The sequence below is a fragment of the Corylus avellana genome, chromosome 11, assembly GCF_965113065.1.
Source record: "Corylus avellana chromosome 11, dhCorAvel1.hap1.2, whole genome shotgun sequence".
Classification (NCBI taxonomy): domain Eukaryota; kingdom Viridiplantae; phylum Streptophyta; class Magnoliopsida; order Fagales; family Betulaceae; genus Corylus; species Corylus avellana.
The window spans coordinates 1,303,070-1,356,687 of record NC_142500.1 but is presented as its reverse complement, the minus strand read 5'-3'; the positions used below and the strand labels follow the sequence as shown (position 1 = coordinate 1,356,687).

Below are 53,618 nucleotides of genomic sequence, written 5' to 3'. Positions count from 1 at the left end.
AATAATTTAATAAAAGACGAAACATCGAGAACTACTAAGGGTTTGTTTGACTTTGCGATTTAAAAATAGTGATTTGAAAACACAATTTTTAAAAATGCAGTTCAGTTATTTGTTTAAAGCGTAGTTTAACCTTTAAAATTTTAGTTTAACCATTTAAATAAGAGAAAATTACAGTTTACCCCCCTAAAGTTGACATCGTTTTTCAATTCAAACATCAAAGTTTCAATTTTTGCAATCTACCCCCCAAAGTTTCAAATTTTTGCAATTTGACAAATTGTATAAAAAACTTTCCATATTGTCCCTAATTTTTATTTATTTTTTATTTTTTATAAAAAAATTAAGAAAAAAAATTCAGGGCCACCCCTTTGCCCATCTAGCCATTTTTGCACCCTCAATTTTTTTTTTTCATAAAAAAAAAAGAAAAAAAGAAAATCAGGAGCAATATGAGAATTTTGGGATAATATTGGTCAAATTGAAAAAAATTGAAACTTTGTGGGGGTGGATGCAAAAATTGAAACTTTAATGTTCGAATTGAAAAACGCTGTCAACTTTAAGGGGGTAAACTGTAATTTTCCTTTTAAATAATGTATTTTTTAAAAAACGCATCATCTTGTATGGGATTTAAAAGCACATATTTCTATGTGTTATTCAAATCGCAATTTTTTTTAAATGCACTCCAAAATAATATTTTTTTTAATATATATATATATATATATATATATATATATATATATGAGTCGTAATTAAGTGAGCACTGGCATGCATGAACTGTGTGCACTCCAGTGTTCATATATATATATATATATAGTGATTAAGTGAACACTGGCGTGCATGAACAATGTGCACGCCAGTGTTCATATATTATTTATTTTTTTTTTTACCGTTTGAATAATATTTTATAATATATGAACACTAGCGTGCACACTGTTTATGCACGCTAGTGTTCACTTTTACTATATATATATATATATATATATATATATATATAGTGTTATAAATATGTGAGATATAATATATCTTTTTTAAGAGATATGCTATAGTGTAATAAAAAGATTATTTTTGGCCTATAAAGTTTTTAGGTGGCAAGAGGCTACAGGCCCTATCAATGGGTGATGTCACAACAATTACAGATGAGACCATTGACTTTTTACTATCTAGGACTTTTATGGGGGCAAAAATGACATTTTAATTGCACTACATTTCTCATTCTTTAATTAATTAAATGGTTAGGTGACCGGCAGAGTCTTCAATATTCTGTGTAGATTGAAAGTCTATCTCGATCATATCCAGTGTCCAATGGAAGCATGCCACGTGATGTACGGAGGGTTTTATGTCAAAGTGAAAGGTTGAATGGGGTTAACGCGTCGAAGAAACTACGTCACATTCGTACACGTTATATATGCGGCAACTTGACTCTCTTAAACAGAGAGGTGCGATATACCGTATACGAAATGGTTTTAACTTCTTTTTTCTCAAGTAAATTGAACAAGAATAATATATAAAAAATTATTTTCAAACTAAAATATTAAAATAGTTTTTTTATTAATCTAGAGAAATATAAATTTATTTATATTTGTTATAATATTAATTAATTATTATTATTATTATTTTTTTGTATTTTTAAGAGTTTGTATTTGACTTGTTGGTTAATATATTTTCTCCTATCAATTTTTTTTTGTTTGGTTAAGAACATCTTAAGTGGTAACTATATGAGTTTTGTTCCCGAAATAAAATACTACTGTTTGAGTTATTTTAACATATTAAATGTAAGAGTAATCATTGGACGGGTAATGATCATCTCATTTCGAGTTATTTACAATTAAGATTTTATTTTATTTTATTTTATATTATATTACGCGTGATGTTACATCTTTTAAAATTAGGAAGACATCTATACATGATAGATAAAATAAAGTATAAGTAATGAAATGACTCCTCTACCTTGCTAGACAGTGTAAAACATTGGAAATATTTATGAGTTTGATAAGAAGAAAGTACACACCAAATAACTCCTCTGTTTTTTGTTTTTAAATGTATATTATATTGAACAAAACTTGACTTTGAACTTGATTTGGGCAAAACTGCAGGGATTGAGGAAATCTTTCTGTAAGTAGGAACAGTTAAAGGCACCTCAGGGAGTCAGGAGCTTCTAATTCATGGACACTTGCCTTAATCTCTGATCACATAAATTTATCATTTACCAAAGCAAAAGCCAAAAGAATACTTAATCGAATTGGCAGAGCAGAAGTGCCGTGTCAGAGGGAGTGAGGCCCCCCAAAAGGCAAGAAGTGGCCCCCACAAACGCCATTCTTAAATGTTTATAAAGCAGTTGGGGGAGCCTCCCATTCTCTGCAGTCTACAAACAAGCCAAAACTCTCACACATCCATGCACTTACCGGCCACTCGCTTTCTCTCTTTTCAATCTCAAAAGAATCGAAAAGAAAAGTGTGCCAAAAACCAAAAACAAAAATCTCTCTCTCTCTCTCTCTCTCTCTGTGTCTAAAGAAAAGGTCATTGCTTTGAGTATCAGGGAGGGATATGGGTTCAGGAATTTTGGTGGGGAACATGTTGAGACCTGACATTTTGATGTTGTTGCTACTGTTTTCTTTGGTTTGTTCTGCTGCAGCTTCTGTGACTTATGACCACAGAGCTATTATGATTAATGGGCAGAGAAGGATTCTAATTTCTGGGTCCATTCACTATCCAAGAAGCACTCCCGAGGTACTAATGCCATTGTCGTTCACGGATTCCTTCTGTTTTTGTCTCTTGTTCCTCATAATTTTTTTACTGATGGGTGTCTGTGGTTTTGCATATTTTAGTAGATTCTGGGCTCAAATCTTTTAACCTTTTCTGGGTTTCTTTGGGTGTTTGCAGATGTGGCCTGATCTTGTACAGAAGGCCAAAGAAGGAGGCTTGGATGTCATACAGACATATGTGTTTTGGAATGGACATGAGCCTTCTCAAGGAAAAGTAATGAAAATGCAATTTATTTATTTTTCCTTCTGTCTATATTGTTTTTTTTTTTTTTTTTTTTTTTTTTTTAATTTTCTTCTTGGTTGATGAAATACTCATTGGCATTTTCATTGATTTTTTGTTTTATTTTCAGTACTATTTTGAGGATAGATATGATTTGGTTAAGTTCATCAAGCTGGTACAACAAGCAGGCCTATATGTTCATCTCCGGATTGGCCCATATGTTTGTGCTGAATGGAACTTTGGGTAACAAGATTGATAATAAATATGCATTTTTATTAAAGAGTAAATTTAAAACCGAAAATGGTTATATTTTTGTTCCATTATAAGACCTTTTATTCACATGCTCTGCTTCTGTTCTGTTTCTGACTCAGGGGATTTCCTGTTTGGCTGAAATACGTTCCGGGCATTTCTTTTAGAACAGATAACGGGCCTTTCAAGGTTGGAACTTTGACTTTTCCATTACATAATTGTTTCCTATTAACTTATTTAATATAATCTTTTTAATTTATTAATTGATTTCTTATTGTCCTTAATGAAGGCGGCAATGCAAAAATTTACAGAGAAGATTGTCAGTATGATGAAGGCAGAAAAGTTGTTTGAAACTCAGGGAGGCCCCATAATTCTGTCTCAGGTAAGAAAATGAGCTCAATTAGTCTTTTCAATCTTCCTAGAAGTGGGTTTGAATTATTTTTTATATCCAGTCTTAGTTTTCTCAGAAGCTTGCCGGTCAATCTTGTTAGTATATCATTTCTTTGTTGAATTTCGACAGATAGAGAATGAATTTGGACCGGTGGAATGGGAAATTGGTGCCCCTGGTAAAGCTTATACTAAATGGGCAGCACAAATGGCTGTAGGTCTTGACACTGGTGTCCCATGGATTATGTGCAAGCAAGAGGATGCCCCTGACCCGGTTGTAAGTTAATCTGCCCATATTTTCAACGCTTTCTTCTTTTTTGGATTCTAGGTGTCTTCCATTTATTGTCACCCAACTTTTTTTAGTGGGGCTTAACACTTAACAGTACATTTTCAACTTAGGTGGCTTTTAACTGAGATAACTACAATTACCCTTTTCCTGTACAAATATTATGGGTCCTGCCTATCTCTATAGATTTGTCGTTTCTTCCATTTTTATAGGATTTGGGTTTTGAAATAAGTGCAATGATGAGCACGTTTCCTTTGAAGTTGTCATGTTTTACAGTGAGGATCCAGTTAAAAAGGTTTACTGGTTCTTCTTAGGTTAGGAATTTCTGTTATCAACTACTTAAGCTATTATTTTCAATTAAGAAAGCTTCCGGACATCTCCCTCACTTGAACCTGTAATTTGTTGTTCATGGGACAGATTGATACGTGCAACGGTTTCTACTGTGAAAACTTTAAGCCAAACAAGGACTATAAACCAAAAATGTGGACTGAAAACTGGACTGGTTGGTAAGTCACATGAATATTGAATAGCTTCTGTACAACACTTTATACCTTAAATATCTTATTTTGTAAACATCTGTGAAACTACAGATAAGTTGTGCTTTGTTGAAAATCTTTTCAAAGACTGATTTTTCTCTTGTATCTGCTTTATCCCCAGGTATACCGAGTTTGGTGGTCCAGTTCCTCATAGACCAGCTGAAGACTTGGCACTTTCAGTTGTGAGGTTCATTCAAAACGGGGGTTCTTTTGTTAATTATTATATGGTACTTAATCTTTCATTATGTTTTCATGTTATTCTAATTTACCTTGTTTATAATCACCTAGAGTAAATATAGTTTTGTTTATTCTTTTTGAACTTTTTGGTCACAGTACCATGGAGGAACTAACTTTGGCCGCACAGCTGGCGGTCCCTTCATAGCAACCAGCTATGACTATGATGCCCCTATTGATGAATATGGTATGCATGTAGATTAGTCTTCTGGAGCAGTTTGTGCTAAAGTTGTTTACCTGCCTTATTTATTTCTTTCAAGGGTGGCAGCTAATATCATATTGTAGGCAGGGCCAGACCTAGGTGTCCCCCCTCCCCCCTAAAATTTTAAAAAATCCCTTAAAATCTATATCTTTATAAGGTAAAACGCCCCCAAAAAAAAAGTTTTTTTATTATTTATTTTTAGAGTCACCCCCCCCCCCCCCCCCCCCCCCCCCCCCACACACACACAATAATCTTAACAAGGTTCTACTATGTACCAGGACTACCACGGGAACCAAAATGGGGACATTTGAGAGATCTGCATAAGGCTATCAAATTATGTGAATCAGCTTTAGTTTCTGTAGATCCCACAGTGACCTCACTTGGAAATAATCAAGAGGTGATTTTTCAGCTAGCCAAAAGCTACTACGTATTGACTGTTTTCTCTTTTCAACATTTTCTCATCTTCTCTGTCATATTCTAGGCTCATGTATTCAAGTCAAAATCTGGTGCTTGTTCTGCATTTCTTGCAAATTATGACACAAAATCCTCCGCAAAGGTGTCCTTTGGGAATGCACAATATGACCTGCCAGCTTGGTCCATTAGCATTCTTCCTGACTGCAAAACTGTTGTTTTTAACACTGCAAGGGTAAGAGAAAACTCTTGGCTATGTTGAAAAATCTCATTCATGTCTCAGTTAAAGTTTGATGCCCATCCAAATCATTTTCAAATGTCATTTTCTCTTTACAAAAAATATCAATTTCTCGTTTATCTTCTGGAAATTACATTTTCCAGCGTAAGATTTTAAAAACTAGATGGAAATATTTGATCTTAAAGCCTTTTAGGGTGTCTTAACAATAATTTGAAGTTTGCATTTTAATTTGAAAGGTAAAGCTCAGTTCTGCTCTATATTATATCCAATGCAAATGGTGAATTTTAATATCTGATTTTAAATTAATAATTTATATACAGCTTGGTGCCCAAAGCTCACAGATAAAGATGACATCTGTGAATAGCGCATTTTCGTGGCAGTCTTACAATGAGGAAACTGCCTCTGCTGATGATGATGATGCAACTACAATGGTTGGGCTCTGGGAACAAGTAAATGTCACTAGAGATGTTACAGACTATTTGTGGTACCTGACAGAGTAAGTACTTTATAACCAATCACTGCCCGGCCTTCTTTGAGACAACTTTGAGCAAAAGAAGTCCTTGCATCATGTTGGTATTGATATATTTTATCCCTAATAATTTTTAAATATTCTCTTGCTCAGTATCAATATAGATCCTAGTGAAGGGTTTCTAAAGAATGGACAGTCTCCTCTTCTCACAATATATTCAGCAGGTCATGCGTTGCATGTTTTCATCAATGGTCAACTATCAGGTAAATATGGTTCTTGCAAAATTATGTCAAGTACAACTTTGATTTGGTTAATTCATCAGCTTCTTATTCTTAATGCAGGAACTGTTTATGGGGGACTGGAGAATCCTAAATTAACTTTTAGTGACTATATCAAGCTGGGGGCTGGCATCAACAAGATTTCTTTATTAAGTGTTGCTGTGGGTCTTCCAGTAAGTGTTTTTTTCCCACATGGATTCATGTTTCTTTACACTATCAATTGCAGAACAATATGATGCTTATGATCTCTAAATTGTCATATTGATATGCATCAGAATGTTGGCACGCATTTTGAGACATGGAATGCTGGGGTTTTAGGCCCAGTCACTTTGAAGGGTCTCAATGAGGGGACAAGAGATCTGTCAAAGCAGAAATGGTCATACAAGGTATGTTGTCTAAATGATTTCTGTTCCACTTGCTTCATCATACTAAAAGAAAAAATTGTATTGTTACTATTCTAAATTTAAAGAGCCCTAACCAAATCTCGACAAGCGCTTTTGATATTTTTTGCAAATAAACATTAAAAGAAACTAATGCTGAACATAACTTTTAAACTATGCACTATGTGAACATCAATAATAATTCTAAATTAAATATAAAACCGGGATACGTAGAAATAGTTTACGGTTTTCACATGGATTTTTTCTCGCTATTTTATTCACAACTCACACGAGGGTTAGAGACTTATTTTGCATGTTCCTGAGCAGATAGGTCTGAAAGGTGAAGCTTTAAGCCTTCATACTGTTAGTGGAAGTTCCTCTGTTGAATGGGTGAAGGGATCATTAGTGGCTAGAAAACAACCTTTGACATGGTACAAGGTAAGAACAATTTCAATACTCATTTAACACTTTCCTATTGCTGTTATGGATTCCAATAAACGGATAGAAAGAGCGAGTTTACAAGAACTAAATGGATGCTGTGATATCTCCAGGCTACTTTTAGTGCACCAGGAGGCAATGAACCATTAGCTTTAGATATGAATAGCATGGGAAAAGGTCAAATATGGATAAATGGTCAGAGCATCGGACGCCACTGGCCTGCATATATAGCACGTGGTGGTTGTGGCGATTGTAGTTATGCTGGGACTTATACTGATAAGAAATGCCGAACTAATTGTGGAGAGGCCTCTCAAAGATGGTGAGAAAAGTTCTTCTACTTAATTTGTTTTAACATGTTTGGTACATTTCAATATTTTATGACAAGACTGTTGTTTTCAGGTACCATGTTCCACGCTCATGGCTGAATTCGGGTGGGAACCTACTGGTTGTGTTTGATGAATGGGGCGGTGACCCAACTGGGATTTCTTTGGTAAAAAGAACGACAGGAAGTGTCTGTGCTGATATCTTTGAAGGGCAGCCGACACTGAAGAGCTGGGATATGCTAACTTCTGGCAAAATCAACAGACCAAAAGCCCATTTATGGTGCCCACCTGGGCAGAAAATCTCTCAAATTAAGTTTGCTAGCTATGGAATGCCTCAGGGAACATGTGGAAGCTTTAGAGAAGGGAGCTGTCATGCGCACAAGTCCTATGATGCTGCTGAAAAGGTATTTGAACAACTTTAATTATTATGAGGGAAAATACACTAGAAGCTTCTAGCTTTGCTTCATCCTTTTAGTCCCACAGCAGATTCTGTACTCTTAGTATATATTTTTATTATGCTTATCTTACAATCATCCTGGATCCTCCCTTGCAGAACTGCATTGGACAGGAATCATGTTCAGTAACTGTTGCTCCTGAAGTTTTTGGAGGGGATCCATGTCCAGGTAACATGAAGAAGTTCTCTGTTGAGGCTGTCTGCAGTTAAATATAGCAGCTTCCGTAACCTACAAAATAAATGATGAGCCAGTGGCTCATCTCAGTACATAAAAATACATACATCCCAAATTGACAAGGTGACTGATTCGACTCTGCACAAGGATATAAGCATAGAGCCGTGCCACACGCCACACGGCCAAAGCCAATTGTAGATAGTGAAGATTATTCCAAACATGCATCAAAGATGCTTCATTTGTATAGGCAAGCCAGTCATTTGTCAAATATAGTTTTATACGTCATACATAGGGCTTATTACCGGATGAGAGTCTAGCCATTTAGACAGACAAGCCTTTAACTTGCTGTTGATTGTTATGTAATTTTCTGTGAAAGCAGTTTCCTAAGAATAAATTGGAAAGTAATAAAATCTACCCGGTGAATTGCAGCTTGATTTATTAATTTTTACTACTGGAATGTTGGCGAGGAATAAGTGAAATGGAGAGAATCTATTTAATGGTCAAGATTTAATTTTGTTGGATCTAACCTTGTACATGGTATCATGTAATTTAAATTTTTTAATGACATGGTAACATATAAATCATTCAATCTGTAAAATCTGATATTGGCTTGAAATGGAGAGGATCCTGATTGATGAACTCTTTTTTGCTATCTTGTATCATCACATTTTTACAATAATTTAATGAGCAGTACTGGAATGCAAAATGTTGGCAATATCAAAACTATTGATCTCCTTTGCGTGTAAGCTTGGGGTTGCTTCCTGACAAGAGAATACTTTTCTAAACTATGTACAAGTTTCAAGAAGAGAGTAATGCTCATTTTCATACTCATTTTATACCGGCTCACACGATATGTTTTAAGTGGCTTTTCTTTCGTTTTTTGTTTTTAAGGTAGATAATATAAAAAAACACTTAAAACACGTTAGGTCAACCAGTGTAAGATTAGTGCAAAGAGTAGCAATTGTAACATGCAGAGTGAAATTTAATGCACTACAGGAGCTTGAAGTTGAAGTTGCTGAAAGTATGAGGCTGTATTAGCCATCTTTATAGTTATTCATTGTATATTCAACCATTTTCTTACACCAATTAGGTACTCAGCACAACAAAATGAGCGTTTGTTTACACGTTACTCATATCTGTAACTTGATAAAAATGGTTAGGAACTCAAAGAGCAACTTCTGCATAAACAGGGGAGCCTATTCCTTCACAAAATCTCCCCTCAAAGTGAAGATAATTTATGAGTCAAGCTATTACTGCTGAGATCCATTAGCATCTTGACTCCATCTTCATCAATTCCGAGCTGGATTAGCCTCTTGATACAATTAATCAAATTCTTGCAAGCCCTTAACTTCACCCGGAAAATAAATTGCAATCCACACCTGCTACAGCCTCCCTCTTATTACATTTATCAGTCCACCTAACCGATTCTTCCCATCCTACAGAGCTCCATTTTACATGCTTCAATTTTAGTGCTCTTATTTTCCTTTGACTGAAGTATTCTACCTGTTGCAGCATAATGTAGCAGAATCTGACATCCATCTTCATCTATATTATTCAAGCAACCTATCAAGATGCCCAATGGGATTCTTCTGAACGACTGATTTTGCTGAATGTTAAGACCACAGGGTGATTTGGCCTCACAAGATGCAGTAGTGTTGACAGTGTAATTCCAATACCACATGCATATGCCCTGGAATTCTTTGAGCCCGAGTCCAATGGTTCGAAGATCATGCTCCTTTTTGAGAGTATAATCCTTGTTGTGATGAAAGTTAGGTTTCTTCAGTTTCTTATTGTAACCTGCTGCTTCTTTGTGATGTGAAACTGAACACTTGAGCATCCAGGACTCTGATATTTTAATAAAAGAATCTACGAGCAAATCCTGATGAGATGGTTCAGAATCCATGTTATGTACCTCGCTGCAGCAGCACGACAAGAAGAGTAAAGTTGATTGCCAGAGCCCCGCTATGCAACAATTTTTTTTTTTTTGGATAAACAGTAAACCAAAAAAAAAAAAAAAAATTGTGATTGGATTAAGATGCTGTAAAAGCCCTAATAATAATTCAACAAACCCACCATGTACCTCCAATTTCCCGACAATATCTGCGCACGCTTCGACCAATTCCGTGCAATCTTGGCGTGAAAACGAGCTACCGACCTGCAAAACCTTGTCTTTCTGAAACCTCAACACCTGGCAAGAAATGGACGACGATAAAACAGTGACAATCGTCTCGACCAAACATTCAAGCACCGAATTGAAAACCTAAACAACAACGAAGCACATAATTAGACAAAGGAGAGGTCAGAATAGAACGCTGTCTCCAAAAACCCTAACATAGGAGCTTCGAAAGTGCAAAACCTGGGGTGCTCAGAAGCACATTGGGGATAGCGCCGTGTCCAAAACCCTAACCCTAGAGTCTTCTTTGTTGAGGTTCAGAGATTGGTTGAACATTGAAATTGAGAGGTTAGGAGCTTCTTCTTCTTGTCCTTGATTTAGGGTTTTGAGGTGCGAAGCGAGCCTCGCGAAGAGATCCGTCACTCCTGCTACTGTGGTCATGGTAGCCGAGAATCGGAGGCGGTGATCCCGGGTTCGCGCCAAAGTTTACAGTATTTAAAGCGTTACGTGGTGTTTGGGCCTGCTGTAAAGCCCATTAACTTCACAAGACATCGAGCAGCCTATAAAGCTTACTGCAGATGGGCTGAAGAAGCCCGCTTCTTGGGGGGCTTATTCTAATACACCAAGTAATCTGGACCAATTTTATAGAAATTGGATATATATATATATATATATATATATATATATATATATATATATATAAAGCAATTAAAAATGCCACGTGTATGATGAATAATGCTTCTAGCAGCTAAGTTTTGGAGGCAGTTTGTGTGGGAGTGGAGGATATTAAAGCCAGTGGAGCAAAGCTTTCCCTTTTGACTGTGTCGAGTGTAGTTGGCCTTCCACCCCAATTTAGCTTAAAGGGGATAAAAAAAAAATAAACGAAAAAACACAACCAATGGATAAGGAGTACGACAGAAACATTAAGAAGCATTAATGTAGTGTTTTGCATGCTAATCATTCTCTCTCTCATGCGTTTTGAAACAGGATCCTCTCTAGTCCATTATAGACTGGAGAATATCCAGTTCATGGTGAGGATTTCTCCTCATAAATCCTATGGCTAAAAATGAAACACATATCTCACTAAAAAAAATAATAATAAAATATTATTTTAAATTAAAAAAAATTAATAAAAAAAGAAGAAAAAAGAAGCCACCCCCTATGGTGGCCGGCCACCCCCATTTTGGGGTAGGGGTGGCTCAAGCCACCCCCAATGGCCGGCCAAGGGGTGGCCGAACCACCCCCATGGCCCATGGGGGGTGGTTCGGCCACCCCCATCTTGCAAAAAGGGGGTGGCCACACCACCCCAAGAGCATTGGGGGTGGCTCGGCCACCCCCTTTGGGGCAAGGGCCAAGTTAAAAAAAAAAAAAAATGGGTTGGCCCTTGGGGGTGGCCGAAGCCACCCCAAGGCTCTTGGGGGTGGTTCGGCCACCCCCTGGCCGGCCATTGGGGGTGGCTTGAGCCACCCCCTACCCCAAAATGGGGGTGGCCGGCCACCCAGCCACCCCCTTCTTTTTTCTTCTTTTTTTATTAATTTATTTTTTAATTTAAAATAATATTTTATTATTTTTTTTTTTAGTGAAATATGTGTCCCATTTTTAACCATAAAATTTATGAGGAGAAATCCTCACCATGAACTGGATATCCTCTAGTCCATTATGGACTGGAGAGGATCCTATTCCATGGATTTTGGCCGAGACAGCCATCCTCATTAATGGATGTTCATTCAGAGAAGAATTACTCTGTTTTCTTATCATCTATCCTGGATTTCCCTTCAGTCATCAATTATTGTACAGTTTTTTGTCACTCCATTTTCAGATTGTTAAGTTTCACATAGATAGTATATATGGGAAAAATATAATACAGCACGTACAGAATGGAACCAAAACTCCAGGCATCTCAGTCGGCAGATATATATATATATATGAGTTTGGATCATCCCATTTTTTTCCGAACAATTTCAAAATGGAATGACAAAAAAACAGTAGAATAATTGATCACGTGAAGAAAATCAAGGATAGATTATAAGAAAACAGAATAAGAAGCTTGGTTTGTTAAGCTCTACTGTTGGGAACCTCACATTTTTGTACTCTTTTGATCGTCATATATATATATTTGATTGTGTTAGTTCTTGTGTTGGCTTAATTCAGTTCCAAAATGCAGAGGCTACTGTTCACGAGCTCAAACACTGATATATAATGCTCAGAATCCAATCTCCACCGTTCATAATGTAGATTCATGTGTTATGAACGTCCCTGCAAAATTTCAGCTCAATCGGACCACAAACGCCCATCGATCGGGGCTGTTGATCAAGACTGGACAGCATTTCCAGAATGCTGTTTCACCCATGTCCGGACATGCCTTCCTCGGGTCCGGACCTCATTTCCAGAAACTCAAATTTTGCTCCGCAAAGCCGTGTCCGGACAGCCCATTAACATGTCCGGACACCCCGTAAGTTTGAGGCCCAAAAACGTGATTTTAAGTGGTTTAAGTCCAGGGTTTTGTCGGGGGTATATATACATCATTATAGAAGATAGAAGTACGAATTTTCACCCCCAGAGAGTTCGTCGGAGGCTGTGCTAAGAGAGATCATATGTGGTGAGCGTTAAAGTGAATCTCTTAGAGTTTTAATTATTCCTTTGATAAATCTACGGTTGAGAAGTCTATCGGAAGGGTCCGGTAAAGGAGAATCACGTTGAAGAAGATTGTGAGCGCGGAGACGAGTTGTAGGCTTGTCGATCTTACAGAGTCAAGGTCTTGCAAAGGGTTGTAAGTGTTCCTAGTGTCTGTAATCTCTAGATAATCTTTTGATAGTGATTTCCTGGGTTTGGCTGCCCTGGAGAGGTTTTACTTTTAGAACGTTTTCTAAAAGGTTTCCTCTTCGTAACCAAAATATCTGTGTCTGCCTTTTTATTGCTTTATATATTTTGGGTGATTGAATTGTTTATTGCTTCATAATATTAATTCCGCATAAATTGTGATAAACAAGTTTTTGGAGTCGGCATAGAGTTTTTCAGATTGATTTCAGAATATTGGCCTGCTTCTTGGCCAAATTACATTGGAGGGAGTCAATGATGGAAAATAGTCCCACAAGGTTTGTTTCCTCAACACCCAGCTGTACTGATATCTAGGATGTGACCATTTCTACTCGTGAGTCGTGTTCGGGTTATGTCGTGATATGTTGCAGAGAAAAACTTGAAATACATACAATGCATGCTAAGATGAAAGCAATACATAATAGGTATGATTGAAGAAGTTGTCATAATAATCTCACATCATCTGTACGTGCATGGTTTTGAGCAAAACCAAGGTGTAATTGGATGTTAGTAGAATATTTGATATTATTCTATAAGGTTTATTGTCTTTCCTTTTAAAATTTATTCTCTTTCTTAATTAGTTTAAAATTTTCTTGTTCACTAATTTTAAGTTCTCTACTTATAGAAGCTAGTGTAACATAATTTAATATATTCTCAATATACAATATATATGTAGCCAATTACATCTCTTCGCTTCCCCTCTCTCTATTTTCTCATTTCTCTTCTTTAATATTTAAGGTTTTATTTGATTTGCAGAATAGACTCTTGTAATGAAATAGCTATTCTTATGAAATTTTCTTTTTTTTTATTTGGTAAGAGTCTATTCCTATAAATAGTTATTTGGAATAACTAATCCCTTACAAAGAGAAATATTATATATTTCTCTAAAAAAATATGTACGATGATTGCAACTAGCACGTATAGAAAGAGTCTTCGACAAGATTTTTTGGTGACCTTTCTACTTGTAAATTTTATTTACTAAATTTGTCTCTTCATAGTGAGAAGGGTCCCCTTTATAATTTTATTTTTCTTCTTCTTGTTTCATTTGTTCTCATTTAAAATTAAAATTAAATTATAAAAGGGCAAGTTAGAGACTTGTTAGTGATTGGAGATTGGATCGTTATATCCAAACCTATTACCAAGAGTAGTCTCTCTTGGTCTTATAACAAAGAAAAGAGTAGTAACAATGGAGACATCGGCGTGAGTGACGCCGGTTTATTTTATAATATAATATTTTTAACATAACTTTTTTAATAATATTTTTTATTATAATAAACCAGTGTGAGTGACTGTTCACTCATGCTGGTATCTCCATTATCACTACCCCAAAGAAAATGGTGTAACCAACAAGAAATAGAGACACTTTTTTTTTTTTTTGTATTTTTTGTATTTTTAAGAAATTTTATTTGAGTTGTTGGTTAAAATTTTTATTTTGAGAGAGAAAACAGAAAGTATAAAGTAAAAGTTGGTGTGAATATCAGAATCTCTCATATCTTGCTCCTATCAATTTTTTTTTTGGAAAATTACACTTTACCCCCTCAAAGTTTGGGGCAATTTTCAATTCGACCTCTAATGTTTCAATCTTGCAATGCAACCCCCCAAACTTGCAAATTTTTTTCAATTCGACCAATGTTATCCCAAAATTTTCATATTGCCCTTAATTTTTTTTATTTTTTTAAAAAAAGAAAGAAAATTTGGGGCGTACAAAAATGGCCAAAGAGGTGGCTATGGCCACCCCGAATTTTTTATAAAATTTTTTTAAAAAAATAATTAGAAGCAATATAAAAATTTTGGGGCAACATTGGTTGAATTGAAAAAAATTTAGAAGTTTAAAAGGATGCATTGCAAAAATTAAAACATTAAAGATCGAATTAAAAATTGCCCCAAACTTGAGGGTAGAGTGTTTTTTTTTTTTTTTTCGTCATCATGAGTGGTGACTGTTTTGTTCTCAAAATAAAATACTTTGTTCGAGTTCTTTAACATATTTAAATGTGAGAGGCATCATTTAGGCAGATAAAGATTCTCTTATTTCGAGTCACTTTTATAGTTAACATTTTATTTTGTTTTATTTACTTCATGTATGGTAAATTGAAATAAAATAAAATATAACGAAATGACTTTTCTTCCTTGCTAGGCAGTGTAGAGTGTAAGACACTAGGAAATATTTGTGAGTTTTATAAGAAGTAAGTAGACACCAAATAACTCCTCACTTTTTTTTCTCTGCAGTCCAAACACAAGCCTAAACTCTCACAAATCCATGCACTTACCAGCCACTAGCTTTCTCTCCTTTCAATCTCAAAAGAATCGAAAAGAAAAGTGAGCAAAAAACAAAAAACCAAAATCTAAAGATATGAAGAATTAATCTGCCCCATTCTTAAAGGCCATTGCTTTGGTGGGGAACATGTTGAGACCTGACATTTTGAAGTTATTGCTACTGTTTTCTTTGGTTTGTTCTGCTGCAGCTTCTGTGACTTATGACCACAGAGCTATTATGATTAATGGGCAGAGAAGGATTCTAATTTCTGGGTCCATTCACTATCCTAGAAGCACTCCCGAGGTACTATGTAATGCCATTGTCGTTCACGGGTTCCTTCTGTTCTTGTCTCTTGTTTCTGCAGATTCCTCATAACTTTTTTACTGATGGGTGTCTGTGGTTTTGCATGTTTTAGTAGATTCTGGGCTCAAATCTTTTAACCTTTTCTGGGTTTCTTTGGGTGTTTGCAGATGTGGCCTTCTGTAGGGTTGGATGTCATACAGACATGTGTTTTGGAATGGACATGAGCCTTCTCAAGGAAAAGTAATGAAAATGCTTTTTTTTTTTTTTTTTTTTTAATTTTCCTTCTGGTTGATGAAATACTCATTGGCATCTTCATTGATATATATATTTTTTATTTTTTATTTTCAGTATTATTTTGAGGATAGATATGATTTGGTTAAGTTCATCAAGCTGGTACAACAAGCAGGCTTATATGTTCATCTCCGGATTGGCCCATTTGTTTGTGCTGAATGGAACTTTGGGTAACAATATTGATAATAATTATACATTTTTATCAAAGAGTAAATTTAAAACCGAAAAAGGTTTTATTTTTATTCCATTATAAGAACTTTTATTCACATGCTCTGCTTCTGTTCTGTTTCTGACTCAGGGGATTTCCTGTTTGTCTGAAATACGTTCCGGGCATTTCTTTTAGAACTGATAACGGACCTTTCAAGGTTGGCACTTTGACTTTTCCATTACATAATTGTTTCCTATTAACGTATTTAATATAATATTTGTAATTTATTAATTGGTTTCTAATTGTCCATAATGAAGGCGGCAATGCAAAAATTTTCAGAGAAGATTGTCAGTATGATGAAGGCAGAAAAGTTGTTTGAAACTCAGGCAGGCCCCATAATTCTGTCTCAGGTAACAAAATGAGCTCAATTAGTCTTTTCCATCTTCCTAGAAGTGGGTTTGTATTATTTTTTTATATCCAGTCTTAGTTTTCTCAGAAGCTGGCCGGTCAATCTTGTTAGTATATCATTTCTTTGTTGAATTTCAACAGATAGAGAATGAATTTGGAGAATCAAAAATTAGTGGGGATAAAGCTTATGCTAAATGGGCAGCAGAAATGGCTGTAGGTCTTGACACTGGTGTCCCATGGATTATGTGCAAGCAAGAGGATGCCCCTGACCCGGTTGTAAGTTAATCTGCCCATATTTTCAACGCTTTCTTCTTTTTAGGATTCTAGGTGTCTTCCATTTATTGTCACACAACTTTTTTAATGGGGCTTAACAGTACATTATCAACTTAGATGGCCAGACTTACCCTATTCCTGTACAAATATTTTGGGGCCTGCCCATCTCTATAGTTTTGTCTTTTCTTCGATTTGTCTAGGATTTGGGGTTCGTAATAAATGCAATGATGAGCACGTTTCCTTTGAAGTTGTCATGTTTTACTGTGAGGATCCAGTTAAAAAGGTTTACTGGTTCTTCTTGGGTTAATTTTGTTATCACTTGGAATTTCTGTTATCAACTACTTCAGTTGTTATTTTCAATTAAGAAAACTTCCAGACATCTCCCTCACTTGAACCTGTAATTGTTGATCATGGGACAGATTGATACGTGCAACGGTTTCTACTGTGAAAAATTTAAGCCAAACAAGGACTATAAACCAAAAATGTGGACTGAAAACTGGACTGCTTGGTAAGTCACATGAATAGCTTGTGTAGGCAAAAACTTTTTTGCTTTCTGTACAACTCTTTATACCTTGTAAATCTTATTTTGTAAACATCTGTGAAACTACAGATAAGTTGTGCTTTGTTGAAATTCTTTTCAGAGACTGATTTTTCTCTTGTATCCGCTGTATCCCCAGGTATACCGAGTTTGGTGGTGCAGTTCCTCATAGACCAGTTGAAGACTTGGCATTTTCAGTTGTGAGATTCATTCAAAACTCGGTATACCTTTTGTTAATTATTATATGGTACATAATCTTTCATTATGTTTTCATGTTATTCTAATTTACCTTGTGTATAATCACCTAGAGTAAATATAGTTTTGTTTATTCTTTCTGATCTTTTTGGTCACAGTACCATGGAGGAACTAACTTTGGCCGGACAGCTGGCGGTCCCTTCATTGCAACCAGCTATGACTATGATGCCCCTATTGATGAATATGGTATGCATGTAGATTGGCCTTCTGGAGTAGTTTGTGCTAAAGTTGTTTACCTGCCTCATTTGTTTCTTTCAAGGGTGGCAGCTAATATCATATTGGAGGCAGGGACAGACCAGGGTGTAAGCCCCCTTAAAATTTTAAGAAATCCCTTAAAATCTATATCTTTTATAAGGTAAACCCTCCAAGCTATTTGTTTTCCCCCCCAAATTTTTTTTTTTTTTTTTTTTTGTTAAATTTTATTTTTATACTCCTCCCTTCCTCCCAATTCAAAATTTTATGCCCCTGATTAGAGAAGATTGGCTATCATTGTTCCCTTTTAACTTGGAAACAAAACTTATATGCCACAATAATCTTAACAAGGTTCTACTATGTACCAGGACTACCACTGGAGCCAAAATGGGGACATTTGAGAGATCTGCATAAGGCTATCAAATTATGTGAATCAGCTTTAGTTTCTGTAGATCCCACAGTGACCTCACTTGGGAATAATCAAGAGGTGATTTTTCAGCTAGCCAAAATCTACTACTTATTGGCTGTTTTCTCTTTTCATTGTTTTCAACATTTTCTCATCTTCACTGTCATATTCTAGGCTCATGTATTCAAGTCAAAATCTGGTGCTTGTTCTGTATTTCTTGCAAATTATGACACAAAATCCTCCGCAAAGGTGTCCTTTGGGAATGCACAATATGACCTGCCACCTTGGTCCATTAGCATTCTTCCAGACTGCAAAACTGCAGTTTTTAACACTGCAAGTGTAAGAGAAAACTCTTGGCTATGTTGAAAAATCTCATTCCTGTGTCTGTTAAAGTTTGATGCACATCCAAATCATTTTCAAATGTCATTTTTTCTTTACAAAAAATATCAATTTCTTGTTTATCTTCTGGAAATTACATTTTCCTGCATAAGATTATAAAAGGTAGATGGAAATATTTAATCTTAAAGCCTTTTAGGGTGTCTTAACAATAATTTGAAGTTTACATTTTAATTTGAAAAGTAAAGTTCAGTTCTGCTCTATATTATATCCCTGTATGAAAAATGCAAATGATGAATTTTAATATCTGATTTTAAATTAAAAATTTATTTACAGCTTGGTGCCCAAAGCTCACAGATGAAGATGACGCCTGTGAATAGCACATTTTCGTGGCAGTCCTACAATGAAGAAACTGCCTCTGCTGATGATGATGATGCAACTACAATGGATGGGCTCTGGGAACAAGTAAATGTCACTAGAGATGTTACAGACTATTTGTGGTACATGACAGAGTAAGTACTTTTATAACCAATTGCTGCACTGCCTTCTTTGAGACAACTTCGAGCTAAAGAAGTCCTTTTTTTTTTTTCTTTTTTTCTTTTTTTATTGAGTAAAGAAGTCCTTTCAATCATGTTGGTATTGTATTGATTTATTTTATCCCTAATCATTTTTAAATATTCTATTGCTCAGCATCAATATAGATCCTGGTGAAGGGTTTCTAAAGAATGGACAGTCTCCTCGTCTCACAATATATTCAGCAGGTCCTGTGTTGCATGTTTTCATCAATGGTCAACTATCAGGTAAATATGGTTCTTGCAAACTTATGTCAAGTACAACTTTGATTTGATCAATTCATCAGCTTATTATTCTTAATGCAGAAACTGTTTACGGGGGACTGGAGAATCATAAATTAACTTTTAGTGACTATATCAAGCTGAGGGCTGGCATCAACAAGATTTCTTTATTAAGTGTTGCTGTGGGTCTTCCAGTAAGTTTTTTTTTTTTTTTTTTCTCACATGGATTCATGTTCTTTACAATATCAATTGCAGAACAATATGATGCTTATGATCTCTGCATTGTCATATTGATATGCATCAGAATTTTGGCACGCATTTTGAGAAATGGAATGCTGGGGTTTTAGGCCCAGTCTCTTTGATGGGTCTCAACGAGGGGACAAGAGATCTGTCAAGGCAGAAATGGTCATACAAGGTATGTTGTCTACACGATTTCTCTTCCGCTTGCTTCATCATACAAAAAAAAATTGTATTGTTACTATTATAAATTTGAAGAGCCCTAACCAAATCTCGACAAGCACTTTTGATGTTATTTGCAAATAAACATTAAAAGAAACTAATGCTGAACATCAATAACTAATGGAATTTTTTAACTATGCCCTATGTGAACATCAATAATAATTCTAAATTAAATGTAAAACTGTGATATGTAGAAATAGTTAACAGATTTCACATGGATGTTTTCTCACTATTTTATTCACAACTCATAAGAGGCTTAGAGACTTATTTTGCATGTTCCTGAGCAGATAGGTCTGAAAGGTGAAGCTTCAAGCCTTCATACTGTTAGTGGAAGTTCCTCTGTTGAATGGGTGAAGGGATCATTAGTGGCTAGAAAACAACCTTTGACATGGTACAAGGTAAGAACAATTTCAATACTTATTTAACACTTTCCTATTGCTGTTATGGATTCCAATAAATGGATTTGAGAAAGAGCAAGTTTACAAGAACTAAATGGATGCTGTGATATCTCCAGGCTACTTTTAGTGCACCAGGAGGCAATGAACCATTAGCTTTAGATATGAATAGCATGGGAAAAGGTCAAATATGGATAAATGGTCAGAGCATCGGACGCCACTGGCTTGCATATATAGCACGTGGTGGTTGCGGAGATTGTAGTTATGCTGGGAATTATACTGATAAGAAATGCCGAACTAATTGTGGAGAGGTCAAAGATGGTGAGAAAAGTTCTACTTAATTTGTTTTAACGTGTTTGGTACATTTCAATATTTTATGATAAGACTTGTTATTTTCAGGTACCATGTTCCACGCTCATGGCTGAATTGGGCGGGAACCTACTGGTTGTGTTTGATGAATGGGGCGGTGACCCAACTGGGATTTCTTTGGCAAAAAGAACGACAGGAAGTGTCTGTGCTGATATCTTTGAAGGGCAGCCGACACTGAAGAGCTGGGGCATGCTAACTTCTGGCAAAGTCAACAGACCAAAAGCCCATTTATGGTGCCCACCTGGGCAGAAAATCTCTCAAATTAAGTTTGCTAGCTATGGAATGCCTCAGGGAACATGTGGAAGCTTTAGAGAAGGGAGCTGTCATGCGCACAAGTCCTATGATGCTGCTGAAAAGGTATTTGAACAACTTTAATTATTATGAGGGAAAATACACTAGAAGCTTATAGCTTTGCTTCATCCTTCTAGTCCCACAGCAGATTCTGTATTCTTAGTAAACATTTTTATTATGCTTATCTTACAATCAACCTTGGATCCTCCCCTGCAGAACTGCATTGGACAGGAATCATGTTCAGTAACTGTAGCTCCTGAAGTTTTTGGAGGGGATCCATGTCCAGGTAACATGAAGAAGCTCTCTGTTGAGGCCGTCTGCAGTTACATATAGCAGCTTCCGTAACCTGCAAAATAAATGATGAGCCAGTGGCTCATCTCAGTACATAAAAATACATACATCCCAAATTGTCAAGGTGACTGATTCGACTCTGCACAAGGACATAAGAATAGAGCCGTGCCACACACCACACGGCCAAAGCCAATTATAGATAGTGAAGATTATTCTAAACATGCATCAAAGATGCTTCATTTGTATAGGCAAGCCAGTCATTTGTCAAATATAGCTTTATACGTCATACATAGGGCTTATTACCAGATGAGAGTCTAGCCATTTAGACAGACAAGCCTTTAACTTGCTTGTTGGTTGTTATGTAATCTTCTGTGAAAGAAGTTTGATTTGTTGATTTGTACTACTGAACTTAAAAATAATCTCTTCTTCCTTGTTATACTGGAATCTTGGCGAGGAATAAGTGAAATGGAAATGATCTATTTTATGGTCTAGATTTTGTTTTGTTGTATTTAACGGTATGTTTGATATTATATCATTTAAAACTTCTAATGATATGATTATATATACGCAGAGCCGGAACTAAGTTATTGTTTGGGCCCCCCAAATTTTTTAAAATAGGCCATCTAAATTTAATTTTTGACCCTAAAATAAAATATTTTTCTAGTTGTCTCTCCAAACATAAAACTATAGTTCTACCCCGCATATACACCATTAAATTTGTAAAATCTGATCTCTGCTTGAAATGGAAAGAATCCCCATCGGCGAACTCTTATTTGCAATCTAATTAATGATCTTGTATCATCACATTCATACAATAATTTGATGAGCAATACTGGTGTGCAACATGTTTGCAATATCAAAACTACTAATCTCGCTATAGAGGCATTTAATGCAAGCTTGAGGCTGCTTCTCGAAGGGAATACTTTTCTAAAATATTTACAAGTTATAAGAATAGAGTAATGCTACTCTGATACTCATTTCATACAGGCTAATATAATGTGTTTCAAGTAGCATTTTTTTTTTTTTTTTTTTTTAAAGTACCTAATATAAGAAGCTACTTAAAACATGATATGTTAACCGGTGTAAAATAAGTGTAAAAAATAGTATTGATAATATGCAGAGTGAAATTTAATGCACTGTAAGAGCTTGATGTTGCTGAAAGTATGGGGTTGTATCAGCCATTTTTATAGTTATTCATTGACATACAGATTATTCAACCATTTTCTTACACCTTTAAGGTACCCATAGAACAACAAAATAATACGTGTTTTTTTACACCTTACTCATCTCTGTAACTAGATAAAAATGGTAAGGAACTCACAGAGCAACTTCTGCATAAACAAAATCTCCCCTCAAAGTGAAGATAATTTATGAGTCAAGCTATTAATTATATCATCTATATCTTTGTCAACTGGTGATACTTCTTGCCCTTGATGCTTCCACTTTACCAATCTAGTGCTGAGATCCATTAGCACCATGACTCCATCTTCATCAATTCCGAGCTGGATTAGCCTCTTGATACAATTAATCAAGTACTTGCAAGCCCTTAACTTCACCCGGAAAATAAATTGCAATCCACTCTCTTCAGTTTCAAACAATGAAACAGACATGCTCTCAACGGCGTCTGTTAAACTGAAGACAAGGCAGGCACCTGCTACAGCCTCCCTCTTATTACATTTATCAGTCCACCTAACCGATTCTTCACACTCTACAGAGCTCCATTTTGCATGCATCAATTTAGTGCTCTTTTTTTCTGTTGACTGAAGTATTCTACCTGTTGCAGCATAATGTAGCAGCATCTGACATCCATCTTCATATATATGATTCAAGCACCCTATCAAGATGCCCAATGGGATTCTTCTGAATAACTGGTTTTGCTTAAAGTTAAGACCACAGGATGATTTGGCCTCACAAGATGCAATAGTGTTGACGGTACTGTAATTCCAATACCACATGCATATGTCCTGGAATTCTTTGAGCCAGAGCCCAGTGGCTCTAAAATCATGCTCCTCCTTGAGAGTATAATCCTTGTCGTGATGAAAATTAGGTTTCTTCAGTTTCTTATCTGCTTCCTTGTCATGTGAAACTGAACACTTGAGCATCCAGGACTCTGATATTTTAATTAATGAATCAACGAGCAAATCCTGATTAGATTTACTAATGGGGCTCAGAATCCATGCTATGTACCTTGCTGCAGCAGCACGATAAGAAGGCGGTTCCAAGTCATGTGTTCGTTCAATTCTGGCCGTCCCCAATTTGAACTTTGAATGAAAATTGTCTGGAACGCTTTCCTCAGAGAAGAGTAAAATAGAAGCAAAACAGAACCAATCTGGAAAGTTGATTGCAAGAGCCCTGCTATGCAACAAATTTTTTTTTTTTTTGATAAACAGTAAACCAAAAAAAAATAAAAAATTATGATTGGATCAAGATGCTGTAAAAGCCCTATTGCTTTCATGTGGACCAATGAGGTAAGAATTTACCAAGAAGATTTGTGATCAATTCTTCTAATCTTCAGTGCAGCTGGTTCACTTACAGAAGAAGTTAACTGCAGAAAGCTTTCTGATGAGAGCGGTCCTGCCAAGGTTCTTAGTAAGTGGTGGTTGTATGGAAAATATGCATTAGAAAATGGCAGCTTCGATCCCAATTCCACTGATATGCCCCACCGTGTTGGTCTAGAGATCACATCTACTATTACTGAGACAAACTTAGTTAGAAACTCTTGCACTAAGGCCAGACCCCTGTTGTACAAGTAAATTAGAAAAACCGATTAGATATGCTGGTTAATTTAAATATTTGATACTCTTGACAAAAAACACAAATAGGTCCCTAGATCCAACTTTTGTTCAAATTTTTTATAGAACCATCAGGGTGTCACATCACACAATCATTTTGTGACACATGTCACTTACAATAAAAATAATATATATATATATATATATATATATATATATATATATATATAACCAAAACAAAAATGGAGGGGGTTGCTAACCACCCCCCGCTAACCGGTCTTGGAGGTGGGTCGATGAGGGTGGTTCAGCCAACCCCAAGCCGATCAAAGAGGCTGGTCAAGCCACTCCCTCAATACTTTTATTTTTATTTTTTATTGTAAGTGACATGTGTGATGTGCCACAATATGATTGGTGTTGACATTACACCCTAACGATTTTCGTCAAAAAAATTTTTTGCAAGTTCGGTCCAAGAAACTATTTGTGTTTTTTGCTTACCACAAAAAGTTTGTCACTTTTTAAACCCTAAAAAGTTATTTACAACTCAGTAAAATGGATTGATTTTACATTTTCCTCCAAAACAAAAATTATGGTTATAGCTAGGAAAAGTTAAATCTACTTATCAGAGCCATCACAATGAGACAGTCAAGGAAATCATGATGAGAAAGTAACAAGCACACAAGAGGCAAGACGCATTTAGAACAAACTTAACCTAAAACCTCAATTGCTTCAAGGATGAAAGAGAAAACAATCAATGACGCAAAGAGCTGTAGCATTGTGATCAAGAAATTTGTACTCACGTCACTAGAAGCCATCTATGTAACAAAGCTCTGGTCTCAATAAACATAGTTGGAGAAAGTACCAAGCAAACGATTGTAGAGCGCCAGTCCATCCTCTCATGAAATTCCTCATTCAAGCAAATGAAAGGCCTCCCCATAGTGTCTTGCAAAATTTCCAAAACATCATGCTTTAGTGTTAATGGGTCAAGATACCAGGACAGCAACCTGCAAAAGGATAACATATAAATTCCAATTCACAAACTTACAAATGCTGACGAACATATAGCAGCTAATGGCTAAAAGTTCTTCAACTTTCTCATTGGATAAGAGTATGTAAAACTCATCACAACCCTATAGATAGCAGGATAAGTTAGAAAACTAAGATGCATGAACGTACAACATTTGGCAGAGCTCTCTATCCACAACAAACCTGAAAGGTATTTCATGATTCTCAAGGGAGAATTCTCTGGGCAAATGGCAGAGCAGCTGTGAAACTGCTGTGCTTCTTCCATCAATTGATTTTGAATCAAGAACAAGAGCTGATGGTAACAAATATCGATAACAAGATGCTGAAATCACTACTCTTACAACAGCACACGATAACATCTGTGCAAGCACCCCTGCATTACATGAAAATTATGTTCTAAAAAAAAAAGAAAAAAAAAAAGGTGTTTGCAAACTTAATGAAAATGATTAAAATTCCACATAACAAATAACATAAACTATTCTCTATAATCCCTGTGCAAGAATAAGCACTAAATCATAGTCTCAACCCTTATTCCTAATAATAATTCAACAAACCCACCATGTCCCTCCAATTTCCCGACAATATCAGCGCACGCTTCGACCAACTCCGTGCAATCTTGGCGTGAAAACGAGCTACCGACCTGCAAAACCTCGTCTTTCTGAAACCTAAACACCTGGCAAGAAATGGACGACGACAAAACAGTGACAATCGTCTGGACCAAACATTCAAGCACCGAATTGAAAACCTAAACAAGAACGAACCACACAATTAGACAAAGGAGAGGTCACAATAGAACGCTGTCTCCAAAAACCATAAAAATAGGAGCTTCGAAAGTGCAAAACCTGGGGTGCTCTGAAGCACATTAGGGATAGCGCCGTGTCCAAAACCCTAACCCTAGAGTCTTCGTTGTTGTTGAGGTTCAGAGATTGGTTGAACATTGAAATCGAGTGGTCAAGAGCTTCTTCTTCTTCTTGTTTTTGTTCTTGATTTAGGGTTTTGAGCTGCGAAGCAAGCCTCGCAAAGAGATCGGTCACTTCTGGTACAGTGGTCATGGTCGCAGAGAATCGGAGACGGTGATCCAGGGTTCGCGCCAAAATTAGCAGTATTTGAAGCGTTAAGTGGTGTTTGGGCCTGCTGTGAAGCCCATTAACTTCACAAGTCATCGATCAGCCTATAAAGCTTGCTGCAGATGGGCTGAAGAAGCCCGCTTCTTGGGGGCCTTATTCCATGGCATACCAACTAATCTGGTTAATTAAAAAATAATTATTATTATTATTTTATAGATATATTAATTATTCTCTTCAAGGAAATTAGAGCATGGCACTAGGTAATTCAATCTCTATTCAAGCGACCCTTATAAAGACGTGGATCTTTTATGGTTCTATTGTTTGCTGTTTGTTTTTTTTTTTTTGTATTGCCTTTTTTGTTTGAGTTTTCTTGTTGGGAAGCTCACTCTATTTTAATTGTTCGCTTCCTTATAATCCATTTTCCGAAAAAAAAAAAAAAACAAATTATTTATGATTTGAGGGAGAAAAAAAACCCGTGCCACGTGTAGGATGAAAAGGTAAATGCTTTAAGCAGCCAAAGTTTTGGATGCAGTTTGTGTAGGAGTGGAGGATTTTAAGGCCAGTGGAGCAAAGCTTTTCCTTTTGACTGAGTAATTAGGCTACTAACCCAAATTTAGCTTAAAAAAAAAAAAAAAAAAAAAAAGACAGAAAAAACCAAAAACACAACCAATGGATAAGAAGTACGTACGTGAAAGCTTCCACGTCAGCTAGGGCTCTCTCTCTCTCTCTCTATATATATATCTATATGTGTGTGTGTGTTTTGTATTTAGAAAAAGATCGATCTCCCAACACAGACATACAGACAAACAGAAGGTTTGTTTGTCAGGGAATTAATCATCATCATGATTGATTCAAAAGTTATAGCGTCGGAAACATTAAGAAGCATTAATGTAGTGTTTTGCATGGTAATCTTTCTCTCATGGGTTTTGGCGGCGACAGCCATTGTCTCTTACGACAGCAAAGCCATCCTCATTAATGGAAGAAGAAGACTTCTCATATCAGGCTCCATTCACTACCCGCGAAGCACTCCTGAGGTATACCAATAAATATGCAGGGTCGGAATCAGGATTTTTCGTCAAGAGAGGCCGAAGTAAACCTATTTTTGATAAGGGTCAAGCTATATATATATATAAAAAAAAAAATTAAAAACCAAGGGGAGCCATGGCCGCCCTTAGTCTATACATGATTCCGTCCTCGCAAATAACGCTACAAGTTTCTAATTCAGGACCTTTTTCGTCTGCTTAATTATTCCGCTTTATATATGGTTTCTTTGGTGATTAATTGCATGCAGATGTGGCCTGAGCTTATTGAGAAGGCTAAATATGGAGGCTTGGATGTCATCGAGACCTATGTCTTCTGGAATGGCCATGAACCTTCTCAAGGACAAGTAATCTATATATATATATATATATATATATATATATATATATATAATTTATTTAACTTTTTTTTTTTTTTTTGTTAATTTTGATATAAAAGTTAATTCCTTTCTTCATATTTTTCTATGTTTTTGCAGTATAATTTCCAAGGAAGATATGATATAGTTCGCTTCATAAAACTAGTCCACCAAGCAGGTCTTTACGTGACTCTTCGAATTGGCCCTTACGTATGTGCTGAATGGAATTTAGGGTAAGACACAACACCTGTATATACACATATACAAACATCGTTACTTTAAGAAATTAAGTTCTTGAAACAACTGATAATTTAACGTGTCAAATATATATATAACAAAATTTGGTAACAAAAGCTTTAGTTTAAAGAGTTTAAATGATAAATTAATTTTATTGTTGTAAATCTAAAAATAGAAAAGACTTGTAACATTCATACTTTTTTTCTATAAATAGAATTATTGTATACAATTAAAAATATCAAGAAAAAATGTCGTCATGAAAAACTTTGATATGTTGACATAGGTCATAGGCTGAACCACCTTAATTTTCTAATTCTCTCTTCTTTGTTCTCGTCTCTCTTCCTGAATTATAAGTTATAATAATTCTTATTCTAACCAAATTGTTATATATGCTAGAGGCTTTCCTGTTTGGCTGAAGTACGTTCCGGGCATTGAATTTAGAACTGACAATGGGCCATTCAAGGTTAGGTGGTGCAAATTGTAGAGCTTTATTATAGTTACGTGAGAAAATCGTTATGATTATTCTATTGATTCATAATTTTGTATACATAATTGATTTTGTGTATGATATATTACATTGAAGTGGGAGATGCAAAAGTTTACATATAAGATTGTCGATCTAATGAAGGCAGAAGGGTTGTTTGAACCTCAAGGGGGCCCTATAATTCTAGCTCAGGTATGTAAGGCATCTCACATTAGTAATTTAATATGGTATCTTTTGAAATATAATGAAGCTCTAATATCATGTTGAAGTTTGTGGAGAATAATAAAATATAGAACATAGATAATTTACTAGCGGTTTAATGTATTAGACACTTTCGCCAGTTTGAATGGCCCCTAGGGCTAGATTTGATTGTTCACAGCACATAGGTTCCTATTTATAGTTGAATAAGTCGACATATACAAGTAAACCTAAATTGACTTATACATGGAAACAAAAATCGACTTGCTATACTAGCTAGGAAATATACATCAATCATGTAAATATCAGAATATATTCTAACAGTATCAGATAGAGGTTTTAAATTCAAACATTGATTGTTATTCGTCATTTGATCACATGTATGAAAACGGTATATTTTCTCAACAAAAAAAAACAGTATATAAGTGTCCTCAATGGGTAGCTCAATCGATAGTGGACCACGCCTCATGAAGTGGAGATACTAGTTTGAATCCTCCCTCCCCCTTCCTGGACATGCCCAAAAAAAGAAAAAAGAAAAAAGAAAAAAAGGTATATAAATATTATAAGAAACTTCAAAAAACCATTTATTTATGTTTTTAAAATACTTCCAAAGTTCAAAAACTCTTAACTAAGGGTATCAAATTTTCAATTATTTTTCAATTACTTCATTCTATTAAAATTTTCTGTAAAATCTTGTCAAAATTCTCAAAATACCCATTTTTTTTATTTTAAAAAAATAAAATAAAAATTTTAAAAATTCAGGTATATATATATATATATTATGAAAATGGGTATTTTGGGCATTTTGACAAAAATTAAGGAAAAATCTTAACGAAATGGGGTAATTGAAAAAAATTAAAAGTTCAATATACGTACCCTTAATTGAAAGTTTTTTAACTTTGAGAATATTGTCAAAATGAGTAAAAGTTTAAAGGAATTTTCTAAAGTTTCCCTTAAGTATTAAATAAATGATTAAATTCATCTGTTTTCCGATATTAACTTTAGTTTTTAGGTTAACAATGTATATCAACTCAGATGCCTCTTTTTTTTTTTGGAAGGGCAGGTGCCTCCTTTTAGGCCTTACAAGCTACATTAATTTGTTTGATTAGTTCTAATTTTTTATTTTTCCTTGGAATTAATACCTGTTAATTAATACAAAGCTATTATAATAATAATATATAATAATTTCAATTACATTTTGTGTGGCAGATAGAGAATGAATATGAACTAGTGGAATATGAAATTGGTCGTCCTGGAGTAACTTATACCAAATGGGCAGCCGGAATGGCTGTTGGTACACATGCTGAGGTCCCATGGATAATGTGCAAACAGACCGATGCACCTGATCCAATTGTAAGAATTTTCTTTTGATCAAAAAATATGCATATTTCTTTGCACGCCATTCAACGATTAACGACCCCGTCTAATCCGATTCAATCTATTAAATTGACATGAATTCTTAGAACATATATATCTATTTGGATCAGGAAACAATCATTTCTTCTCTTAATTAAGCTTATTTTTATTATCTGTATTACAGATAAACACCTGCAATGGGTTCTACTGTGAGAACTTCATTCCAAATAAATACTATAAACCTAAAATGTGGACAGAACTCTGGGGTGGCTGGTAAGTCACAAAAATGTCTTTAATGGAAATAAATTTCCTTCAAATTAACTAGGTTAGAATAATTTCTTACAACCCAATTTATAAAACTATCATGTGCCTCTTAAGAACGTGAGAAACACTGTTTTTTTTATTTTTTCTAATAAAAAATCATGTGCTTCTAACGTACTAAAGAATACATGACCAATTTATAAATTGGGCTAGAGGAATATCTTCTAACCCTATTTCTTCGATTTTGATTGAAGCCCTTAAATCGAATTAATTATATACACCCAGGTTACAGAAATTTGGTGGTCCAACTCCATATAGACTGGCAGAAGACATGGCATTTGCAGTGACAAAGTTCATACAAAATAATGGTACATATTTTAATTATTATATGGTAAGCCAATCGTTCCTAATCTTTCCCAGAAAAAATATTCCATCTAATTGTTTTGAATTAAATAAATTAATCAAATGAAATCAATCAAGCATATATATAATTTGGTTTTGTCCATTTTTCATTATTGTAGTATCATGGAGGAACAAACTTCGGCAGGACTGCTGGGGGTCCATTTATTTCCACCAGTTATGATTATGATGCTCCAATCGATGAATACGGTGCGTTTTCAGGAACTATTCCTGCAAAAGTTATACTAAATTTCATATATGCAGGATCCTGATCATCATCTCTGATTTACAGGGCTAACTAGGGAACCAAAATACACCCATTTGAGAAACTTGCATAATGCTATCAAGCAATCTGAAGAAGCTCTGGTCTCCAATAACCCCATGATTGCATCACTTGGGAAAAATCAGCAGGTTTTCTTCTATATTATATATTCAGATTAATTGCTAAACTCTGTGTATTACAGTAATCTTTTGAGTAAAACTAATTAATTTTGGTTCTCATTTCTATTTATTACAAGCTAGGCTTATATTTTCAAGTCAAAATCTGGTGTTTGTGCTGCATTCCTATCAAACTACGACCAGCAATATTCTGTAACAGTTAGATTTGGAAATGGTCGATATAATCTGCCTCCTTGGTCTATCAGCATTCTTCCTGACTGCAAGACTGAAACTTTTAACACTGCAAAGGTAAGAAGAAGAAGACTCTTTTGGCTCTTGGTTACATATATAATAACTAATTCCTTTTTTTAACAAAACTTACTGGGCAATTTCGCAAAGTATATTGAATGGGAGTAAGTTTTTAAAGGCTAAACTGTAATTTTAAATGTCGCAATTAGACCAAACACTTAATTAATTGCATTTTGAAATCGCATAATCCAAATGGACATGAAGACGGGTTTTTGAGGAACACTAGTAATTAGTGATCATCTACAGTTTTAGCTTGAGGGTGTTTCTTCAATCTGAAGTTAAATTCAAAAGCTTAGTGAATTTGCTAAGTTTGAGAACTTAACTAGCTGGTGAGACCTGAATGAGGTGCAGCCATTGATTGCATGCAGAAGACAAATTTCTAGCTGTTCTTCTTGGATAATCCTCTTTATTCTTTACATTTCCAAGTATATATAGGCCTTGACATCAGATGAAAGTTTGTATTCAGATCAATGCCCATGGCGTGCATATGAGGATGGTGCCATATAGTTGGGGATTCTCGTGGGAGTCATACGATGAATGGGTTGCCACTGCTTCTGATAAAGCTTCATTCTTGGTAGATGGGTTAAGGGAGCAAGTAAGTGTCACCTGGGACACCACAGACTATTTGTGGTACATGACAGAGTGAGTATAATTATACTACTTTTTTTCCGATCATTTCCTATCCCCTTAACACGATATCATTGCAAAAGTCTCGAGTTTAAACATTGTCTCTTATTCATGTGTTGGGTCTTATTTAAAATTAAGTCTACCATTTTTTATCGGCTTAAGCTCTTTTGATTGTGATTTTTTTGGTTGCAATAGTATCACTATAAATGAAGATGAAGGATTTCTAAAGACTGGAAAGCTACCTTACCTCAGTGTTGCATCAGCAGGCCATGCTTTGCAAGTTTTTGTCAACGGTCAATCAGTTGGTAGACATTCTATATAAAAGCAAAAGTTTTGGGAAATAAAGCTCAGTGAATCCGAGTTTATCTTAATTATAATCATCATCCTCTTTTAACTCATGGATTTTCTACTTTGGCAGGAAATGCTTATGGGAGTTATGAAACTCCAAAACTAACATTTAGCGGCAGCCTGAACCTGAAAGCTGGTGTCAACAAGCTTGCTTTGTTAAGCTCTACTGTTGGCCTCCCGGTCAGTGATGAGTCTACTCTTTTCCAAAACATTCTTGTTGGGGCAGGGGAACCTCACATTTTTGTACTCTTTTGATTGTCATATATATATATTTGATTGATTTCAGAACATTGGCCTGCATTTTGATACATGGAATGCTGGGGTTCTTGGCCCAATTACATTGGAGGGAGTCAATGATGGAAAATGGGACTTGTCACGATGGAAATGGTCCCACAAGGTTTGTTTCCTCAACACCCTTCTGTACTGATATGATCTCAATTGCCAATTTCTCATATTCGCATGTCTAGTTCGGGTTATATAGTCTATTCAATTAAACGGGGTTAAACCCTTCAACTCTAATCCGCTAGTTTTGTGTTTGTTGAGGCATAGGGTAATTCAACCCATTTAATTAAACGGGTCGAAACCCCTCAACCTTAACCCGCTAATTTCACGCCCTAACATAACTCGAGTCAGTAATTAAGTTCATCGAGCTTTAAGCTACTCTGCAGTGACTTTTGGAATGATTTCTCCATATAAAACTTGAAATACATAAACCATGATCATAAGATGAAAGCAATGCAGAATGTCATTCAACAAACAGTTGGAATTTCTTGATCCACATCATATTAGGTATGATTAATGAAGTTGTCATAATAATCTCACATTTCTGTGGATGGTTTTGAGCAGAAAGGCCTAGAAGGTGAATCTTTAGGTGTTTTTTCATTCAAAGGAACCTCCTCTGTGAGGTGGGCAGGAGGATCATCATTGGCCATAAAGAGGCCTCTGACTTGGTACAAGGTGAGAACCATATATATATATATATATCCTGCTAACCAACTACTTTTTTTTTTTTTTCTTCCAATTCTCTTCAAGAATTTGAGACCCAAATACAATAAAGGTAGTTTTGTACAAAATTAAGTTGATTTCATGGCTGGTTTTTTCAGACTAATTTTGAAACGCCAGGAGGAAATGAACCATTGGCTCTAGACATGACTAGCATGGGAAAAGGTGAGGTATGGGTAAATGGGCAAAGCATTGGGCGCCATTGGGCTGCAAACAAAGCAAGTGGCGGAGGCTGTGGCAAATGCACTTACATTGGATATTACAATGAAAATAAATGCCTCAGTGGTTGTGAGGAGGCCTCTCAAAGATGGTGAGACCAATTTAATTTACTTAATTGCTTTCATATATATATCTTCCCTCATTTCATCAACATCAGAGAATTGAGACAGATTTCTAACAAAGTTATTGTTAATCCCAGGTACCATGTTCCACGCTCATGGCTGAAGTCAAATGGGAACCTATTGGTCGTGTTTGAAGAATGGGGTGGTGACCCCAGGGGGATTTCCTTGGTCAAAAGAACAATATAAACATTATTTGTTTGAGCATTCTTGGCCGCCAGATTGAAATCATTTTTTTGGTTATTTTGGTGAAAGTGGCTAAAATCTTTCATTTTTAGCCTCATCATTTTAACTCAAAATAAATGGTGAGTGAACCATACTTACTAAAGATTGTGAGTACTATTCACTCACCAAATGAATAAGAAACAATATAAATTTTCTATCTTCTTTCCTATTCTTTGAAATAGTTAAAAAAAAAAATGAAATATTTGAAAAAGAATATTCAAATGGAATAGTGAAAATTGATAGTTAAAATAATGAGGCTATTGGGATGCTTTAAAAAAATGAGTAGTTAAAATAGAGAAAAGTGTACTTTTGGTTATTTTGGTGAGTAAAATTTAGTGAGGCTGGTAAGAATGCTATTGAGAGTTTTTTTTTTCTTTTAAAGTATATTTTGATATTTTTATGTTTTGTATTTTGTTTTAAAAAGAAAAAAAAAAAAACAAAACAGAACAGAACAAAAAAATAGTTAGGCGATTGATTTGTACAAAAGTTGTTGTAATGTTGTTTGTGAAGTCTTCCCGTGAGATTGTCACGACAATCGTTAGATTCACTAGTCTGTCAAGTTCCGTCATTAATTAATTAATGTAAACTTCATTGTTAAGGGCATGTTTGAGTGTGTATTTGAGATGTTTAAAAGTATGTTTAACACTCAAAAAATCTATTTGAAAAAAAAAAAAAAAAAAAAAAACCCATTTTTTAAAACATATTAAAAGCCCTTTTAAGGGTTTAAAAAAATGGCCAAAACACATTTTTGACTAAAGTTTCATTTGAAGTTTTTTTCAAAAAGTATTTTTTGATTTAAAAACTCTATTTCTAGTGCCCATTTTCTAATTACATTTGGGGATTTTCGTAATTTACTATCTCCAAAATAGGGGTATGCAAGAATATTATGGGGAACCGACATTTTGTTTTTATTATCAAACCAATATGCGTGGGTAATTATGTCTTTTGACATGACAGACTAGGGGCATTTTCGGAAGAGAAAGGAAAAGTGCCACGTGCCAATGGGAAATGATGTGCTTACAGGCCCATTGAGTTTGAGCAATTTCTAAGATGGGGTTTTTGGTATTAATTATCTTAATCTTACTTATATGGGCTTAATATCTTTCTCTAAACGACTCATTGAGGCAGGTAAACGACAATGGGTCACATTGTCATTATTGCGTTGAGAACACTAGCAATTCATCAACTCACATCCTTTCCAATTTCTTTCATTTTTCTTGTCAACACATCCTTTCAAATCTTTAATGTAAGTAACTTGGCTGATAAAGCTTCATTATTTATCTACAAAAGTTGGGAAATTTTGTTTCAAATCCTTGTTCAATCTCTAACCTACACCAGGTGAGCCTATAGAATTTCAAAAGAAAATCTATATTATCAAAAGAATTGTGCGATTAGGTTTTCAATTTTGACAATTAAGTTATAAGGTTTTTCTTTGGTTTTAAATAGGTTATCTAGTCAATATATCGTACAATTAAATAACAGTATGTCACATTGGATCAATTAATATTATATGACTCTTATTTGACACATTATGTACCCATTGTATGTGCCATGTGGTACAATTACTTACAAATATACGCCAAATAAAAATTAAAAACAAACTTAAAATTATTTTTTTAAAAAAAAAACACACACACAAAAGTAAAGTCACTTAAATCACGTCAAGTCAACTGATATTGTTTTTAAGGAGTAGCTCAAATTGGCTGGATACCATGTTTTATGAACCGAAAGTCATTAGTTCAATTCTCTGTCCAATCCAACTTAGATGCGGTAAAAAAAAAGTACAGCAATTATGAAGGAGATAATAGAATCTTATATTGATTTTATAATATGCACACCTTTGCTGGCCCGAATAAAGAGAGAAAGTATCAAATTTTGGCATCTATTCTCAGCGTTTTTCTCACACACTACATGTTCCACTAATGTATGTATCTCGTGATTGATCCTAGAAAACTGTCAATGAGCCTGGAGTGGCCCCATAATCTGATCCTAGCTAGTAGATTTTCAACACTAATCATACCTATAACCTCTTAAAAATCAATCTCAAAGAGGCATGAAACATCATCTCCAGCTTTGTTGAGCTTAAAAAGTTAAACTTGACGTCTCGTTCATGCTTTAGCCGTTCGGTAATTTTCCGAGTCGGAAAAAAAAAGGTGAATTAGTAGATTCCGTGAGCAAAAACAAAAAACGAAAACGTACAAGAACCCCACCTTGGTAGTTATTACCTTGAGCTTACTTTTACAATTACCTGAAGTCCCTCTCTGCCAACATGACTACAAATCACAAAATTTGTTCTCTACTGATAGTTCCTCCAACTGGTATGACATTATTGGACCATCCATTAACAGGACAAATCCCACGAAGATATTGCTTTTAAATGTTGTGAAGGTACAGATCTATAAAAACATGATTGCTTTTTGCATCACCAGAGATGTCTTTGTAGGTAACAGATAGCATCAATAGGACCATAATTCTCAACGATCAGCTTGTGAGTATTTGGGAGTTGGGAACCATCCAAAGACCCAATAACCCCTAGCACTACACCCTCTAGGGCTCTAGAGGGCTCTAGATTCTTCCCCTCCTCACACAAGTTTTTAGGTTTTTCTTTTGGCTAAAGGGTCTCCTTCTATCTATCTATATACCTATCACTCACCACAAAAGGGCTTTTTAAAGCAAAGGGTTAGATCCCAAGATGATAACTTAACTTATATCAGTTATCTTGGCTTTGGTCCTTTAAATTTGACATCATTGGCTCTCCAAGGATAGAAAAGTTATTCTGATTTTGAAAGAGTAAAGCACAAAGACAGCTCCTAATGTATCATTAAACTTTTAATCTATGATTTGCTTAAAAGCAAAACATTGATCATTAGGTTAAAGAAATTGGACTCTTAAAGGAAAAGAAATGTTGAGATGAATGCATTTTTCGAAAAAGCAAATGGTTTAATCAACTGATTTAAGCCCCTCCCCACTTTCTATAATTGAGTTATTTGTTAGCTTACATCAAACTTTAGCCACTTCTAAGAAATGTTTTTTTAGCTTAAGAGATTCACATATTAATAATAAACGAACAAAGTTTTCCTTCAAACTAAGAGGAATTCGGTTTTAATGTCATGTTCTAAAGACGTGTTAGTTTAATAAACAGGATTAGAATAAAATTTGTCCATAATATCCTCGGTCGCTCTCAAAGCGAAAATGATTGGTCCAAGTGCGTGAGTAGGAAGGGAACATGCAAACTGCTTACAAATATAAGATGTAACGTCTTGGACTCTCAACCGTCGAGTTTTGCACGTGTTGTCAATTAAATTGTCCCGAGCTTTGTAGCCCAAGTGGTCAAAAAGTGCACCCAACTGAAACAATTCATAGGACATATGGGGAAATTTGGAGCAATTAGCTCCTAATTCCATCTTACAATCTTATCTCTTAATCCTAAAACAGTTGGCATAATAATCACTCTTTGTGAATGGTTATCAACTTAGCGTATGTTGAGTGAAAACTGAAAAGTTGAAATGGGTTTGATTAACTCAACATGAATTGTTGTTAATTATGATGATTAGATTGCAAATTAAAGAGGGTAAAAGGCAAGTAATAAAATGTTGATTTGGCCACTAGGAGTGGTGGAGCAGGGAATGGAGATTCTCATTTGGTTTGTTTATGAATCAGACAAGGACTTGGTGACAGAATGGTTTTTGATATGCACAATCATCTAAGACTGATTGAAGCCCATAAGAGGCAAAAAGGGACAGCAGGTGGGGCATTCCAGTTTTTTTGGGGGAGAGCCTTGTAAATCCCACAATAATAGAGTCAATATAGGCAGCTCTTGATTTGACCATACAGTGCTGCCAAACAGAAATCCCCAGGAAATCAATCCGAGGGAGAAAACTCAGCAAATTTTTGATCCTGTGATTTGTTTCTGGTTGTTTGTTATGATAGAAAATGTCACAAGATGAGGTCCAAATGGTTATATCATGTCCCTTGTCCTCCCTTGAATTTCATGCCTAAAACTCTTACACAATAGCTTTTTATTATGATTCTAATCGTCTCATATGACGTAACTACAATCTTAAGCATGTGTATATAAGCTTTTGAGCACTCTCCCCTTGCATGCCGGTAAAGTTTGTATCATTTGGTATCAGAGCCAGCCACCGCTTCGAGTATGAGGAATTGAATGAGTTGCGGTTTTGTGGTTGAATCACGAATACTGAAAGATAAGTAGAGATGTCAAAAGAGAAAAAGGCTACTATTGGGTCAATGTCGATAGAGTGAGCCGCCGTTACGCCGTAGACGTTGGGTACAAAGCGTGGTCGTATGCTATAATCCTAAATTTTCCACATGGCTTAAGTAGAATTTTAACCATGTATATATAAACTATTGGGCACCCCATTCCTTGCAAGTCGGTTTTCAATGGTGAATTCTTTATACCCAAGGTTTGTATCATGTCCCTTGTCTTCCCTTGAATTTCATGCCTAAAACTCTTACCCAATAGCTTTTTGTTACGATTCTAATCGTTCCATATAACGTAACTACAATCTTAAGCATGTGTATATAAGCTTTTGAGCACCCTCCATTTGCAAGCTGGTAAGGTTTGTATCATTTGGTATCAAAGCCAGCCATCGCTTCGAGCATGGGAATTGAATAAGTTACAGTTTTGTGGTTGAATCACGAATGCTGAAAGGGTGAATTCAATTCTCTTGGGTTGGACCCATTAGAATGAGCGTGGTCGTATGCTACGATCCTAAATTTCCCACATGGCTTAAGTAGAATTTTAACCATGTATATGTAAATTATTGGGCACCCTCTCCTTACAAAAGGGTGAATTCTTTCTACCCAAGGTTTGTATCACATTTATGTCAACTTGTACAAATAACTGAACTGGTACGAAAAAAACACCTCTACATGTTACAAAATCCGACAGAAAAATATATAGGGATGTGGACTTGGATTATGACAGAGCATGGCCATTGTTCAGCTTCAAATTATGCCAGTTGGTATGAGGGATTGAGATTAGTTTGATATGAGAAATGTGAAGGGTATCTGTGCTATTTATGCTTATGGACAGTCATTTTCGGAATCTAGCATTGATTTGCTTTGTAAAGAAATCTAATGGTACCAACTGGCTAAGCCATTGGTGCTGTCAACTAAGAGCTAACTGTCTTAGAGTGTGTGTCTGGCTTCCAACAAGTTATGAATTGAATGGGACCTAACATTCTAATGGGTCCAACCCAAGAGAGCTTCTGTACAAAAAATCAAAGAAATAAGATGACCAGAAGCATCTCAAATTCTGTCTTGTTCTTTGTTAAGGACATTTTGGTTACTGGTGTGATTGGTTCCTGTTGGCCAATTGGGGAGGAGATGTACTACATGGGACCCTAAAGATTGGTGGTTCTATCCCATATTCATGTGACCAGCTCATTTGTTTGTCCCAAGTACTCAATGGTCTAAACTAAATCGAACAAAGGAATGCCTTAGAAATTAGAGTTTCCCTCTTGTGAGTGTGATAAGGGCTCGTTTGGATTCAAGAACACAATGTCATGGGCAGTGAAACAAGCCTTCAGCTCTAGAAAAGGAACCCCAAGCTGGAAAGAGCCGGGTTTATCGGATCCTGTCCATTGGACGAAGCAAAACAAAAACACACTTGGTGAGAGAGAGAAAGAGAGAGAGAGAGAGGGAGAGAGAGAGGTGGGATCCAAAGCTTTCTTGTTCTTTACTTTTAGATATTAAATGTCAAACACAATCTCAGTTGGTTTGCTTTGAGGATAAAGAGATCAAATGAAAAGCAAAACTACACTCACAAACAAAGAGAAAGCAACACAAAAAAAATGAAAGAAAGTTCTTTAATTCTTGCAGTACATCTAAAAATGTTCCCTCTTCTCTCTCTCTCTTTTCATCCTTGATAATTTTCTTTTCTTTTCCTCCCACTCTAACCCACTTTAAAGAAAGAGAAGATGCTTTAGATGAAAATGAGAGTGATATTATAGAAACAAATCTTCATTAAAAAAAAAAAAAAAATTAAGTACTAAGTGTCCTAAACCCCGACACAGTGATAATGTTGAAGAAGCCTATTGGCTTCTCTAAGACCACTGAAGTAAGCTCCATGCGTTGTAGAATAGTGGGTTCTGTGTGTTGCCTCTCCTGCAAACAGAATTTGAAGTGGTGGAGGGGGAGCAGCAGGCTCACAACTGCTAAGTTTTGGCAGTGGCTCCGCCATTTTATCCAAATCATCGCCACTTGACCCAACAGCAACATAACTGTAAGACCCCAAAAATAAAGGATCATTACCCCATTGGCTCTTCAATATCTTTGTGACTTTCACTGCACTTCCATGAGAGTTTCCCACAGAATTGGCCTTTCCATTGCATAATTCATGGGAGTTAGAGTTGGCTTCCTTGTGGGGTTTTGATAGAAAGCTAGAGATTGTTGTTGAGACCCCATTAAGGATCTGTTCATCTTCAAGTGATTCAAGCTCTAATGCTTCTTTCCCTGCAAACCAAGATAGCAGGACACTCGAATTGTTGTAAATTGGGCCCAGAGTAGCTGTCCTCCTCATCCACCAAGGTATTTTCTTATGCCGGAATTCAGAGTCCGGTCGATGGAAAACCAATTGGAGAGATGGAAACTGGTTGAAATCATTGCCTTTCACTTGCACAAACAGCTTGTTGACAACACTATATCCGAGCCTTGATATTGCCTCAGACTTAAATGAAGGCAGGGAAGGATTGAACATACCTGAATCTTCACGAATTCCGGCTTTAAGTACTCCTAGTGAAACCGTGACAATGACATGATCAGCCAACATATTCGACCCATCACAGAAATGTAGCTTCACAGGCCTAGCAGCATGACCATTTTCCATGACTGATGATGATTCATGGCCTTGAGGCTGCCATTCAATTCTTGTGACCTTTCGGCCTAACTGGACTAGACCAGGTGGTAGCACAGAAGCTAGTGATTCAATTATGCTCAAGTACCCTTTAGCAATGGTGATTTCTTCACCAGGAAACATACGATACTCGCTTTCTGCACTATAATCTAAAGTCAAAAGATCACCAGCCGATGTATAAGTCCTCTGGGTGTTCTCATGCATTGCAAACACAGCTTCTTCAACCAACCTTCTGCTCCAGTTCCCATACCCTCTGAGCTCTAGCTCTTCTTGGTCTTTTTTAGAATCCCAATAAGCATCAAGGCCTTGTCGTAGAAAATAACCAATACTGAGCTTTTCTTCACCACCATTGGCTGCAGAAATCTTGAAAGCCTTGGCTGCAAGCCTAGAGTAATCAGTTTCTTCACTCCCCGCACTGTCTTCACCCAGCTTCCCCTGAGCATAATCCATCAGGTTCTTGAAGAGGGTCGTCACAGGCTCCACTAATGGCGGATTTAGCTCAAACCCGCCTTCGGCAACCGTTATCGGCTCGTCAGAGAACCCATCCATGCACTCCCATGGCTGCTCTGACTCTAGTGCATGGATTTCTTGTGCAATTTGATGAACTGGGCTCCCTCCAATGCCATGGATCCACGTTGCACCCATCTCAATCCGGTCACCACCAAACTCAGAAGTGTTGATTCTGCCACCAATTCTTCTCCCACCTTCCACAACACACAGCTCAAACAAGTCTTTCCCTCCAGTGGCAGTGTAGAGCTTGTTGGCTGCTGTAAGGCCAGCCATTCCTGCTCCAATTATCACAATTCTTGGCCTCTTACTCATCATTGTTGAAAAGAGAAATTTGACAGACAAGAGAAACAAGTGTGAGGTGAGATTGAGTAGTTGCCTTTGAGAATATTTATAAAGGCTTCTCTTGTGGTATGACTCTTTTATTATACTTGTTTAATTCTCTTGTAAATAAAGACACGGCTCTACTTTCTTGAGCTCTACCATTAATATATATAGCAGAGCTCTCATACCCAAGTGGTGACTATTTCCCTCTTGGATGCTTTCAAGGTCTCCCTCAAGGGCCTCATCCCCCATTGCCATTTATGACCATAATATCACGAACTTAATTTTTTTTTTTTTTTTTTTTTCACTTTATTAAGCCCACCATGTTACTTCTTGCAAAAAAAGCTCAAAGTTACCTTAGGCTAAAGGAGATAATGATATTGTGATGCCAAGAAAAATAAAAGGTTGATAGTGCCTTTCACCAACCTCTCCCATGTAGAATGGGGTTAGGGACGGCCCACCAACTCTGCAAGTCAATGGTCCTGATCAATCGATGGGCCGTCGTTGGGTGGGTCATAACGAGGTAATCATACAAAGCTAACAATCATATTCATTAAAGAGATGGACTGGTCCTCCCACGAAAGAAAAAAATTATAAATAAAAATAAAATTTGATAAGTCGATGGACTAGTATGTTTTGCTTGCATCATTGCTTAATGGGCCATTATTAGCGTTGTTACTATGTAGTTGACCGCATTCCGGCGCTTCAATTAAAAATACATGTTGAGACACAAAAGACAAATATAGATGGCTCGTCGGAGGTTCTAGTGATGGGCATTCCCATGTCTCAGTTAAAGATTCTAAGAAAATGAGCTTAGAAACTTACTCCTAAGTAACTTGGGGAGCGAGTACAATAACTTGGGTTATGTGGCACCCATCTAGTTGAGGAGCATCCTATCAGTACGGACAGCCCTATATGGGGGCGAGTGGCAAAAGTAGATGTTGTGAAACACAAGTAATGGCCGGCAAATATTCTCATTCATAATCAATTCTCAAAGTGGTGATACTGTTTATAGTAATGGCGATGTGACAGAGAATACAGGTTTCTCATGATGTACCTTTCGGGCTAGACTCATTAGACGATTTCCCTCTAAGGGGAGAGGGAACTACCCGATAATGCTAGTCCTCGTCTTTTGACGGACACAGCTAAGCCTGAAAGGTGGGCCATGATAAACTATATTACCAGATACTATCCCTAACTTTCTACAAGGTAAATTTCAATGAATCATTGCTTATCAAAAAGTTTTTTTAAGTTCAAAAAGAAAATTAATTCGTTAGTTTTGGAGTCATACGGCCCATTTGGAACTTACTTCCTAGATAGATAGAACAGGTCATGGTTACTTCCTAGATAGATAGAATAGGTCATGGTCCATACAAGACATGGAGATTTTAATGTAGGAGGGCAAGTGAAAGAGATTTTTGAAGCCTACGATGTACTTCTCTTTCTACCTCGTTTAAAGTCTCACTTTCTTATGTTAATCTTGGAGAATGGGTGGAACCTACTTTTGCTAATCAGTTAACTAATTAATAATGGACAAAAGATTGCCTGATTTACCTTTCACTAAAGAAGATTTCCAGTCACATATATATATTTGCCTTTTTCATTGTGTTTTCTAGTTGGGTATTGGATAAAACCTTGTTGAGATATATATATATATTTGCCTTTTTCATTGTGTTTTCTAGTTGGGTGTTGGATAAAACCTTGTTGAGAAGTGACAACTTACTTTATACACAAACAACTATTTCTCCCATCAAAGTTGTTTTCAACGCAAGACATGTGTACAAAATACACATAATTTTCACATGCATTTTAGGCACGTGTTATTTTAATAGACTGAGTTGAAAAAAAACTCCATCCGTCAATAATCATTTGCTTTCAAAATCAATCGAGTATTTATAGGCGGTTGGATAACAGCCTAAGGTTTTGACTGATGATGTGAGATAAAGGTAAAAATAAAATTCGGTGACGGTAAGCACCATCATAATGTTGATATCATGACCCATCCTTAACAATATTTTAAACAATCTCATGCAGATGATGATCAATCTCTTTAGCAAAAGATTTGATGTTCAATAATTTATGAGGCCCCAAACTTCCATCTAAATCTTCATTAAAGGAAGTGCAGATATGTGTGTATCATAGCTAAGATCAAAAAGTAAAAGGGATTGCTATTAAACAAATTTTGAAAGTCTCATAAGAAACTTTAAAAAATAAAATATACCCTTCTTTAGAACTTCTGGTTGACACTCACATCAATTTTACTTTTGAGTTAGGGGTCTTATAAAACAATTAAAATATATCCAAACTGGCCATCTACATATAACAATTCTTTGTAAATCTTCTACAAAACATTGTTTGTGAAATTATCCCCCAAAAACAAACAAAAGAAAAAATTGGTTGTGCTAACAATTTATTCAATAATTCATTATGACATTTTTAGAGATTATCTCTCAACCACCACCGGATGAACGTGGAATGACTAGGGAAAACACTTACATAAAACCCTATAAAATGGGATGCAACGCATGAGGTAAAGAAGTCGACCCATCTCTCAAAATTCAGAGCTCATTGTATTGGAGTTTTCTAGGTCTCTGAACTAGTAGATCCTTTAACGTTTTTACTATTTTATTGGTAGTTCATCACCGATCAGGTAGTACCAAAAATTAATCTAACAGATCATATAAAAGACAGTTTTTCTCTATATTAAATTGGATAAAAAAATTTAAAACCTAATTTATTAAACCGACATGTACCATTAAAGCATGTGATTAAAAATGAGTGTTTATAAGATTGGTCGGATTAAAAATTACGGTCAACCTTAGAGGAAGAGAGGGTTGCGATTCCTTGCATTATAATTTAAAATATCAATGACTATTACACTTCATTAATTCGTTATGATTAATATAATAAGTATCTTGGGGTGATGCATCATTATCAAAGCAAGTCAAAACCCTTATTAATCACCCGATATTGCTCCACATCGTCTCCCGTGACCAAATTTTCTTGAGCACCGAAGCTTGGATTCCAAGGGTCTCAGTAGGATCACGTGCAAGGCTGTAAAAATTTGATTTTTTTTTTTTTTTTTTTTTTTTTTTTTTTTTTTTTTTTTTTTTTAACATTGTGTTGTGTAGAAAAAAATTAATAAATAAAGTTTTTTCTTTTCTCAACCCAATTTATCAAACAAATATTTATCTTTAAAGCATGTAATTAAATATACTTTCCCCCCCCCCCCCCTCCCCCCTTTTTTTTTTTTTTAATTTGTTAATCAAATTTTGTTTTGATGCGAGTAAGATATTAATGATTAACACCCACATTTCACTTTCTTTTTCTTTTTTTTCATGGGCCAGAATTGATATGATTGGGATGGGTAGAAAAATGGTGTTGGGTTGATATCATTGCTTAATTGTTGTTGGGTTTCACTTTTCTCTATATGCCTTACATCATAATCTACTTTACATATGATTGTGAAACTTACTTCCTGCTCATTACAGTGACCATCTGAGAGTCCCAGATTGGTGAGAAAATATATCCCCTCATCTGGGGAGGCATGAAGGAGCCCTTTAGGCTAAGGGTTTAGGGCCTTTAAGCCATAGGATATATTAGGGTTCTTGAGCCACAAACTGGCCTTTTTTACCCACTTGATATCTAGTGGATCTACATCCATCTACTCCCTATATTTCTTGGTTATTTTGGGTCACCTTGATTTGATTTCTAATTCTTTTCACTTTGTAAGTAATTACCCAATATGAATTAGGGTTCAAATTTAATTTTGCTAGAGGCTAAACTTAATTTTTAAACCTGAAAATACATATATATATTTAACTTGGTAAAAAAATTAAAAAGGAAAATGAAATCCAAAGCAGGCCATGGCTCCCTTCATCTGTATGTAGTTCCATACTAAGTGTGGTGATTAGGTGAGTGATAGATGAAAAAAAAAAGATCTCAAAAGTAAAATGCTATTAATAGAAATGAAGTACAATTAACTATTAACGACCACTTTCTTGATTAAGCATTTAAGCCCATGTCCACTTTCTTGAGACCCAATTTTTATTTTTTCTTTTTTCTTTTTGAATATCTTTTCTACTCTCTATAAACCATTTATTTATTTATTTATACTTCTGATAGAAATGAAAGCTCAATAGCTCATATTACCCACGCATTAAAAAATAAAATAAAAAGTTTCCGAATTGTCTTTGTCATACAAAGTGGGTATATGGACCCATTGATAGATTTTGCCAATACACCGATAGTATCCTCTTGGTCCTCCAAATAGAGACCGTCCAAGGCATGAAGAGTGCATGGTTATTTTAGTTGTGATTTTTTATAAATAAATTTAACAGAAATTACAATAACCAAACAACAAAGAAATTATAGAAGCTAAAAACCAAACAGACTGTTAGAGCAGTTTTTTGTACAACTTGATCGACGATGGATTACTTGCAAAATAATAAGAACGTCAAAGGGTCCTCGGCCTTGGCCGGAGATACTCTGATTCTGAAGGTATCATGTTTGTCTAGAATGAGAATAAAGTAATTAGCTTAAATTTTTGAAGATATGGATCGACCCTTTTACCTGATGGGTTGAGTCCCTTTTATAGGGTTTTCTATAACCGATTTTCTATTGATGCTCTACATTTATGTGGTAGTTAAAATAATAGTTGGTAGTTGAGCGATAATGGTTGACAATTGACACATAATCTCCTGAAATATCTCCTTAATATGGAAGTAATTAATAGAAAAAAAACATGATTGTAGCGACTCATTGCAAAGAGTTGTGAGTATATCTGAAAGCACTCTATTTATTTTAGTTTATGTCCAACAGCAGACTAAACTAATAGGTCCAAAAAATTACAGCACAAGCTGTGGTGTCATTCAATTTTGTTTTCTATACCTCCATTAATGTTCCCTTAAAAATATTAACAGCTATTTTGCTACCTGTACATGTGGCTATGCTATGGCCTATAATGGTGTTTAACACACACGTGCAAAAATGTTTTTTTTGTTTTTTTTTTTTTTAAGACGTGGTGCCAAAATGGTATTTAACAAAAGTCCATCTAATCTCCTCAAATTACCACCTCAATGATAATCTACCTTCCAAATTATCAATTGCAATCATTTACCCCCTAAACTACTAAAACAATAACAATGTACCCCCAATTTTAATAAAATGACGAAATTACCCTTACTAAAATAAAAACAAAAATACTAAAATTTATTTATTTATTTTTTTTCAAATTTTTAAGGGTATTTTTGTCTTATTGAAAATTCTATAGAGGTAATTTCGTCATTTTGCTAGCATTAGGTATATTGTCATTGTTTTGATAGTTTGAGGGGTAAATTGTAGTAATTAATAATTTGGGAAATAAATTATCATTGAAATAGTAGTTTGAGAGACTTAAGTGAACTTTACCCAATTTATTTATTTCATGTCAGACATTGGCAATGAGATGATGAAATCTTCATGCCATGCCAGATTCAATAGGCTATTAGTATCGCTCATTTGTTAAGGCCCACTAACTGTTCCCTTGGGCCTCTAGTTGTTCCAGCTAAGATAAATAGAGGGAATTGCTGGCCCAACAGAAAATTTAGCCAAACTAAATGGTGGTGCAGTAAGTAAACCCAGAGATCATGTTTAAAACATGACACAACCATAATGGCTTTTTGCACATACTCATATCACTATGTAGACTCTCACTGTTAACACACTTTTTATAAACAAATTATAAATTTCTTTTCAAAATACATAATATTTTTACCAAGTATAAATAATTTTTTAAAAAAAAACACTAAAAAAATATCTATATAAAAAATATTGGGTTAATAACTTTTTTGGTACATGAGTTTTAAGATTTTTTAATTTTTTCCCCTAGGTTTTAATATATGAAAAAACTAATACCTCAGATTTTAGAAAAGACCGAATCATCACCTCCAGTTTAAAAAAATTCTATGGAGTAGCCGGCCACCCCTAGTTTGACCTCAGCCACCCCCAAACTCAGTTTGAGGGTGGCTGAGGTCAAACTTCCCTAGAGAGTGGTTCGGTCACCCTTATAGAATTTTTTAAACTGAAAATGATGATTCGGTATTTTTTTAAATTTGAAATACTAGTTTTATCATGTTTTAAAATTTAAGGAAAAAAATTAAAAAACTTCAAAACTTATGTACCAAAAAAATTATTAATCCAAAAATATTTAAGAAGAATTTTCAAGTTGAATTTAGAAGGTGGGAGAGTCTTTTGCAAAAGCTTTAGGACAAACGAACTGACAGAGGACGTAAGTTTTTGTGTATTGATTCCCTCGAGGCATTCTTATCGTGTGGTCTTTTGAAAATTATTAAAAAAATAAAAATAAAGTTAGTTGGCGTTTTGCACGTGTCACCAATGGGGCAGAGCTGGGGGTATTTCACGAGGATCACGATGCCCAACTCAATGGACCTTTCTACAGGGTAGGTGTAACCTCTCCTTTCCAATTCCATGCTTTTAATTAATTTCCTCTTATCACCTACCCATCCTTTTATCGCATTTTAACACCTAAACTCAATTATTTTTTTATTGTGATACTGTGATGTGTCGGTCAATATGATACTTATTATTAGGGAAAAATATAAAAAAAACCTCAAATTATCAGCCGTTTTCGATTTAGCCCCCTAATGTTCCAAAAGTGATAAAGTAGTTCCCAAACTACCAAACTATTGCATTTTGGCCATTTCGTTAGTCAAAACTGTCAGTTTGAACAGAAACTGCAAAACGACGTCGTTTTGTTATGGGTAAGTTACTACAATGCCCTTTTATGAAAAAAAATAAATAAATAAATAAATTGGGAAGAATATAAAGAAGCCCACCAAACTACTAGTCATTTTCATTTTAGTCCCTTAATGTTCAAAAAGTGATAAAGTATCCCTTAACAAAACAACGTCGTTCTTCAGTTTCCGTCCAAATTGACGATTCTGACTAATGGAGTGGCCAAAATGCAATAATTTGGTAATTTGGGAGGCTACTTTATTATTTTTGAAACATTAGAGAGCTAAATCGAAAACGGCCGATAGTTTTGAGGGTTTTTTTATATTTTTCCCTTATTATTATTATTATTATTATTATTATTATACCGCTCCCCAAACTTTTTAAAACCTATATGTCTCCCCTTATGACCCTGCTTGCTTGCTACGTATTCGAAACGAAGTGATGTAACAAGCCATGCATTATCATGGGAGTTAGTTTAAGTGAGATTTATTTTTGTAAAATTTGAACAAGCAAATTATAAAGTGTTACTGAAAATTAGAGGTCCTTGAATTGAATGTAGTTGGAGATGTAAATTCATTGTTTGGTTTCAATTAAACATTGTGTGGGGCATGTGGGATATAATCAATAAAAGATTAGACGTAATATAACTTTTAATAAACCTACCAAACCCATCATAAACCCTAAAAAGCAGCTTTTCAGAAGAAGAAGAAGAAAGAAGAAAAAAAAAAAAACCACTATTCAGTATTTACTGCTCAAAATCTTCACCCAGAAACGTGGCGAGCACTTCACCATCCGATTCATGCCAATCAAACACATCACAGCCGTCCACCGAATCCTTGATCTCCGCAGCCTCCACCCACCCGCCAGCCGCCCCTTCGCTTGAACCCCACGCGACGCCGCGCCCTACCAACCTCCCAATGCCAACCATGACCGAGGAGTCCGAGTCCGAGAACGACGACCCACAGCTCTCTTCGTTTCCGTTGATGGTTACGTACGACGACTGGAAGACCAGCGGCGACGAGTATGGGTCCTCTACGAACCTCACCGAGCTCTTCTCCGCCGCGTCTTCGTCGTCTTCGCCGTCCAAGAGCTCCATGAGCTGCGACACCGTGTCTTCCTCCGTCGAGAGCCAAGCCAGAATGTCCTCGCCGCTTAAATCGTCCGTGGCCGAACCGTCTCTCTTTCGCGCGTCCTCCATTTTCTCGCAGAGAGAGAGAGAGAGGAACTGAAGGAGCAAGCAAGCCAGTCCTCTTTCTGAGAGGAACTTTTGTGCTTTTCGTACGGTTCGTACTTTTAATACCACGCAGAAGAGTCTAGGACTTGGACGGGGACCCACCATTTTTGGTGGTATCCGTTGCATTCTGATCTGTGATTGTGAAAAATAACACACTCATGTTTAGCCCATTTTTAGGTGGCAAAGTGTTATTTGTCATCCACTGGAATTATGTTCCTTTTTACATCAACTTGGCAAATGACATTATGCGACCTAAAATCTTGATGGGCAAAATGTGAAGAGTTTTATTAGATTATAACATTTATTTTTCTCCCATTACACGGCCCAAAACTGCCGACCACGCTACGCTCCCAACCTTAACTACCCACGTGTCATCACTCTTTAAAAATCACGTTCCAATCGAATAGCTATAATTTACACATTAGACATTTCTATTTATTATAAGAAGGAAAATGTTAAATGCTTAACTATTTTGTCTAACTTAAAGTCAACTTTTGCCTTATTTTTTAATTTAAAAAAATAAAAAATAAAAAATAAAAATAAAAGGTTTCTGAAGCAATAATTTTTATTTTGATTATTATTTGTTTTTTGGTAATTTTTTAAAAATAAAAACTATATTTTGCTTTAGAAAATTTTTCCTTATTTTTTAATTTAAAAAAATAACAAAATTTTAAATTTTAAAAAAAAAATTGAAGCAAAAATTTTTATTTTAATCCTTCTTTTATTTGATATTATTTTAAAAAATAAAAATTATATTTTTCTTCATAATAATGACAATTTTTTGTAAAATAATTGGTCGTTATCTATTTATTCCACTATCTATTTCATAATAATGACTATTTATTCCACTATCTAATTTCTTTAAATACTATTTTTCAATATTTCTTTTATTATTTGTTTAACTCTCTGTTTTCTTCTCTCTCTCTCTCGTCTCCAACCATGTTCTATCAGCAACCATGACCGAAAGGAAACCAAGCAGAACACAAGACTATAATCAACCAAAATGTCCTCAAACTAACAAATCTATTCACCCAATCGGTTGTATGGGGAACCTAGTGAGAAAAATCATACCAAAATAAATTTTCCTTCAACACCCATTTTTGATAAAGGGAAATTGGTACTAAAGCTTCATATACTTTCGGCATAAACCTAAAATTAAGCTTCAAGATCGAGAATCAACCCAAACCCCCATGGCTTGTCTCTGCAACTCTCTCTTCCTTCTCCTCTCTCTCTCCCTCCACACCACCAAATCCACTCCACTCAAGCAGCCGAAAGGAAGGTTGAGCCATGGGCATTGGCACATCTTTTGTGATAAAAGCTTTGCTTCCAACTCTGGATGTCTACAAAACATTTGGCTTACAAAATCCTTAGCATGGGGAGCAAGTCTGTGTAGATGGAGCTCTCGATTTGGCAATGAATGGTGAGAAACAATCATGGCAGATAGCAAAGGAGAGGGAGGGAGCGACTGAGGGATCGCAGGAGAGAGCCTTTGACGATCAAATCAGTAATTTGCCAAAAAAGAAAAGAAAATACGTTCTTTTGAGAGACAATACCGTACCTTAGTTTTTGAAGGGAGATAGTGGGTCTTTTATTTGAGGCTTTCAAAGGGCTTTTGGGTCAGGCAAGGTGCGTGGGTTGGGCCCATCTTTCGAGGGCTACCCACATGTTTGGTTGGACTAGGTGCGGGGTTAACCGGCATCTTTTAAGGGTTAGCCTTGGGTTGGGTCAAGCCATGTGCGGCTTTGACTACTTTTTAAGGGGTAGCCCCGGGTTGGACCAAGGCTAGTGCGCTGTATGGCAATTGGCAAATGAGTGGACTTAGGAAGTGGGCCAAAATTATAACAAATTTAATTAACGTGAGAGAAAAAAAAAAAAAAAAAAAAGTAAGAATGTTTTATAAAATAAAATCTATAGTGATTTTTTTATTTAAATAGTAATAAAAAGTGATTGATATAATGTAAAAAGTAAAAATATTAGAGTTAATTTTGTGAATAATTTTTTGAGATTTTGAGTGCAATCCAGCCACTCCTTTGCCAAACATAGCCCATGTGAACCAAGGCTGTGTTTGGCAATAAAATGGAAAATGTGTGTGAAACGGTACTGTAGTAGATTTGATTGATATGAGAGAAAAAAGTCAGAATATTTTGTATAAAAAAGTAAAAAAATTTATTTTATAGTAAATTTTTTATTTGAATAATAATAAAAAGTTATTGATATGATGTAAAAAATAAAAATATTAGAATTAATTTTAAGAATTTTTTTTTTAATTTTTGGGTCCGGTCCGTTTCGGTCCGCCTTTGCCTAACACAGCCCAAAATATCTTTTACATAAATTATCCAATAGTAGAATATTAACGAGGATGCAGAAATGGTGGCAAATCTGTGTTCGCAGTAATTTTCAGGTACGGGTAGTCGGGGCAGAGGAGCAACGGGCCCTGTGGGAGGAACAATCAATGGACTGCAGCGCGAGAAGTCCGAGCAGAGTCCGTGACTGTCTACAGTGTGAGAATCTCAGACACTAGTTGGGTGGGGCAGGCGGAGGACCCAAGAGAGATTACTATTCCTTCTATTGGGCCCATTTTACACGTGCCACCAATCATTTTCCTATATTAATAATTGATAAAGGTATTTAGCTCATTCGGACAAAACAAACAAAAAAAATTGGCCATTTTCATTTGTTCGTCACCTTCTTGGATCTCCTTGACTCTTCTAGTCCTTTCAGTCATCAATTTTCTGTGTCAACCTGGAACATCAATCCATCCTTTCAGGAATGAGGACCTTAATTTAAAATATTAATTAAATTCACTATTTTTTACCAATCATTCTTATGCGATAATTGATCAATTAACAAAATATTAGACTAGGCGTCTTGAGTTTGAACTACGATTCTATTGTTTATGGGAGAGTGTTAAAATGATTTTAACAGTTACGCTTTATCACACCGGTAACTAAATTTGGATTTTCACATAACAAACCACATGACATTTAACAAAGTTAGAAATTAACATAACAGTCTAGGTGTTACTTATCATACCAACGTAGCCGGAAAAAAAATGGCCCTCCTTGTCTTAGCCCCGCAAAAAAACAACCAAGATTTCATAGGATTTGGACCCTCTCCAATCCAAATGGACCGGAAGGGAACTGGTTCTCTTTAGAATAGGGGCATAATTGTCTAAAAAAAAATTGGACAATTTTGCTCCTACTTTAATAGGAACCGACTCCAATGGACCGGAGAGGATCCAAATGCGATTTCATGAAGGTTAATAATTCAATCTTATTGAATTATTTATTTATTTCATTAGTGATATTTTTTTTTAATTTTAATCTTATTTCCTGTGTCCCTACATATGCCTGATTAGTATTAGCTACCTTGGTTTTCATTGATGTCCTAGTGGGACTGGGTCAAGTTATGATTCAGTCAGACTTGAATGAGCACTTGCAGTTCCCACCGTCTAGGTTCTTCCTGTGCAGCTCTTAGCGGGTAAGTGCTACTATGGTCATGCCTAGGTAAAATAGCCATAATTGGTCTCTTCGGCCTACCATTTTTGCTCAAGAAAAAAAATAAAAATCTTATTTCCTGTGAATTAAAATCCTAGCCCTTCCCAGGAATATTCATAATTAATATTCAAAGTCCCCACCCACATCCTCCTTAAGTAGCTGCTTCCAAGTTCCATGTTCCATGTCAGCTCTAGCAAAAACATGCTTTTTAAAGTATCCTCTCAGAATCAAGGAACATGCCTTGGCAATACTTGACCTTTTTTTAGTACCAACAAAAGGCCATCATTTACAAATTTACAATGCACGAGGCTGATGGGAAAAGGATATCTTTCCACCACATAGATGATAACATGCACACTCACCTATACATTAAAATACGTTGACGTAATAGTTTACGTGATATTCACACCTCAGTCATGCACCAATTTATAATTGATGTAACTTATTACGTCAGTCACTGAAGTATTAACTGCTATACACATGATAGTTCAGATGACATTTATTTGTTTAAAATATAAATTGTTCGGTAACTAAGCACTAGACTAATTGTCACGGACAATCACCAAATCAAACTCTAACTCTAATATTTTACATTTACGTTCTTTCTGTCTTATCATTTAGTCTGGTCGTTGATTTGCAATTTGGCTAATCACTCTATTGGAAATTTGGAAGTGTTGAAGGTTGAAACACTGTGAACTTTGATCACAAATTCATCATTATGAACAAGACCACGTATAAGGGCTGAAAACAAATATCTTGATATATAGAAACAAGACAAAAATATTAGTCAGCCATTATATATTATATAAAGTATCAACTACTCATTATCCTTCCAATGCAAGCAAACATAAAGTTGGATTTATTTTGAGGGAGTTTTACAATGATAATTTATGAGATAATTCATTTTCAAATCAAGTTTCATGAGTGGTGTTCTATCATGAAAAGTGATTTCTATTTCCTTGTTTTTTTTTTTTGTTATATATAATTTTTAATTTAATTAGTACAAGAATTATTTTAATGTTTTTGTCAAGAGTATCTAGTTGTTGCTTTGATGCTTTTATCTAACTAATTCAATTAAGATCCTTAAACAATTAT

The 53,618-nt window shown here is 35.5% G+C and overlaps 5 protein-coding genes and 2 pseudogenes across 10 annotated transcripts; 3 read left to right on the top strand and 4 right to left on the bottom strand.

Moving 5' to 3' along the window:
• The first annotated feature begins 2,366 nt into the window (after positions 1-2,366).
• LOC132165346 (beta-galactosidase) lies at positions 2,367-9,635 on the top strand. 3 transcript variants are annotated; one of them, XM_059575868.2, is made up of 19 exons: positions 2,367-2,721; positions 2,875-2,970; positions 3,107-3,219; positions 3,348-3,414; positions 3,515-3,607; positions 3,746-3,889; positions 4,316-4,404; positions 4,556-4,661; positions 4,768-4,855; positions 5,149-5,267; positions 5,352-5,516; positions 5,840-6,015; positions 6,142-6,439; positions 6,542-6,652; positions 6,974-7,084; positions 7,198-7,403; positions 7,484-7,811; positions 7,961-8,030; positions 9,549-9,635. In XM_059575868.2, the coding sequence occupies exons 1-19, from the start codon at positions 2,539-2,541 to the stop codon at positions 9,551-9,553; spliced, it is 2,568 nt and encodes an 855-aa protein (XP_059431851.1). In that variant the 5' UTR covers positions 2,367-2,538; the 3' UTR covers positions 9,554-9,635. The 3 variants fall into 3 exon arrangements, with proteins under 3 accessions (XP_059431851.1, XP_059431852.1, XP_059431850.1); XM_059575869.2 differs by lacking the exon at positions 9,549-9,635 and having other exon boundaries at positions 6,142-6,251; positions 6,330-6,439; positions 7,961-8,474; XM_059575867.2 differs by lacking the exon at positions 9,549-9,635 and having other exon boundaries at positions 7,961-8,474.
• Positions 8,022-10,605, bottom strand: LOC148582972 (uncharacterized; annotated as a pseudogene). The gene is made up of 2 exons (XR_015909454.1): positions 10,117-10,605; positions 8,022-9,952 (listed from the first exon to the last, which is right to left on the bottom strand). The product of XR_015909454.1 is annotated as an uncharacterized LOC148582972 (transcript).
• A 4,965-nt stretch (positions 10,606-15,570) lies between these two features.
• On the top strand, positions 15,571-21,455 carry LOC132166799 (beta-galactosidase-like; annotated as a pseudogene). The gene is made up of 18 exons (XR_015909449.1): positions 15,571-15,763; positions 15,872-15,984; positions 16,113-16,179; positions 16,280-16,372; positions 16,512-16,646; positions 17,063-17,151; positions 17,321-17,402; positions 17,535-17,622; positions 17,997-18,115; positions 18,209-18,373; positions 18,707-18,882; positions 19,061-19,170; positions 19,249-19,358; positions 19,469-19,579; positions 19,911-20,021; positions 20,138-20,339; positions 20,418-20,744; positions 20,895-21,455. The product of XR_015909449.1 is annotated as a beta-galactosidase-like (transcript).
• Positions 21,456-22,141: 686 nt separating this feature from the next.
• On the bottom strand, positions 22,142-25,788 carry LOC132165349 (acyl-CoA synthetase family protein). 2 transcript variants are annotated; one of them, XM_059575871.2, is made up of 6 exons: positions 25,567-25,788; positions 25,283-25,469; positions 24,908-25,097; positions 24,499-24,702; positions 23,450-23,707; positions 22,142-23,321 (listed from the first exon to the last, which is right to left on the bottom strand). In XM_059575871.2, the coding sequence occupies exons 1-6, from the start codon at positions 25,774-25,776 to the stop codon at positions 22,322-22,324; spliced, it is 2,049 nt and encodes a 682-aa protein (XP_059431854.2). In that variant the 5' UTR covers positions 25,777-25,788; the 3' UTR covers positions 22,142-22,321. The 2 variants fall into 2 exon arrangements, with proteins under 2 accessions (XP_059431854.2, XP_059431855.2); XM_059575872.2 differs by having other exon boundaries at positions 25,283-25,397.
• Positions 25,789-27,082: 1,294 nt separating this feature from the next.
• On the top strand, positions 27,083-33,313 carry LOC132165352 (beta-galactosidase-like). Its single transcript, XM_059575875.2, has 17 exons — positions 27,083-27,178; positions 27,308-27,420; positions 27,821-27,887; positions 28,008-28,100; positions 29,316-29,459; positions 29,647-29,735; positions 30,009-30,114; positions 30,245-30,332; positions 30,415-30,533; positions 30,645-30,809; positions 31,276-31,451; positions 31,632-31,741; positions 31,855-31,964; positions 32,071-32,181; positions 32,631-32,741; positions 32,888-33,096; positions 33,205-33,313. Exons 1-17 carry the CDS (start codon positions 27,083-27,085, stop codon positions 33,311-33,313), a joined length of 2,016 nt encoding a protein of 671 aa, XP_059431858.2.
• Positions 33,314-39,166: 5,853 nt separating this feature from the next.
• PAO5 (polyamine oxidase 5) lies at positions 39,167-41,417 on the bottom strand. The gene has a single exon (XM_059575873.2). It carries the CDS (start codon positions 41,049-41,051, stop codon positions 39,372-39,374), a length of 1,680 nt encoding a protein of 559 aa, XP_059431856.1. The 5' UTR covers positions 41,052-41,417; the 3' UTR covers positions 39,167-39,371.
• Positions 41,418-48,410: 6,993 nt separating this feature from the next.
• On the bottom strand, positions 48,411-49,064 carry LOC132165354 (uncharacterized). The gene has a single exon (XM_059575877.2). It carries the CDS (start codon positions 48,988-48,990, stop codon positions 48,538-48,540), a length of 453 nt encoding a protein of 150 aa, XP_059431860.2. The 5' UTR covers positions 48,991-49,064; the 3' UTR covers positions 48,411-48,537.
• Positions 49,065-53,618: the final 4,554 nt, after the last annotated feature.

What these genes read in the sequence shown, in the direction of transcription:
- LOC132165346 (XM_059575867.2), top strand. Translation starts at nt 2,539, where the DNA reads ATGGGTTCAGGAATTTTGGTGGGGAACATGTTGAGACCTGACATTTTG. An exon ending in CTTTTGTTAATTATTATATG is followed by an intron (nt 4,662 to 4,767) that starts GTACTTAATCTT and finishes TTTTGGTCACAG; the next exon opens with TACCATGGAGGAACTAACTT. An exon ending in AGCAGAAATGGTCATACAAG is followed by an intron (nt 6,653 to 6,973) that starts GTATGTTGTCTA and finishes GTTCCTGAGCAG; the next exon opens with ATAGGTCTGAAAGGTGAAGC.
- LOC132165349 (XM_059575871.2), bottom strand. Translation starts at nt 25,776, where the DNA reads ATGACCACTGTACCAGAAGTGACCGATCTCTTTGCGAGGCTTGCTTCG. An exon ending in AATCATGAAATACCTTTCAG is followed by an intron (nt 24,703 to 24,907) that starts GTTTGTTGTGGA and finishes ATCCTTTTGCAG; the next exon opens with GTTGCTGTCCTGGTATCTTG. An exon ending in ATTGATCACAAATCTTCTTG is followed by an intron (nt 23,322 to 23,449) that starts GTAAATTCTTAC and finishes GTTGCATAGCAG; the next exon opens with GGCTCTTGCAATCAACTTTC.
- LOC132165352 (XM_059575875.2), top strand. Translation starts at nt 27,083, where the DNA reads ATGTGGCCTGAGCTTATTGAGAAGGCTAAATATGGAGGCTTGGATGTC. An exon ending in CACTTGGGAAAAATCAGCAG is followed by an intron (nt 30,534 to 30,644) that starts GTTTTCTTCTAT and finishes ATTACAAGCTAG; the next exon opens with GCTTATATTTTCAAGTCAAA. An exon ending in GAGGAGGCCTCTCAAAGATG is followed by an intron (nt 33,097 to 33,204) that starts GTGAGACCAATT and finishes TGTTAATCCCAG; the next exon opens with GTACCATGTTCCACGCTCAT.
- PAO5 (XM_059575873.2), bottom strand. Translation starts at nt 41,051, where the DNA reads ATGATGAGTAAGAGGCCAAGAATTGTGATAATTGGAGCAGGAATGGCT.
- LOC132165354 (XM_059575877.2), bottom strand. Translation starts at nt 48,990, where the DNA reads ATGGAGGACGCGCGAAAGAGAGACGGTTCGGCCACGGACGATTTAAGC.